Source organism: Cupressus sempervirens, chromosome 10, assembly GCF_028749045.1.
Source record: "Cupressus sempervirens isolate cs-2001-9-10 chromosome 10, ASM2874904v1, whole genome shotgun sequence".
In the NCBI taxonomy this organism is placed as follows: Eukaryota; Viridiplantae; Streptophyta; class Pinopsida; order Cupressales; family Cupressaceae; genus Cupressus; species Cupressus sempervirens.
The window spans coordinates 38,106,165-38,178,253 of NC_143127.1; the positions used below are offsets into that span (position 1 = coordinate 38,106,165).

General features: G+C 34.8%; 1 protein-coding gene and 1 pseudogene across 2 annotated transcripts; both read right to left on the bottom strand.

Moving 5' to 3' along the window:
* Positions 1-30,037: 30,037 nt before the first annotated feature.
* On the bottom strand, positions 30,038-56,087 carry LOC149532451 (uncharacterized; annotated as a pseudogene).
* Positions 56,088-65,012: 8,925 nt separating this feature from the next.
* LOC149532452 (FRIGIDA-like protein 4a) lies at positions 65,013-69,189 on the bottom strand. 2 transcript variants are annotated; one of them, XM_089803895.1, is made up of 5 exons: positions 68,936-69,189; positions 68,710-68,743; positions 66,698-67,817; positions 65,894-66,069; positions 65,013-65,795 (listed from the first exon to the last, which is right to left on the bottom strand). In XM_089803895.1, the coding sequence occupies exons 3-5, from the start codon at positions 67,782-67,784 to the stop codon at positions 65,217-65,219; spliced, it is 1,842 nt and encodes a 613-aa protein (XP_089660021.1). In that variant the 5' UTR covers positions 67,785-67,817; positions 68,710-68,743; positions 68,936-69,189; the 3' UTR covers positions 65,013-65,216. The 2 variants fall into 2 exon arrangements, with proteins under 2 accessions (XP_089660021.1, XP_089660020.1); XM_089803894.1 differs by lacking the exon at positions 68,936-69,189 and having other exon boundaries at positions 68,710-68,867.
* Between the last annotated feature and the right edge of the window lie 2,900 nt (positions 69,190-72,089).

Consider the following 72,089-nt stretch of genomic DNA (forward strand, 5'->3'; position numbering starts at 1 on the left):
ATCTGACAAGACTCCATGAGATCAATCAATGAACCTCCACAGAACCCCCCCGAAAAAGATGTTAGCACTTTATATGTGGTGTCTATATTTGTCAAAAATGAACAAAGTAGACTTTTGATTTTCTTTGTTGCAACTACTACTTGAGGCCAAAGACTGGAACTAAGCACTGTAGTTGAATTCTGAAAGCAAGACAATGCAAAATTGGCCCTACTACTAAAAGTGAGATTTATATCCACACAACCCTAGTATCTAATTATAGATCTATAAAGTAGACAAAAAATACACACTTTCAAAAAAAATGAAACTTGATTTCGAGTCCAGATGAGCCCGTACGGATTGTTTCAAGTTGCAAAATGCAGGATTGAGCAGGTATAGTTGCCAAAAGATGTAATTTATATCAAATCCTTGCACCAAAACTAGAAAATAACACAACCACTAGAAAATTTAGAAAATTTTACCCAATTTCAAAAAAAATTGCACCTAAATCAAAGTCTGGATGTCTGAGATATGAGCTCGCAAAGTCAAGCTACCAAACTAAAATGCAATCTAGAGCAGGGTCTGGAGCAAAAATTGCCATTCTAAATTTGATGATCAAATGGCCATCACTGTAGTTGTAAATGGCCTAGTTTTGACAGTCAAATCACTACTACATCTGAGGCCATTTTATGACCATTATTGGTTGAAATTTTGACCTACATTTTGACCAAACTTTGACCATTGTCGACCAACGCATTGGTTAGAATTTTCTCGATTGAAAGTTCGACCAACATTTTGGTTGGTCAAAATTTTGACCAATACGTTGGTTGAAAAACCTCTATAACCACAGTGCAAGTTTTGCCTAGAATTGGTCAAAATTTTGACCATTGAAGATTTCCATTTCGACCAATATTAGTAGAAATTTTGACCAACGATGGTAGAAAGTGTTGGCCATGAAAGTTGGAAAGTTTGACCAATGAAGGTAGAGATTTTGACCAATATAGGTAGAAATTTCAACCAATAAAGGTCGAAAACTTTGACCAACAAAGGTGGAAATGTTGACCAGGAAAGGTAGAAATTTTGACCAATGATGGTCAAAAAGTTTGACCAATGAAGGTGGATAATGTTGACCAATAAAGGTAGAAATTTTGACCAATGATGGTTGAAAAGTTTAACCATTGAAGGTAGGAAATATTGACCAAGAAGGTAGAACTTTCGACCAATGAAGGTCGACAATTTTGACTGTTGAATGTAGAAATTTTGACCAATGAAGGTAGAAATTTCTACCAACACCTGGGTGTAAATTTTTTTCAGGCATTCTATAAAATACTTCACATGCCTTCTGTATGATATGACATTTTGCATGCATCCTGCAGTGTCTCATTCGGCTAATGATGGATTACGGAGAGTGATCTGAAACGATGGCGCTAAAAAACATCACAATCAAATCCAAAATGAACTTGCATTACAAATGGATTGTGGAAATCTGATATTGTTGATTTTGCATGCATGTCTACCAGGACAATCACAACTTATGTTTAAGTTGTGATTGTCCTGGTAGACATGCATGCAAAATCAACAATATCAGATTTCCACAATCCATTTGTAATGCAAGTTCATTTTGGATTTGATTGTGATGTTTTTTAGCGCCATTGTTTCAGATCACTCTCCGTAATCCATCATTAGCCGAATGAGACACTGCAGGATGCATGCAAAATGTCATATCATACAGAAGTCATGTGAACTTTTTTATAGAATGCCTGAAAAATATCGACAATAACTAATCAAATTTTCGTAATCATCGATAGTAACTAATATGATTCTTCATTAATATGCCCGATACAATAACCAAACTTGGCAACTATGCACAACAACTTATATGCTAAAAGGAAATCATTTAGGAGATACAAAATTTGAACAACCATATGTTAAGATTCTACAATAAAACATCACTTGCCTGAGTCTGACAGTTGAGATTAAGTTCGTCATCCTCCCTACAGTATATTCTGATGGCCTGCACATCCACAAAAGTTCCAGCATCTCAAATTTGTAGAATAAGAATTGTTTCATAGTGAATGGACATGATTGACAATAAATCATCATATAAAAAGACTCCCGTGTGAAGCATGAATAACAAAGGAAATGAATAGGGAAGAGAATTCAATAATAGAGGCTTTTAACTTTAGTTATATATAGTCATGATATGGGTAATGCACAACTGCCTCCTGGATTCATGTTCCATCCCACAGATGAAGAGCTCATAAAACATTATCTCATTAGAAAATTTTTAGACAACAATTTCATAGGAAGGGCCATTACTGAAGTGGACCTCAACAAGTGCGAGCGTTAGGGAGGGTTCAATTCCCTCCTATTTTATTTACTGTACGTATAATCCCACACACCCATTTGATCTCGAATGATATGTAATGAATGTTGAGTGTTTGTGCTGAGTGCTGAGTAAGGCTTATCTATTTGGCACAAAAGAAAACTTTAAGTCTTGTACCAAGGAAGCAACTGAGCCAATCTCTTTGTCAATAAGGGTGCAATTTTGCTAGTGTATCCTTCACAATTGTTGTATCTACAAATTTTGAGGAATGATCCTTGATCTTCCTCTTACAATAAGACATACATTTGAGATCTACCATAAGAGTGGGGACCAATGTGAAAATCTGAGTCTAAGTTCATGATAATTTCCTATAAATGTTGTTCTATCCAATTTTTGTTACAAGATATCAAACAATCAACCCTTATTCAAGATTGGATGTATTTCTTGTTATAATGGAATTTCAAGGCCTTCACCTACTTTGATGCTTTTGATATATGATTTTGAATAAATATATTAAATACAACATTAAAATATACCGCCTTAAATGTATGTTTCCATGGGTGTTTAAATAGTGAAATAATATTCACTTTATATGTTGTATGGGAGGAATTTTTGTTTTTTGTTATTTCAAAGCCTTTCATATGAAATGGTGGTTCCTTGATTGTTTTTCTCACTATCAAGATATTTTCCAAATGGTAAAATTAAACTACCATCTTTGGAACTTATCAATGAACAATTCTTGGAAAGTAAAATGCATAGTAAATATCACTATAAATCCACAATTTACAAAGGTGTTGAAGCTTCCATTGTGTACCCACGAAGCAAGCTAAACAGACTTATAGTAATAGAGATCAAATACTGCATAACTACCTTTTGTTGTTCAGTCATCCTGATGTAGCACTTCAGTTCTGTGGATATTTAGTGCTAAGGCTTTTGGTACCTCTTCTACATCTCCTACTTGTAGTTTCTTACAGTCTTTTTGATCTTAATAATTTTAGTCGTCTAGCTTGTCTTTTTGCTAGTTTTCTGATGGCATGTTTTTCTTGCAAAATTTGGGTTACAATTTCAATTACCTTGAGCTTCTTTATTACTTATAATTTCTACAAACTACAATGTTGGATGTTACTATTTACCAGTTAAGTCTGCCTAGCAGTAATAACAGTATCATGACAAAGTTGATTAAAAGGTACAGTATGATGATGTGTGGCACAGTATGTTCATGTCTGTTCATGTATGTTCATTTCTTGACATCTCTGTTTCTCAGGCTTCTCTAAGATTCTCATCTTACTCCAACAATCAATGCAGCAGGCCTTCTTAAAATGATGCTTGCCCTCATGAACAACCATAAAGTGACTGTGTGCTTTAGTTTAATCGAACAGTGGACAGACATCCGTTTCTGAAAATTACCCATGCATGGGTAAACTCCAAATCGACAAAGAACGATACAACTTTGAGAAGCAACATTGATTAAAGCTCACACTACTGGTTCCTTAAATTACAATATGATGAGGTCCAGGAAAAGAACTAAAAAATGTTATGGATCTTTAGTAGACAATTGTGAAACATGAATGATGTTTTCTCTTCCTAAGTATTTCTACGGCAACACCTTAACCAAATCATAATGATTGTAGCTATCAGATCTCAATGACTAATCTATATCACCAATTCTGATGGATCTAATTGGTAGGAGTTACTTTGTGATGGCCTAAAAAGAAGAGTCAAATCAAGGGAGAATCTTCTCATGATTTTCATAAAAATAAGCCAATTTATGTTGGACTGTCATTATAGAAGGAAGAAAAAGAGAAACTAGATAGATAGAAATAGAAGAGTTGACAATCCAATCCAATAGAGCAATAGAGAAGAAGAGCTCAATCAACTTCATACACGTTGCAAGTAAGAGAAGAAAAATAGTAGAGCCAGAAGCAAAAATTTAAAATAGCCTATGTATAAGTTTGAAGAACAAGACACCTATTGTAAAAGAAATTTTGAAATCTGGCCTCTTCTTCCTTTCTTTTCTTGACACCTATTGTATATCCAGTCTAATACATCTTGACACTTTCCTCAATAGAGTTTACACTGTTGTTTGCTATACATATATTACATTACAATAGTAACATCATAGAACAAACTGCTTATAATAAGACACCAGATACTTAAATAGTCCACACAAGAAGGTATCAAAAGCAATAAAAGACAATTTAGAGAGGTTCACAATGATGAGTTAACATCCATGGTTTGCCTATACGCAATATTGCACTAATTGTTCATAGCAGAAAAAATATATGTGCATTGTTAGGAAGCTTCTACCTAACAAAGCCTACTCTTAAGTTCCCATAATCAAAAATTGTATGGTATGCACTCATGAAAATATCTCCGAGAATCCTAAAAAAAAATTAGTGTTTACAAAAACTTACTCTAAATCTATGTTTGAAAATAGAAAAGGAAAAATTACATGGCACAACATACCATGTCGGACCCAATTGGTGGAGGAACATCCATGCCCACAAATCCGCTTAGGCACCTAGCAGCAGCACCTTCACCAACTTTTAGAATATATGCTTCCTGCAACACCCACATGGAATGGATTAAAATATTTCTTAAAATAGTGAAAATTAAATATGATACAATACATCCATTTAGAAAAATGAAACATATACTGTGAAAATTAAATAGAGATCCTAGTGCACTTTTCAGTTGTCTTAGCATTGAGACATCTAATGACAATGAGTATGTGATTGGGTCATACAATTTCAATCTTATTTCTAAGAGTAAAAATGCAAGGGAATGTTAACTTCCAATTTATGGATAGAAGGACAACCTGTCAATAGAGTTCTAGGATAGATTTGGAGAACAGTATACAAATATGATTTATGGATAGTAAAAAGGATTTGTAAATGGAGTTTAAGGTTATATTTGGATCATAGTATATAAGCATGAAGTATTAGCCATTGATCGATTGACATATAATCTTTATGATAATCATTGAATTGTACATAAGGATGTTATTCAAAAGTGTGCATCTATGTATTCATAACAATCTTGGGAGTTCTTGCATGTGTGGCTGGCAGGATCTGTGCTGCCCATTTGTTAAGTGCAAACACAAAATATGACTGTGTTGGGTGGATGGAAAAAACTTGTGCTGCTTGTCTCGATGGAGATCTCCACACAGTTGAAGAAATCCCAGTTGAGATTATTAGATTTGTTGCACAATGTAAAAGTAGAGAAATTGTTTGGGAGATTTGGATAATGGGATTTTATGATTGTACTTTATTTTTATCATGGGTCTGAAGGATTTCTGTTCCAAATTGAGTACTTGGATTCAAGAATTTTTTTGCTTTGAGTTACTATGTTCCCATGAAAACATGACACTGTGCTAAATAACTCCAAGTGTTGAATTGCTCTGTGGAAATGTTGGACCTGTCTCTTGGTAGCAGAAGATTTCCTCTCAAATTTTAAGAGGAGACTTTTATGTTGGAATTTGGAATAAAAAATCTACCTATTACAAGCTCATAGAAGACAGAGAAGATCGAATGCTAAGCTTTTTAAAGAGATACAAAAAACACAAAACACTTTTATTAAATGCTGCTATGTACAAGATTACTTTCTATAATTATATGTTTTTGTAGATCTATACTTTTATAAACTTAGTTTTATTATATAAAGCTTTAGTTATGCTTTCAAATCAAACATCTATCGGCGTCTCCTTGCACCTCCTTTTGGTGCAACTGCTAGTTATATATGAATTGTAACGAGAACCTTTTGAAATCACACACTGATTATTCTTTCGTAATAATAAGTGTTAATTCCTTATAACTTTGACAAGATAAGTGCTCTGATTTCAGATCAGTCTGATCAGAATGCATGAGTTCCCTTAAGTATTGGTTAATAGAATATATTGTTTCTTCTAGATACATTGGCATTTTCCTTGTGGCTTTAATCAGCCATCTTAATTACTAGTGTGATTAGTTAATTACTAATTATTAGTAATTCTTGGAATAGACACCAATATGAGGAAATAATATTAGTTTAATTAGCCTACCTATAAAGGGACATGTCCATTCAATGGACATGCCCCTTGGGTTAGATATAAGGGAGGGTAAGTATTGTAGATGGAAGACACATAGAAATCTATTAGTCTACTCTTCTTACAATCTGCCCAAATGGAATATTAGAAAAGAATGTAAACATTTGCAATAGATCCTAAAACTATAGCATGGTATTAGAGCAACAGGTCTGCAAATGTAAATAAAGCTTTGTGTTGAAGGAAATTGTGGTTACAATTATTGAAATACTCCAGCATTTGGCCATTGAGGTTCTGTCTACACATTTTCCAGGCTTCCATTGAACCTTTATAGCAACGTTTGGACATTTTTCAGTATTTGCAATCATCCTCTAGTGATCTGTGTTCAGCTTATGCCCGCGGCCAGGTTTGGGATAGGATACATTTATTGTTATGGCCTGCAAATTTCCTCCAAAGGGTCTGCAGTCATCCTGTAGCATCATGCTTGGGCTAGCGTCTCATTGTTTGAGGTTTTCTCATTGACATAGCATCAACGTTAGCAAGGAAGGGACTATAATTCAAGACCTGTGTTTTGCTATATTAATCATTCCAAGTCTTTTGACTACACTTATTATAGAGATTATTAGCACTAGATTATATATATTTGATGTTTAACAAATAGTTGAAGCAATTATTTGAAAGGACCATATCAGACTACGTGCTTAGATGGGATCATAGAATTACCAACCATGAATGCTTGAATGTAAGAGAATAATCAATCAGAAATAAATGCATGCATCCCAGTCACGATGAATACCACGAGAAAGATATTCTAACATTGGGAACATGGAAGAAACAAGCAAATATAATACAGTCAGTGCCTTTAAATATAGAAATTATACAATCTGAATCTACCATGAACAAGTTGTCTTTAATATCAATAAAAATTGGCATAGTGAAGCTTGTATTGTTTATACATGATGACATGAGAAGCACCTTCTAAGATTTATAGGTGGGGTTCCTCCTATATTAAAACATCTCGATTTTGTTTTTTTTTTTATGGGAGAGAATAGAACAATGCTGGATAGAAGCATGTAGAATGCTCAAGAATTTGACGGATGCAAATATATGTTTTAGCCCTTGAAGACTAGTTGTGACTCTCTTCTTGCATCCTAGTTATACATTCAAACTGTTTGGTCTGAATTAATAATGAATGCACCAAACTATTTTAAATGCTCTATTTAACAAATTTAGGTAGACAAAATCAGAGGTGGTCTTACACGCATGTTAACTAGTCTGACATCTGTGATGATCATTAAAATCTCTTCAGTAGTCTTAGCTTGATGCATGGAATGATACAGATTCCTTCCAAACAATTTAGAATGAATTGGCAATACTTGTGCACTTCCCAAACAAAAGATCTTCACTCTCTCAATACAGATATACACCATGCGTGACCTTGTTGAGTTTGTGAAGAGGAGGGAGCTGAAGTTTAAATATCTGATAATTGTATGTTAGAAATTGGTTCCAAATTGCCAATACATTTGTCAAGGTAGAAATTTTACACTCTCATTTCTTTCATCTGCTCAAGTAATGTAACTCAATGCGAGTTAAAGAAGTATATAGTAGCCACAAAATATATACAATGGCCTACAAATGGAGGATATACAACATTCTACTAAAAAATGCTATTGAATTCTAGTAGGCCAAAACTTGTATTTTGCGCAAGTATGACAAGGAGAAAGTGCTTACTTTTCATGAATGGAGAGTTGATGTTAGATTTACAAGACCTTTACTGGCATGGTGTCTCTCGAAGAGGCTCTATTCATGCTTTGTGATTATGTGGAGGGATCACTGTTCATGGTCAATGCTCTACATGTGGTCGTATCCAATTAAAATTTCCATTATTGTGTGGGAGTAAAAAGTGACTAATATAAAAGGAGAAATAATCATGTATTATAAAAGGAGCTACAACTTTGTGATGGTCTCAAGATCTTTGTAATAAATGGGCAAATTTTATTCCTGTAGATGAGTTTTTGTATGTGCCAACATTATGCTAAATTCATATTGTGAAGTGACAAGCATCATGTTGAAACATTGATGAGTTTTGGTGAAGAATAAATTAAGGGAATATAGGCATGTGACAACCACAGTTCATAAAAGGGGTGCTAGAGTAACAAATGTGTAGGTTCTTCTTGAATATGTTCTTGCATGCTTCATATTTTCCTTGTGACTATGGTTTGATGAATGGTGGCTTACAAATATTAATCAAGGTGCCACTTTAAATCAAATCTCTACATGAAGCATTTATATAAGCTGAGAATGGTCATCATTGGTCAAACTGAAGAACCAACCAGTGAGTTCTGGGAGAAAGATTTGATTTACCAAGGGTTCAAGCATATGCCCTACAGTACTGGCTGTGAGACCCCTCTATCAAATTTTGAAGTTGAACTGAATTACAAGGATATGTCAGATCCAGTAGTAATAGTTTCTTTCTCGCTAAAAGATGACATGAATCATAGGGCTCTTTTGCATGAACTACTACACCATGTAATCTTGTGCTATGTGTCAATGCAAATTTCAATATACAAAGGTTAGAAGCAAGACAATAGGGCAGTATACATCCTTATAGTGCCCTTGTCTCAATTGCCAGTGAAGAAGGTAAAAACATATGTTTCTAATGGCCTTGTTTCAAAATCAAAGGTATAGACATATAACCATTGAGGATATTCTAAAGGCATTTCTAATCTTCCCTCAAGTCCAAGAGGGAGTGTTAATGATTGTGGAGAGTACACAAAAGTTTCCTAAATGCCCAATTGGGAAATATGGTCTGATGAAAAGTCATTATCAAGAATTAAGAATGAATATAATGTGGCAACAAAACAAGATTGCGAGGTGACAGTTAATGGCTGGTTGTAATGCCAAGTGTTTCTTTCTATTCTTTGCAATTGCTACTCAAGTAGATTTTGATTTATCCCCTGTGATGAACTCATACATTTAGTATTCATCAACTTCTTATTATGTGATTAGCGAGGTTTATCTATTGATCCATATAATATTTCTTCTTCCTTTACCTCCTACACATTGAATCTACCTTGAAGTTTCCAAAGCCCTTCTAAAAATTCCATTTTGTGCATATCCCATGGTTTATAGCTTTTAATAAGACCACATTTCGGTTAGCTCCCATTTTGCCACCGGCATAGAAATTGTTGGCAAAGGGTACAGAATTTGGCTTTGCCTCTGCCATTGGTATTGGTATGAAAAGTTCTAAACCTATTTCAGTGAATCTATAAATGTATCTATTAGACGAATCTACCCTTGTCTCTGACAAAAGTTTTCCCATCTAACAAATTTTCTACATGTCTAAAATAAATGAGAATGATGAAGGTGAAGAGGGAACAGAGGATCCCTGGTATTGGTATGTTAGCTGTTTGGCTTCCTTTTCTATTGGATTTTGGGGATTGTTTTCCCTTGTTTGTGCAAGGAAAGTGTGGTGAAGAAGATATGTCAACATGGTGGATGAAGCTGCTATTGGCTTTTGTGATTTTTTTTCAAGGAGTTAAAAGGTTACCCAAAGCCAAATCATAGATTTCAGCTCAAGATAGTGCTTCTACTTCATGAACAATAAAATAGGAGATGCATTTCTAAATCTAGATTTTGTAGTAGTAGGAAGACCTTGCAAAACTAGTGGCAAATTGCAGTCAATATTGTAGAAGAAAAGTATTGTAGCAGCATCATTTGCATCTTCAAACTATGTATGCAGAAACTATCTATATAGAAGATTAGAATTTTGAGAAAGAACATACATATTTTAATTACAGATATTTCTCACCACTTACTTCTAATTGTTAATTGTTAGTATAATGCATTACCTTGTTAATAAATTTATTATACTAATTAGACTAAACAATTAGAAAAGTAGTTGCCTAGTAAAGGGGAAAACGAATATACCCTTGTCTCTGACAAAAGTTTTCCCATCTAACAAAAGTGTCAACATGGTGCTCAAGAATGTTAGATTTGTTAAAGTTGATAAAAATGCTTGGGTAGAGGAAAGCAAAGAGATGCCACTATTTATCATTGTGAATGATGAACTTGTCAATATCATCAAATTGATCGAATATGGACTTCATCATCAAAAGAGATAGAAGAATCAACAAGTGTGTGATCATGATAGAACATGATCATCAAAAGAGATAGAACATGAGCATGATCAGAACCATTGATGTAAAAAATTGTACAATTAATTTAGAAGTATTTGTACTATACCTATGGATTGTGGAAAGCTGATAGATCAAGTATTGGTATCTGTTTTGTTAAAATCTTTAAGATACTAAAAATATATCATCCTCCTTACTAGTTGCAGTGAATCACACTTCTTTGATACTTCTTCCAAGTTTCTATACTTATATTCCTTGTGACACTATCTTGAAATGTTCTTTTTCAACTAAGTAATATACTATATATGAGATAGATTAGATTTCCACTGTCTATTACAATTATTGTTTTGTGTCTGAATTTCACTATGAGTTTTTTGTTTGCATCAATGTTTTTGATCACTCTCATCTTGATGATGGTTCATGGAGTGTAATCTGAAATTTTCTTACAAACAAAATCATCCAATAAACTATAGAAGCAAAATAATAAAATAAGTCATATTTTAAACAACAGTAGAAAGAATTGACTTATATCATCCTTGTTTTCTCTTTTGTCATCCTAATGATAGATCATAGAACACAATCCCAAATATTAATAGAGAAAAACCCAAAAACTCAAATACAATATAAACCATTTTGACACTTTTCCCCTTTACTAGGTTGTTCTCTTCTTTCAATCAACAGACCCTGTTTTCTTGATTTTTCTCTTAAACTTTCCAAAACACCAAGAAAATAAATAGGCTTTTCAGACACCCTTTTGGGAGTTCTATAAAATACTCAAAACTTAATATGGACTCCTTTGGAAAAATATGCCAAAAATCATGATCGTCATTGTTTTTCAAGGGTAAAACATGAGGTTTTACAAAGCAAATATGAAATATACTTATCCCAACTCCACCAAATTCATAGATTCATCATATTTTGTGCCTAATTAGACAAATCCATAATCAATTTCATCCTACGAGGACTTTTGATATGAAACCCCCAAATTCAAGCCTTAAAACCCTCAAAATCAAGGGTATCACCAATCTAGGTCAAGCACACACTTCCAGGATTTAAAACTTAGGATTCACCATCCACTCTCACTTATTAAAAGAATATAAAATAAAAAGTATACCTTGTTAAGCCAGATGTACGGCTGCATGACACCTAGCACTCATTTGGGCACCCAAATTAGTCCTTCCAGCACTCAACTTTGCATTTCTTTCACAATAACCGGTGAATCTTCACTTTTATTTCATATTAGAGGTTAGTTGGGCATGTTAGTGCTATGGGTTCCATCCCAAGAAGCAGTTAAGATTACACATTGGATGGAACCCTCATTTCTTCATGTTAAACTAGGCAAAACTGTGACTTTCGGCGTGACAACAGCAATAAAGATTTAAACCTGTTAATAAATGTATTAAATCTGATTCAAAGTCTCTTAATAACACTTTCCCAACATGAATGAAATATTGCACCACCAAAATATGCTTCAAATGTGCAAGAAAACTCAAAAATTTTATTCAATTCTTGGTTGTCCGTACAATTTCTATATTATTCCGTACATACCAATATAGACACTAGTCATATTAAAAGTAATTTACTTTAGGATTGAAGATGTTTGGTGATCAAATACGTATGGGGGGATCAGTTATGAAGTGTTTATGCAATTATTTTGTTCTGGTGATATGCTTAGAGGTCTTGTTGAACAGGCCCTAGATTAGTGACCCCAAAACCAAGGGTTTGATGGAAAATGTGTTGTGTAAAGGGTAGAACCTTAAAATCTTGAAAATATATTGTTTCTCAACCCCTAGAAGGATTGTTTCACCCTTTGGAATCGTAGGGTTCAGTGGAGTTGTGGGTTGTTGTGTAAAATTGGAGAATTAGGCCTAGTGTGGATAGGCTAGGGGTATCGGATCTTAGGTATGGTCCAAAAGGGTTGATATTGAAACTTAGGGAGGATGTATAGATCCCAAAAGGGTATCTTAATCAGATTTTAGTTTCCATAGTTTTTTGAGAACTATTGGAGAGAAATCCAAATTAGTGACTGGTGAGGGCTACTAGCTTTAAGGCTAGATATGAATGTTGGGTAAGAGATTAGTTGTCCAAAATGAATGGATGGATGGAACATGGTGTAAAGGCCATGAGGAGATGATTCACAAAGGAATAATGAAGGTTGAAGCCTTGGAAGAAGTTATGGTGTTTGGGAAACTCTAAGTGCACTTGGGGTAGCCTGGAAGGTAAGTCCTTGAGGGGACATTGGAGTAAAGAGTTGTTGCTAAATGAATGGATTTGCTATCTCATATGAAGAAGATGGATACCACACACCACCTCTGCATCATAGACTAAGAGTGCATTGCACTTGTTATGGCGCTTGGGAATGTAGTTTCTTCATGTGATGCATTGGTCTTGGGGATCAATCTCGATTGGGTGTCGATGTTGGGATCTCTCAACAAGAAGTAACAGAACTAGTTGGGATTCACTAGAGTGACCTTGGAAGATATAAGGATGAAAGTTTCAGATGTTTAGGTGTTATTCACCATTTTCCTAGTCACTATGTGTCCCTGTTTCATCTAGAGATTGATTGGGACAAGATTCTCAATAAGGATTGGAGCATTGATCAAATTGGTACACTTGAGATCGTTGCTTGGCAATCCTTGGTGAAGGAAGGCTCATTCCTTTAATTGTGAACTTATTGGTTGGTTGCAGACCAGCCACACCACTCTATAGTTTTCCATAATAGTAGAGAGTTGGCAAGTTCTTCTTGGCCAAGGCGGGGAGAGTTCATAGTCTCAGACTCGTGTAGGCTTCTTCCAACCACTTCTGAGGCAATCTGGATTGAGGCATTACTCAAAATTCATGCTAAGACTATAGGCCACTCCTATGCTTTGAATAGAGCATTGAAATTGGTGATATCAAAATGTATTTCACAAATTCATGTTATGGGCAGCAGTAGTCGTGGATCATTTTAGACCTACCACATGCGAAGTGTCCATTTTATGTTAGTTTGAGCTTCACTTGGTTTCAAGAATACTATAATATTCTCTACTTAACAAGGCCAACCACGTGAAGGTGGAAGCTCGTCTAGCCTCACCCCCCTCCCCCTAACATCAATCTAAAGTACCCATTATCATCTAATTACATACTTCATTGATTCATTCATCCATTTATGAACCGTAACATTCAGTCAATACAATCACATAACATTCATTAATATGATATAAAATTCATTAATACACAATACTAATCAAGACTTCATTAAGACATAACAATATTCATTAACATAAGATAAAAATCAGTATTAATGCGCATCATTCATACATAATTACTTAAAACAAAGTTCTTTCATTATCCAACAAGGTTTATGAAAGAATATTTTTAAAACATCATTTCTTCTTTTTGTTTTTATGAGCTCTCTTAAGAAAAGCACTCATAGGAGCATCCATATCTGCATCATTCTCCTCCTCTTCTACCACGTGTAATGTCAAATTATGATGGCTCCTTCTCTTTACAGGAGCAGGAGGCTGCTGCACTAAAGGGGGCTTTGTTGCAAGAACAAGTGAATGGGATAAATTGGAATACTCTTTTTCTTTTTTTAACTGTTACCAGTCTATAATTAAGTATTAGTACAACATAACATGCATTTTTCTTACCTGACAATGCCACATCATGTACATTAACATTTTGATCCACCGCCATGTCAACATGTTGAACACTTGGAACATGTTCCACTCCTTCGACATGATGTTCAACATGCTCTGAAAAATTCAAAAAAATATTATCATGAGTGATGGATTCATTTTGAGCACTGCACATGAAATATGAGTAAATAAATTTGACTCAAATACTACACAGTTAAATCATGATAGCAATATCACAATATTTACTCTATGAGATTTGTTAGAACAAATGATTTATCAAAGTACAGAGTTGTAAATCATTATCAACTATAGATCAAAAGCTTAAAGATCCCTATTTTAAAATAATGAATATGTTTCAGCAACCAGAGATAATCTTTAAAGTAGTGTTAGAGAAATAAGAACAAAACTATGTGAATGTTCCAAATCATATAATAAATTGCCTTGCAAATCTATAAACCTGGTTCTCATTGCTCAAGAATACCCTAAATACATAATACAAGAAATGCAAACTACTATGATTTAATAAACAACAAATAGCCAAGAGAAAAGTCTCAGCTCAAACAAACAAAATCTCATGTACACTGCAATGGAATTGAGCAGCAACACAGAGACACCTTCTAGTGATGAAAACTATAGTTATGGATTTTCAAATCATACATTAAAATAGCCTCAACAATCTGAAGACCTGGTGGTAATGGCTCACAAACTAATATCAATACTTTGTGTTTGATATGAAGTAATTTAATCTACAACCACAATCAATCAAAATATTTTTGGCCTTCTCCTAGCAGGGCATTGTCATATAATGTACAGGACCATAACTCTTGCTTCATAGTGATTACAGTCTATAATCCTCTTTCAACTATGACCAATATTTGAACTTAGATGGTGTATATTCAAAAAGACTCTCGATGACTATAAAGTATAAAGATACACACATCTTAAAGATTGGGAAGTCAAGTCTCTCATGTCATTTGAGATGCATATTCTTGAGGATGCTAATAAGTGGTCTTTTATTATATTTTTATTAGCATGGAACCCTCACTTGGAGAAAAGTTTGAAGAGGTTGTAGTCTTTAAACAATACATTTTCTAAAAGATCTGCACAATGAGCATAGAATATATGTTTGGATAAGACCATGCTTGGACAATAAATGGAAGGAGAAATTTTCATATTTCTGATTGCATAATTAATTTCCAATAGAAAATTAATACCTCCACCACTATAATGCACATTATGGCCTTCGTCATGAGCAGGTTTTGTGGTAGGATATGAAGGCTGCAATAAAATGTTATGCACATTGTTATGTAGTCAATTTACGTTCAAAACTAATACCAAAAAAAGAAAAGGATCAACTATTCAATTTCATTTACTTTTCATCTAACCAATTTACCTGTGAGATATCATTTGGTGAACTGGATTCTTGAGTAAGGCTTATAGATTCTTTGCGTAGGTGTGCAGCCACAAATTTATAGCCTTCCTTCAACACAAGTTTTCTATCTTCATCTGTGACCTCCACATTGAATTCTGTGCCCTGTATTTTTTGCTTAATATCATCAGTTTTGTATGTATGGTTTCACTAAACAAAATTGTTTGCAACATTATATTAAAAAAATTTATTTCATATCATTGCTCCTACTTACAACTCGAGACTGGAGATTCATATAGCCACCAGAGCCAAGTTTGTGTTGGCCAAACTTTTCTAGTCTCGCTTTTGTAGCCACGGATGTGTCCTGCAATCTATGAACAATTTCAAACATCTTAGATTATATATTTACAAATATGAATAATTAGTGCATGATTACAATGTACTTAATACTATCATGACATACCTCTTTTTGCCCTGTGCTGCTTCATTACCTCTATCTTCACATAGCCTTTTCTCCTTTGCATCTTCTACTATTTCATTCCACTCCATTGGTGGAATCATAGCTAGACGGTCATACTTTGGGTTATCCTTAAGAGCCCTTCTATATTGATCCCTCTCAGTCTTTATATGCTTTGCTGCTCTTTTGAGAAGTAGGCCATTGTCAAACATGTCTTTTCCAAATTTCTCATCAAAAGATGCAATGAGATGATTTTTTAATTCCACGATTTGTAAATTCCACCTTTTTAAAAACAAATAGATTGTTAGATCAATAGCTTTAATATATTACAGTAAATGAAAGAAAAGAAAAATTATGTAGAAATGATATGAAACTACGTACCTTTTACGTATGGTGGGTCCGAATAGTCTCAATGTCATATGAAAAAGATGTTCAAAGAAAACATTATTACCTACAAAAACATAAAGGATTTATCAGTCCAAAACGAGTAATATAAAAATAAATTAAATTTACACTTAAAATAAAAACAATTTTAAAGCACTTGGAAGCTTTTGTTCTTTTAACGGAAACATAGTTTTCTTATTCAGCAATAATGTCCCTTCATATGAACCAGTACTAATCACACGAACTGCTCTAGGAAATGGATTAACTTCAGCAGTATTGCTCTCTACTGGTCTATCAACTAAAACATCGTGACAATTAAAGTAGACACCAAATGAATTAAAGCATACTTATGGATATAATCAAATTGAAGAAATTGACTAGCAAAAATGTTTTTTCCTCGCATTCCATTAAGGATTTAATTCAGGATAATCAAATAGTGTATTAAAGATACCATATTTTTAGAATTCATGATATATTGTTGTTTATGTTTATGATAAGATAATGTGTGATTTTTAATCATCTATGTTTAGGATAGCTTTGGTCTGTTATCACAGTGAGAGTTCAAGAATATAAAAGTATCTATGCACATACATTGTAGAGAAACATAAAAGACAAAATTAAAATATATTTTTTAAATGATGTTTCAGTTTACTTTTGGATTCAAAGGTTAGAATGTTTTTTCCATGTGAATCTGAAACATTAATTCAAAATGTAGCACAAAATCTTGCCTACGTAGTACAATATATGTATGTATGTATGTATGTGTGGTGTGTGTATGCATGTGTTTGTGTGTATGTAGGCTTCTGTAGACATCATTTAAGCACTGACATGCTACTTCATTGTTCATCAACTTGTACAAATACATTACAAAATATAGCAAAACTAGGTTTTACCAGTTGTAGTGGGCATAGATGAGGATGTTTACATGGCCCTTGTTGCCGAAAATGCACTAGGCAATAGTGGATCGACAACCGAAGGAGGAGTCTGCACGACATCATGAGCTGAGGAATACAATATTGTTAGCAAAGACATTTGCAATGGATAAAGATCAAATGGGATACTAGCTAGAAATGTCCACAAAAAAAAAGTAAGTGTTATAATGTTGATGAAAACAAACAAATGCTACTTACACGAAGGTTGTGCGCAGTGACCATCACCATGTTCACCATGTGATGTCACAAATGGCACAAATGTCTATACAAGTACACATAAAATTAGAGATCAAGATCCATAAGATAGTATAAAATATTCATATCTATTGAACTTCTATTATTGCTTTAGTCGAATTACTGCTTACCTGCAAAGATTGGATTCTACGGCCCAATTCTGTTCTCAATGCCTCTTTCTCCTCACTTTTGTCACCCTTGATGATAATGTTAACAAGTTCATTAGTGTATCTTTGATTGATTTTTTGGGTGATGAACACAAGGTTAGTACTAAGGGCGATGTTATGTAGATATGAAGCCTGTATTTCAGATCGCATTTGATCAGCGGTCATTCTAGCTTTTTCCTATCATTTGTGACATTAAATATCAGTAAAATTCCATCAAAACAACTCCAAAGCCATAAAGAAAAGAACATAATAATATGACATTTGTTTATTTATTAACATTAAAATTTACAATATTTAATGTTTACCTCTACTGAAGGTGTCTGAGATGGTGCATCCATATCGCCCTATGAAAAAAATTACTAAGTCTTAGAAATCAATAGTGAAATTAAAGTAATAGACTTACCAAAAAAAAATATTAATAATAAAGTAGATTGTATATGTAAATCATTTGTCTTAAGTTAAAAATTTAGTGTAACTAATGTGTATATCTAAAAAAAATTGACATGTTCTACTTAATGTTTATATGTGAACATATGGTTTAGAAAAAAAAATTTGGTCATACAAGACCCCATCATAGTTGACATTGATCCTAGCTGGACATTTCATTGATCATCATGATCTTCATCCATGTCATCATCATCATCATCATCATCACCATCATCGTACTTTTCACTTTGATTGTTGTCGTCACCACCACCATCTTCTTCGCCATCATCACCATCTTCATCGTCATCATCATCATCTTCATCACCATCATCATCATGACCATCATCACCATGATCATGATCATCATCAACATCATCATCATCATTATCACCATTATCGTCAGCATGACCAAAATCATCACCATCTTCTTCATCTTCACTACTGGGTAACTGTTGTTCCTGATAATCATTTACTTCCTCTTCTGCTTCTTCAATTTCTTCTTCTTCAATCACATTATACTTTACCGACCTTCCTCTTGGGTCATGTCTAACAACAAATGACCAACCTGGTTTCTGTGGAACACCAAAATAAAACACTTGCTCACACTAGCTTGGAAGAACATAGGGCTCATCTTTGACTGGCTCAAATGACCTTGTATTAATCATAGTAAAACCACTATCATGTTCAATAACAGTCCTATCAGGATCATTTCGATTCAATCGTAACCTGAACCATTTGATGACAAATAAAACTATTTTGAATGAATTAAAGTTGCACTCGAGTATATCATCCAAAATGCCATAGTATCAATTTTTAGATCGTTGAGGATGTATGTCAGTTCTAGATGAAATATTGGTGACCGCGAAGACAACACTTATCCTGAAATCACACGTTTTCTTCGTTTCATCTGACTTTTTTGTGCAGAATTTATAGCCATGGTAGTACATAGCTTTGTGGTGTTTGATTTGCAATTATTCAAACATGTCAAGATTATTTGCATCGATCTGTGAGTTGATATTAAACTTATGTGTGATGGTTAGTAATCTTATGTGTACCTTTGTATCTCTTAAGCCATATATTAGATCAAGTACCATTTGTGTAACATTGGGATCTCCATTACGATGAGCTTCTTTAACCAACAATATAACACCATCCCATGTTAATGAGCGACCATTTTCTTAAGACTGCTCAATCCATACCGTCATCCAATCAAAGATTTTTTGAAATATACAAGTGTAGTGCATCCCACTCACGACCAACTATAAAGAAGACAATTACACTAGTTAGAAACAACTTATATATTGATGATGAATAATAATTATTAAACTACAAAAAAAAAACTTATAATTACCTCTCAACCTCCTCAATCTACCTTTCCCCCTCAGGTACTCCCCTTCAAATTTGTCATTAGAGTTGGGATCCCAAATGCGATCTACATGGATATCTGCTGCAAACTTTGGAAGATATTCAGTAATGTACACCATGGTCTGGTATATCATATATCCCTCTATCATAGAACCCTCAGGACATGCTCTTTGTCAAACCAAGCCCTTCATAAATTTCAAGTGCCTCTCAACCATCCACTTTTATCTAGCTTGTACAGGTCCACACAATTCAATCTCCTCAACTTGATGTATGAGGTAGTGTTCTTGAGCAATGAAAAAGGTTGGAGGTAAACAATTTTGCATTTCACACATAAGCTATGGAATTTTTCTCTTCCGGTATTTTATATCTTTTTTGTCAATTTCTTTAGATGATAACCACCTAAAAGAGATTCAACACACAAAACCACATAAACGAGATGTCAAATAAAATTATACAATAGATTTAAGAGAAAGCTACAAATCTAAGAAAAAACACTTCTAACCTCGTGTATTTTCCAAGATCATATATAACTTGTTTAATAATGTTGTCAAACTATTGTGGAAGGGATAGAGGTAGGAAAAACTGCAATCATTAAAAATGATCATTTCAATATATTATTAAATAATGCAATAGGTAGTACATTCAATCTTACAAATATACTGTAAATGGAGAACATGACTTACCTTGACGAAGGTATGCCAATCATGTGTTTTCAACCCAGGCCCAAAATCACCTTTCTTTGATAGAAGAGTGCTTATATTTGCAGCAAATCTTGTTGAAAATTTTTTTTTTTTATGAATTCTTTTAATGCATCACTCTGTTGCTCCGTTAATAACCAAGGAAGGGTGCTTGTATTTATGCAGCCTCCATTGCTATTTGATTCAATGGAAGCTTTTAGTGCATGATTGGATTCATGAATTCCAATATAAATTTTGGCAATTTATTCTCTATCACGCCTTCCGTCCAACATTTTCCATAGTTTCTCTATTACATTCTTTCCAATATGCATAGCATCAAACAAATGCACAATTGGGAGATCCTTGTAGTACGGTAACCTACTAAATTGAGTAGGATAACTTTTCATTCCTCTAGGAAGTTGGTCATTGATGCCTTGATGACCTTCATAAGCATCAATTACAATGTTAGTAAATATAAGACAATATCAAAATACAAATTTTAAACTTCGGACGACAAATTGGATATTACCTCGACAATTTAGTTGATCATATTCCAACTTCCATAAATGAGGTGTCATTCTTCGTGGCCTTGATGATGTCTCTTCTTTCCCATTGAAAATATGTTTTTCGGCAATTCGATACCTATGATTATTGTGGAAAAAGTATCTAAACTCATCAAACACCTACTTTCTTAAAGTTCTCGAATGAAGAGATTTCATCTTCGGACCACAAATTGGACATGCGAATTTTTCCTTTGTCTGAAGACCTACAAGATCATGTAGAAGTGGATCATGTACAATTATCATGCACAACTTAAACATTTGATAGTAATGTGTAAGCACTATAATAGACCAAAAATATGTGATATTAATAATATAACATACCACAAAAATGAGTTAACCCAGGGGCATCATGTATTGTCCATACAAGCATTGCATGGAATTGAAATTGTCGATGTCCTATCGGTCTAGAGATGTCATAGATAGTGATGCCATTCCATAACTTCAACAACTCATCAATCAGGGGCTCAATATACACGTTCATATCTTTCACTTGGTATTTACCTAGCAATTGAATTAGAATAAACATTACATCATTATTATGATCATTTTCATGCACTATTTATAAATTAATTTAGATAACTATAAAATGATAAAAATACCTAGCACAATCATTGACAACATTATGTGCTCCCTCTTTATGGACATCCAAAGAGGAATGTTATTACTAATAACAAAAATAGGCCACACTGAGTAAACAGATCTCATATCTCCATATGGATTGACACCGTCCACGTCCAATGAAAGCTTCAAATTACGAGGTTCTTCTTTAAAGTGTGACCATGTTTCTTCTATCTCTTTAAATGCAAAACCATCGGCAGGCATTCGCATAATGTCATCCTGACTTCTATTGCATGCATGGTAATCCATAAATTGTGCCAAGGTAGCACACCTGAATAACCATTGAAGACGTGGAATAATGAGAATGTACCGAAGAACCTTGTGAGGCACTTTTTTTGTTATTTGATCTGACTGATATCTACTACTATGACAATCAGGGCATTCTGCTGCAAATTCATATTGTTTGTGATATAGAATGTGATCATTGGGACATGCATGTATTGTTTGATACTTCATTCCAATTTGATCCATAATGTTAGATAATTCTCGGTACGAATGAGGCAAAATGTTTGATGGTGGTAAGAAAAACTCACTAATCAACCTACAACAACAAATATGCATTGTTAATATAATGAATAGTAATTGTATGCTAACATTGAAGATGACAAAAATGACATACCTTAGCATACGTGACATTGCTACATTGGATATACCATTCATAACCTTTAAGTTCACCAACAACACTATAGTCGAGAGTAGAGTTTTTTGGGAGCCTTCGTATAAGGGCTTGTGTGCCTTCTCAAGTAAAGGTATATCAAGACCATCTTCATCATCATTATCAAATTTTCTAGTACCATCATTGTGAGCCTCTTCATCACCTGCCCCAATACCATCTTCTTCAATCATGTCCTTTGGCACATTATCATCTTCTTTCATGAGAGTGTTATCCTTAGCTTGGATATTCACACCTCCATGTTCCTCCAATAGGAAATCCACATTCAGCAATGGACAAAAATTGTGGCCCCCTTCAACATGACCATGTTGCCTACAATGACTCTGGGTTGTTGTGATTATAATTCTTCGAGTCTTTAAGCCTTTACACTTCTTGCAAGGACAATAACATTTATTAGGTTTTCTTCAGAACTGAGCCCACAATGCAGCCATTGTCTCATTTTGTTTAGCATTCATATTGTTAGGCGTGGTCTTTCTTCATAGGAAAATATATCTGCAAATAAATTAGACATGTTGTGATTAATTTTTATATCTGCACATATAGTTTTTCTTGATTAATATTTTCAAATGTAACTAAAATGATCCTATAATTTCTAGAAGGCGTAAATGTTTGCAAAATGTGCAGTACCACCCCTCTACCAAAAAAACACACCTAGTATAGAATAATGGATAAGATCAAGACAACAATAATACTGGTCCTTCTATTGATACACCTTTTGAAGGTTGAATAAGGTCCTAATTTTGCTAGCCCACTCTATTTTATCTACTATACTTTCTGCTTTCAGCACAATTGCACTATGTGCTAGAATAGAAAGCCATGAAACAAAGATTAGCAACCATTTGAGCATAGAAGGTGCCAATTTAATATACAAATATGTGCACTTACAGTTTGAAACTTGAACCCCAAAAAGACACACACCTTTTAGTACTATTCTGTATGAAACCTTGTTGTTGATTTTGAATGTAAGACTTATAGCTATAGCATCAGGACCATTTGCCTTTTTTGAGTTTTTAGAACTTGATTTAGCTAGAGCTAGAGAATCAGAAGTACCATCATTAATTCATTTATTCAAAGACATTAATTCATTAAAAAAATTTGTGGCGCTTGCTAGATAACGAAGAAAACCAAATACTCCATATAAAATTACACAATGGATAAATAGACAAAAACAGTCAATCTCATTTTTTCGTTACTTGATTTAGAAGTTTAAAGGTTCCAATTACAAAACAATTTTTGTATCCTTCGGGGAACTTTTGAAAAAGACCAAAAGCCTTTACAATCACAAGAGATCAACTTATAGTATACTTAAATGTTAGTAAAGATCTGCATTGTAAAGTTTCCTGGAAGTGATTGGCGCACATTACAATTACTATGCCACTTAGGCACCACGATATTGCCACATAGGCACTACGATAAACTTAACCATTTCTATTGGTTGGAGAGGCTATGGTGAATTAAAGTAGTATCTGGAGTATCTAGGAATCAAGACCTTTATTAACATGCAACAAAGCAAAGTTCTTTGCTAAAGTAAAACTATGTATTCTCATGCTTCTCCATAGTTGTAGAGGCATGTTTGTTACCATCCTCCTAAGGCATGGATGTAGATAACATTTACTCTTCCCAAAAAAATGAACATAAAGCATTTCAAAACAGAAATCACAAAGAATTTTTGTCTTCACTGGATTCTTATTTCAAGTGAATTCTCAATACAGCTAGACACTCCGTTATGGCATAATGATTCAAGTTAGCAATCCTTTGCACTAGCTTTACAATCCTATCTGGAAATACTAGTTCTTTACACTTTTTCGAAAATGATTCTTTACACAATGATATTGGCAATATATTGTTGGCTAACAAATTTTCCCTCTTAAAAGATATTGGAATAAGGGTGATACTCTTGGTCAAGGTTGTTATCACCTTTTATTACTTCCAAGGTACAGCCCCCTACATAACAACCAACTTGGCAAAAGGGTCAGACTCTAGGGGAAAGTTATCCACCCTCTAACTTCACCATCCAACCTAATGTTTTACATTAAACAATGGAAAGCAAGGGAAGGAAGCCCTTCAAACGTGCTCCCCCATCTTTGGATTCCAAAAGCAGAATTTTTTATCATTCATAAGGATGCCAAGGCAAGGGATCAACGAAAAGGTTGAACAAGAAGCTTAAAATGACCTCAGAAGACAAAAAGTGAAAATTTCCATAAGCTGCACAATACTAATCTCCCCTCAAACCCAGAATAAGTTTTTTCAGAAAAAATGACAAGAACTGCCTTTTTGGCAAAAGGGTCCTCAGACTCTAGGGAAAAAGTTATCCACCCTCTAACTTCACCACCCAACCTAATGTTTTGCATTAAATAGTGAATAGCAAGGGAAGGAAGCCCTTCAAATGAGCTCCCCATCTTTTTTGGATTCCAAAAGTAGAGATTTTTATCATTCATAAGGATACCAAGCCAAGGGATCAACAAAAATGTTGAACAAGAAGCTCAAATAACCTCACATGACAAAAAAATGAAAACTTCCATATGTTGCACAATACTAATCTTCTCTCAAACCTAGAATAATTTTGTTCAGAAAAGATGGCAAGAACAGATCTGAAAGAAGCAGGGAAGACATCAGCATTGTGTAAAAATGAGGATGGAATCATCCCTAACTCTGCTAGGGAAGCTTATTTAAGTAAATAAAAATGATTATTATGAAAGAAAAAATTGCATCTTCCATTTATATTATTTGAAAGACAGGCATGCAAGGTTATGTGTCATGATTAGTGCTGAAAATTATAGTAAGATGTGTCTCAATGATAGCAATCAGTCACTACCTGTGCAGTATTCTACATTAATGTAAACTCGGACCGAACACCACCAAAAGGAAGGAAACAGAGCTGAATTTGCATAGTCTACTCACATCACCCACCTGTAGACACTTGGACTATTCTTGGCTCAATTTGTAATTCTCATTAAGAATGGTTCCAATTTTTGCCATCGCTAGATAACAAAGAGGGATGTCACAGTCATTGCCAGTTTTTTCACCATTCTTTATGTTGAAACAGAGATTCAGAAACACCTGTAATAAAATCTATCGGATCGCACATGTAAAATTCAAAATAATATACATCCACTATTCATGTCACGTCATCCCCAAACTTCATCATAATATGGATCCAAAGATATTTCCATGGGACAACCCTCTAGACTAAGAGAATCTAAACAAGCCATATAGGGATGAATTGTTTACAATTAAACAGATAGTGTCAAAGAGAAAAGACATTAGAATGAACATGAAAGCTCAAAAGTTGGTGTTTTGTACATGGCACTCTTGAGAAAGACATGAATATATTTGGCCATATCAACTCTGGGATAGCTATCATACACACACACACACACACACACACATAGATCTCAAAAATTGTGAACTTTGTATGTAGCAATCTTGAGAAAGACATGAATATCTTTCTTCTAGTCACATTAATTCTCAGATAGCTTACACAAACACACACTAGATAGAGGCTAGAAAACCATTATGAAAGTTGAAATAGTTGAGCTTAGTTGTGACTTCACATGTCAATGTTTTGAATGAATAGCATCAAATTTAATAGTCAATTTTGACTCAATCTCCAAAAGAAAAAAGGTAACAACTATATCCCTTAGTGATATATTTTGTGAGACAACTTTCACAATTTGGTTGGTAGACGTGCGGAGCCCTAAGAAAGCTAATGATGAAGATCATGCATATTTTTGTTGAATGCTTGGGTAAGATCATATCTGATTTATGAGGATGGCTTGTACCACTACAAAAGAGTACATGGCATTTAATAATTATGGGTTGCTAAACTTGGAAATAATATATAATTGGACAAAACTATGATTCATTTGATAGGATAGTTTTAATTTTTATGTTTACTAACAATTCATTTAAGAGACTTAAATGTAGATCAATCATTTGTCATTCGTAATGGCTACTTGCACAAGTGCTAAGATTAATGAAGATGCATAAAATAAATGCAACAATACTAATAAAAAGAGGATGAGGATAAACTATACATAGAAAAATGCTTCTAAATTGTCTAAAAGGCTCATTTAGATATAAACAGTGGGGAAAGACTTCTTTTGAAGGCATGGAAGACTGGATAATCATAAGATAACCATAGTAAATTTTGGCCTAAGATATAAGATAGTTCTAATATGCATAAAGGGAGCATAGGAATTAAGGAAGGATTGATGGAAGTAGGGAGGGGAAGATAGTAAGGAAGTACCTTCATTTGGTCAACAATGATGAAGAGTTTGACCTTATTTGAAGGGTGGTAATTGTGAAAGGCTGTGACCAATGCAAGGGGCACATGTGGTGAACAGAAGTGACTCTTACATTATAAGATATAAAGAAGAGGTTTCATTTGAGGAGGGCATTCAAGGGAGATAAAGTTGAGGAATAACATATTAATTTAAAGTGGTGATTCAATTTTTATGATAGGTGTTGAACCTTCCATGAATAATATATAAAAGAAGAAAATTTTTTATGATCATTTACCATTCATCACTTCCAAATACATTAAATCAACACACAATCATCACTCCTCAATTTATGAATTACAACATTCATTTAGTCATCATTCACTAACTATCAAATTGTCAAATCAAAGGAAATCATTCTATCATTCATCAAACATCAGTTGGGAATAAAACAGACTTGCAATCAATTCTTCAATTAATTCAATCAGTTTATACTAATCATTCAATCGTCCTGAGTGAATAAAGAAATATAAAAGACAAGAAGACCATATGATTTAGATTATTGGATATTCTTATTTGGTCTTTAGCTATAAACTCATGTTTTTTTGAAATCTTAACTAGTGCTATGTTTATGCCTATTCTTGGCCTGATTTTGTTGATAAAATTTTAACTAGGGTATTGGAGAAAGAAGAGCTGATCAAATTTTAGAACTGCGACAAACTTCCCCGGAGGGCTTGAAGGAGGTAGTTATATCTTTTAATGTATTTAAAAGTATTTTTTGACAAATGAATTTCTATGGGAAGATCTTTGCTGAGTAATACACTAATTTTGTTTTGCAGCTCCATGATCTGCAGATACAAAACATGTTCAAGAGTATGGCTCAGCAAGTCTTTGGTTGTGATGTGAATATCAGGATTTAACTGTGTGATTTTTGAGTCAAACTCGATGACCCATGTTTCATGAGTAGTGATTCAACATGAATCCATCTCTCATGAGAATAAATGGAACACTTAGCACTCATTGGATCTAGGTGATGCTCATAGGGGTGAAGCACCCCTATGAGCATCACCTAGATCCAATGAGTGCTAAGTGTTCCATTTATTCTCATGAGAGATGGATTCATGTTGAATCACTACTCATGAAACATGGGTCATCGAGTTTGACTCAAAAATCACACAGTTAAATCCTGATATTCACATCACAATTTGACTAGCTGTGGAAATCATCTCCTACTTATCAAGTCTTTGGTTGAAACAAAAAGAGTTGTTCCTTGTGTTAGGCATTATTTTCTATAATATATGACCTCTTTGATGCCAAAAATTGGCATTCATTCTCAAAGTATGAGGAAAAGCTGCTTTTTCCCTTAAAATTTAGACATAGGATATAACTTCTAAAATTTAGGAAGTGTGAGATACTCATCCTCTAATCATATGAGCAACATGAGTCATGTATTTTTAGATACCTCTTGATGCTTCTTGGAAGCTCATTCCACATAATTTCCATGAGCTAGAGGGTTCTCTGAAGTCCAACTGAATATGAGAAGTATTCTTAAAAGATATTGTTTTCTCTTCGGACTTTGGAGCTTTAAGTGGTAGCTCAGAAATTGTCAAAAATTACTAATTCAGTTCCATGGACTAAGAAGGAGTTGAATTCTAGATTGGGAAAGAAGACTAGGCACAAGGTCTACATGGAATAACTGATCAAATGGAAGGGAAAGCTAGATATTGAAGCTACATGGATACCAGTGACTGATTTCAAGAAGAAGGGAATAGATCTCAACTTGATTTCTCCCACAATCCCATGAGGATTTCTTTTGTTGGGGAGAATAGTGTAGTAGCACTCTAGGACATGTCAAGGTCCTATTGAAATTTTTTTGTGTTTGGCTCTTTGATGGGCCATGGTATCTAATAATAGATAAATGAAATCTCAAAGTGATATCCAAGTGCATCTTGGCATGTTTTCTAAGTCAAAATTCAAAAGTTGTGGAAAAAGATGTAAAGTTGCATTCCCTAGGTAAAAAGTTGTCAATGGGTCCAATTGTCTCTAGGAGTATAGTATATGATTCGAGGCCTAGAATGGCTTGGAATAGAGTCTAGACTCATGTGAGATTGGGGAACCATTTGGTAAGGTTCTACACACCTAGGCTGAAAGGAACCAAACATTTCCAAAAGTTGTCAAGTTGCAAGTTTGACAACTTTATGTGAAACTTTTGTAACTTGGTTCAATATTTTACCAATTAGTCACCCACTCCTAGAATTCATTTTGGGGAAGGTTTAGGAAGACTATTTTAAACCCATCCAAACTAGTTTGTATGGTTGGATGTTGTGTTTTTCAACTAGAAGCAATTGAATGCTGACCAATTTTGATTGTACAGCTATGCAATGGTGAACATCCACAATCATATTGATTGAAATTTGAGTTATTTTACATTTAGTAGTTAGAGTATGTGGTCTTGATATTCTGTACATAATTGTGTGTATTTTTTATTAGTTTTGTTGGGTTGATACTTATTATTTTGTACTCTGCTGGTCACTAGACAAACCTAAGCAGTTTCAAAAGAATGGAGTTTAGATTCATTTCTTGTGGTTAAAAATGCATGGAATTACGCGAAATGAAAGCAGACTCTATATACATTATGTCATTTTTTATTCGAATGGAGGAGTTGCAGTTTTCTATTGTTACTAGCCATCCCTAGGTGTGAGAATATATTTTGTATTTGCAAACACCAACTTTAACTGTAGGCTCCATTCATTGCTTATCTTTTGGACAATTGAAGATAAAATAGGGCTACACCACAAGGACATTGATGTAGTACATATCATATGCCAGATTGTATAGAGCAGCAAAATTCTATCCTCCATTACAATGGCATGCCACAAATCCTATTTATCTTAAGTGTGTCTCTATGGACTATTGATCAAACCTTCAGCGTGCTCATCTATTGATCAACTCTAGAAATAATTAACACATGCTCAAATATTTGATAATTGTAATTAATATGTTTATAAGCTATACAACTATCAAGAAGACAAATTATAATTAAAATTCTTGAATTTGATCAAAACACTGAGTTAAACATGCTACAATGATCTCGTGGGAATACATAGGCATTCCAGTGCTATAAGGATAGATTAACATAATTCTGAAGCATGTTCTACCATATGTGGTTTAATATTGGTTCACTTCAATTATCAGGTTATCTGATCACCTAAGAGACACTAGTCCCCATATGCATGTAATGCTGAAACATATAAATATTCCTTCACAAGTATCCACCTTAATGGATTTAGAAGAGATGAAGAATTGTTTTTTTAAACTCGCCTTTGTGCATTGCTCAACTTATGGTTCCAGAGGAAACAACAATGTTCTTGTTTTAGGAAAAAATTTACCAACAACTTATTGTTTAAGAAGGGATACTTTCTTCTTGATCTTAACACTTTTTGACATTATTTAATTTGGTATATCTTTGTCGTAAATTTTTGTATAGAATAGTGCGCTAAAATAAGCATAAAATTGTGGAGCTGAAATTAGAACTTTCTTAAAGGAAGACAAGGTTTTGTCTGGACTCTGAAATTTAACTTTTGACCAACAGACTAAGAGGACTTACCCATAATTTTGGCACTATGCTTCATCATCTGTTCAAGATTATATCTATGTCTTCAATCTGTGAGCAAAGAGCAAGTTTGATCATTAGTTTTAACTGTATCATGGGGCTCTAATGTTTTCTATTTTACAGCTGACCAACTATTGAAGAATTCATCTACCTCTGATTTTGCTTTGCAAAAGAGACCACTTCTACAGCTTACCATCAGCCTGTTACAAGTCAAATCATCCCAGTCATCACTCTTTAAAACATGTTGATGCCCCTTATCATCTGTCTTGTATAGCCTTAGAATAAATATCAGTTATGCTTATTACATTGTCTTGATTCTCATTAAGACTTACAAATGGCATTTGAGTGCCTTCTTGCCTCTTTGATCTATTACTCATTGACTACATTACACAATGCAAAAGATATCCTTCTCTAGTGACATTTTTTGGATTATTGGTGGATCATTTCCCACCAAAGTGAACATTGTCCAATATCTCATATGTAACAGCATTGTGAATAAAAAATATTTGCATAAGTTTACCCAGCCACATCATAGCCTGATTCAGCATTCCAAGGCTACAAAAATGATTAAGCAGTGTACTATAGGACACCGTATCTGGGACAAAACCCATTAAAAAAAGTTTTTCTAACAAAGTAACAACCAGACCAAGGGAATCCTTGCAGAGCCCATCCCAAATTGTATTGAAAGTGAATATGTCTGGAGAAAATCCTGTGGAAACAATGGTCTCAAGGAGATTAAAAGCTAGTTGAGTCATTTTTTATGCAAAGACCATTTATCAAAGTATTGTAGATAATAACATTAGGACCACAACCACTACATGATATCATGTTCATGATCTCCAAAGCTCGCTTCATATCAGCTGCCTTACAGTGAGCATTAATTAAAATATTGTAGGTAAAAATATCAGGGGACAAGCCATTGCTTGGCATGAGGGTACAAAGCTGATTTGTTGTACTTATCATTTCTTGTTTACAAAATCCATTAATGAGAGTATTAAAAATAACGACATTAGGTGCAAGCCCAATTTTTAATCATTTCCTTTTCTAGCCCAATGTCCATCAATCAATGAGCTATAAGTGAAATTGTCAGGAAAAATGTGTCGATTTACCATTTTTGTAAGGAATCTATGTGCCTGCTTTATGTAGCTTATCTTGCAAAGCCCGTTCATAAAAGGAGTGTAAGCAATAACATCAGGTGGAATTTCTTTCTTGTCCATTTGTGCCCACAGTTTAAAAGCTTGTTCTACATTACCATTCTTGAGATGTTCATCAATCAATACACTATGTACAGTTTTGTCACGAATCAAACCTTCTCCAAACATTTCCCTCAAAAGCAAATGTGCCTCCTATATATTACCTTCCTTGCATAACCCCATTGTAAGAGTAGTATAAGTAATCACATGAGGCAAAAGACCACTCTTTACCATATTATCAAATAGTTTGAATGCAACACTTGTGCAGGCAACCCTGCAGTGTCCAGCAATAATGATATTATACGTAAAGTTTTTTGGAGCCAGACCATTTAGAATTAGTTGGTTTAAGAATCTGACTGCTTCTTCTAGCCTCCCAGCTCTACAATGACCTGAAATGAGCTATAAGTGCACATATCAGGAGGTATGTTCCTTTCAAGTATGTAATGTAATATTTGATTGCCTCGCTTTTCTTTTCCAAACTTGAAATAACAAGCAATGAGTGTGTTGATCCCTAGAGAAACCTAGCTAATGTTGACAGAGAAATGTGCTTGGACATTGCAGGAGTGGATTGAACTTCAAGAAATTAATTTGGATTGTGTTAGGGATTGAACTGCAAGAGTCCATTGATTAGATTTTGATAGTTTTGTGTTCTATTTTTTGACTCATCAAATTTGTTTGCCTTTCTTTTGGATTACTAGTATTTATGAATATCTTAGGATGTTGTTATAAGCACTAGTTTGAAAACTCCAGTTAGGAAACAAAGAAAATGAGAAATGTCTAGTCCAAAAAAAGGAAAACATTGTATAGGGTGCATATAAATATATTCAAAACAAGGCAAGAAATGTCAATCTATAAAACAAAACTTCAACTCGCCTTTGTAACGCTGGGAAGGAGACTCTTCAACATTTCCAACTGTTATTTGATCCTTTCACACCGCCTTCTTTCTGAAATCTTTTTCTAAGGATCAACTTGGAAGCATTCACGAGCTCTCCTCTGCTACAATCAACCACCAAAGAACCCAAGATGTCAAACCCTACTGGTTTTGATGTTGTTAAACCCTTTTGCCACGTACTCCTGGCCACAAATCGCAGTGGTAGAAAATCGTTCAGTGCACGAGTCTTCTGGGTCGCCTAACAATAAAATTAGGGCGGAAAACATAACTTATTTCAATTTTTGGTTAAAAATGAACTCGTGTTGGTCAAAATTTCGACCAACACAGGTTCATCTTTAACAAAACTCATCACAATTCGACCAAACTGACCCCAAATTATCAAATGGTCGAAAGTTTTGGTCAAAATTTTGAGTCAAATGTACTAGTGAATGGACATCAAATTTAATCTAGGAAAAATATGATGTCAGCAAAAAAATGCCCGTTATTGACATGTTAGGCTGAGTAGGTCGTCCATACTATACAAAATTGATGATATGGTAATTGTATGCTGACATGGCAATAGTGAGTCAACTAGTGACATGGATGGCTAATGTAGGCATGATGCTACTATCCGAGCCAATAAACAAGTGCCATGTGTCACTGGTAGATGGGGCAAAAAAATCCTACCTGGCAAAATATTTGCTGCAAATGCTGATGCCAGATCCACGTGCTAGAATTTCAAGGTGGGTCAGAAATCGTAAAAGGGTGGCTAGAATTTGAATGATGGGGGCCAAAGTCTCCAACACAGGATACCTAAAATACAGTCACTAGTTGGCACCAGGTTTTTTTTGAATGCACGGTGGTCGCAATCGCTGGAATGTAGAACCTTCATACGCCAGAGTCTTAATTGCTATTAATGCCAAAAATCCTTACTGTACATTGGAAAGATGTGTTATGCGCTAGCCAAAGAGAAGAAAATAGTGGGGGCTTTTGGAGATTTAGTTCCACAATGAGCAAATAAGTGTTATGCACTTGGTTTAAAAGAAAACCTTGCTGTCAATTAAAACAAAGGACCAGTGGTGGATGTGTGACCTACCACTGGTGCTGAAGGGGGGCCAAATTTTTGGGTGGTTTTTTGGAAGTAGTGTGAACCCTTTAAAAATGTGATGAAGCCCACCAGTAAAAGGGCACTCGCCGATGTGATAGTGTGAATGTCAAAACTATGCAAGTTCGTCAAAATGTACTTGTGTGAACCTGCAGGGCTGGGATTTGATAGCCTAGTACTTGCAAAGAAATTTCTCTACAAGGCTACCTGGTGGCCTAAATTTTTTTTCCAAAAATTCTATTGAAGAAATATGACAAAAATTTTAGAGAAAATAAAATACTAAAATGACCATACCCGAACTGCAAATCGGGGCCTTCAGGTTTGATTTGCAAAAAAAATTTGCCTCGTAGTTGACTATGGATAAATATAGCTATATTTATAGCTAATTTTTACCAAATTAGTGTTTCAAATGTAATGTTGAGGTCAAATCTAGTGTTGGAGACTCCCAATTCCTGCGATACTCTAGAGTCAGGCTACGATGATGAAGCAAGCATGGTCTCAAACGGCTATGTGATGAGAAAATATCCAAGCTCTAATACCATGTAAGAATTTTCCTAAGGGAAAAATTCACCCAGGAACTAAGAACTGAAACACAAGCACAACTGTAGACCAAGAGAGAGAGTATGATCAGAATGACGATATATTCAATATGCCATATTAAGAGTATGCTAAGAGTGCTTGTATATAAAGGCCTCTAAGATAAATCTAGAATTCTTCGTAATCAACTAAATGATATGTCAATGACTAGGCACATGTCCACCAGATATGGGTTATCCTCCATTAAGCATGAAAGTATGTGCGATGATGAGAGGATAAGCCTACAAGGGTGTGACATGCAAATTAGTGTTGTAGACACCATGTGCTAAAATAGAGTTGTGTACTCCTGTGTTGTCAACATGAAAACTCAAAAAGGTGTGCAAAATCCTAAGTGTTTCACAAAATAAACTAATAAAATAATGCAAATTAATAAAATAATGCATTAACCTAACTAAACTTAAGTAAGTGTAAATAGTGAATATGTATTTACACCAAAAACAAGACATATTTATTTACCAACATATCCACCAATATGGATGAGATTTGTGTGCTTCTAAAAATTTTCTTCTTCTGAAATTCGTATTCTTCTTAATTTTGTCTATAGTCAATACTTCCACTGCTTAGATTATCCCCACATCTTTTGGATTATTGTACAACCACTGATTTATCAATGGCTTATCAATTGCATTCAAACACTATTAAAGGTTCATGACCATTAACAAATATAGACACTGTCAAGAATTTGTGTTGTGTTGTTGTCGTTCATCAATATGATTACTTTTCTTAGGTATTTACTATAGAAGGAACCTGTGCAATAAATATTAGTCTACAAATAAAGTATTCTAACTGTCTGTTTATCATCATCTACAATCTCTGTGTCATTATGTTTCTAGCCTATACAAGGTTTTGTACTTTCTAGCATTGATCTAATAGAGACTATCTTCTATCATTATTGGAATTCATTATCTCTAGCAAGTAGTACTACCTATCAAACAAATGAGAGAGATAATAATTAGCATCCAAATCAGCAAAGTATAAGAGAAGACAAGAATCTACACTCGAGTATGGAAACATTTGGAATACACCAACTTAGAAACTCTATTTCTTATCTATCTATTCTTGCATTTGTTTATTTGAGATGTCATACCTTGTATAGTATCAATTCCAACAAATTAAGGAATTTTTTTCAATATATTCCAACATTCAGGGATATCTGTATCAAGATGTTGCTAAAGTAATTTTTAAGGATACTAATATTCCCTATTTCCCAAAGCTAAGAGGAGTGGAGAGAGTAAAGCCTTACCAAGTCACATCCCCTCATATTCATATCATTTTTACATACAAGGAAATGATGTGCAAGCTAGGAGTCATAGGCTCTTCTCATATTGAATCCATTGTTTGAACATTAAAGAAAAAAAATCAATCATGCTTTCCCTGCATGAGATTAAGTGTTGCATTGAAAAAAAAATGAAAAGAAAAGAAAATATTATATATATATATATATATATATATATATATATATATATATATATATATATATATATATATATATATATATATATATATATATATATAATACCTGCAATGAACGTGTAAAGAGGATCTTTTGTGTCAATTGGACAAGAACAAAATCAACACGGCTAAGATCGGAACTATGTGATCCGATTTAATAATGTTTGCCAACAGTGATGAAAATGATCATGCATACATACAATGGGATCACTAATAGATTACAGGCTCACTCCATAAGCAAATTGGAAGAAATATTCCAACTCTTAAAACAAAATATGAATATGTGAGATAAAAATACTAAATAGACATATTCTAATTACAAGATGGTTAGAGAATTATCATCATGATGGAACTGATTGAAAGAAAGATTCTATCTTGACTTTAAGATGAATCAAGTGCTCAACCTAAGATACATTTATGAAGTTATTGATACATGAATTTAGAGAGATCTCTTATAGGAAAAATGGCACCTCAAGAACCTTTAATAAGCATAACATATCTCAGAGACTCTAATACAAGAATTCAGATTAACTATCACTTATGGTATTACTTGGATAAGAAATGAGATCTCAAATGGATAAACATACGAAGAATAAAAATATCAACCCTTATATAGTACATCTCTATACTAAATATAATCCTTTTTTTATTCATATTATAGAGTAAAGTAAGAGGAAAAAGAGGGAGGTTGAGAGGGAGATTGACACACACAAGGATCATCTTGAGAAGATTGAATATGAATATAATTCATCTACAAGTGGAAGTGCTCTAGACTATTTTATGGTTCAAATTAATAATAATAAAGTATGTGGTAATTCTACATTGTGCGGGGGGGTGCGCGGGGTGGGGGGGGGGGGGTGAATGATTACCTTAACCAATGTTTCATTCCCCATTGGAGGCATTTTCTTGTTTGATGTATATGGACCTTCATTGTAGCAACTTGTATTAAGAACGTTAATGTGCAGATAAGCATTCAATATCTTTGATTATTATATTTACATTCTTATTACTTGTAATTCTACACATACTATAAGAGTTATTTGCCTTGATCTTTTCCTATGTATGTGAAGTTGATCTTGTAGGAAAAGAAGAATGACACAATAGGTAGCTTATGATAGTAACTTAAACGAGGTTGTGATTAGGCTGGATAAAGTGAGGCTCTTGAAGAAAATATCTTTGATGATTGAGATTATGAGAGTCTTCTACATTAAGAGGGAGAATGAAACTTCTTTGAAGGCAACACAAGAGCTTAGAAGATTGATACTCAGAGGAAGTCTAGAAATACATGTGGGTGATTGCATGATGTTGATGGGCCTACTCCTAAATATAACATGAGGAAGTGATGACTTATCACCAGGAAATCAGAAAAATGATATCAGATTCAAAGTGAGTTTGATAGGCATCCTTTGGTAAAGAGAGTTTTTGAGGAAGTAACTAGAGGACCTAACTCCCAAGATCGATGTTCAGAGGGAGAAATTTTGAGATGCAATCCTTTGTGGATAATATCTTCTATATGAGGAGAAATTCTAAGTTAAATTCTTTATAATATGCTCTCCTTTATGAGAGAGAAGTATGAGGTGAAAATCCTTTGTTCCATCCTCTAGTAGTAGCTATGGTGGGTCCACCCTCTAAGTTGGTTCATGGTGGATATCATGGAAGTTATTACATGATGTTGTAATTATGTCATGAAAGATTATGATCTTATATTAATGTATATATTTAGAGGGGAGTTATTGAAAGGTGGTGATCTTATCAATATCTGGACCTGTTATCATAACAAACTACATTAATTTGTTGTCTTGGTGTGCCAGAAGTTATGAGAATGAATATAAGGTAACTATTGTAAGGTGACGATCTTATCAATAGATGACCAATCTTTTAATACCAAAATGTATTGAAGGTTATTGGTGTCATTGTTATAGGCCAGATTTTGCTGGACACATTGATATCCATCATGATTAGAGGTTGGATCTTTTCGGACATCATGAAAATGATTGGTGTCATTGTTATAAGTCAAATTCTATTGAACATATTGATATCCATCATGATTATAGGCTGGATCTTTTTGACATCATGAAAATTATTGGCATCATGGTTATTAGGCTAGATTTTATTGGAAACCATGAAATTTTTTATGGTTCTTCTAGTTGGATATTGTTGGACTCCATAACTTAAATCTATTATAGACCACACTTAAATTGGTATTCAAACTTATATTGAAGTTATAGTAATTGCTTAATTTCCCTCCTTGCTAAAAGGAAAAGTGTTGAGAAATTTAGTCTCATTATGAATTGTAGAAAAATCCATATATAATATATATGTGTGTTGATGGATTTATGTTGATATCCTTAACTATGCCATTCTAGGAATATCATACTGAGATGATATCTATTCGTATGCTCAAGAACATAGTATGTTCTACATCAATCCTTCCTAACTAAGAGGGAGCGTTAAACTTGTTGTTACAATCAGATTGATATGATCATGAGTTTCATTATTAATGATAATATAAATATTCCTTTATATATATATATATATAATGTATATATTATGCATATGGTTAGTTATATTATTTTATAGTAACTAATGATGTTTAAACCTTGGATACATGTCTCCTTTTCTTGTACTTATATGAGATCTAAATTTGCATTTGAAACATATCTATAACAATGGAAATATTATTTCATTTGCAGACACGATCGATGTTATTTAACAAAATGCATTGTAAATTTCAAGAAAATCCTATACTCTATGCTTATAGGACTTAAGCAAACCATTTTGGGTGACATTCTAATTGCTTACCTAATTAACCACCAACTTACTATCTCCATATACACTTAATGTTGAAATCTGATTGAAAAGATCACTATTAAAGAGGGAGATTGTTGAAAAGAAGGGAGATTGTTGATAAAGAATGTTTTCAATCATTGTTTTTTCACTGATGTCAAACCTACTATTTTCTAGAATGATAATTGCTTCTAAGATCCAAGTACTATCGCTTAGTTGATTGATGAAGAGGATTTAATCAATAAGATATAACAAAAGTACCTAAGGGAAAGGTTGAGTTATGGCTTTGTAATGTAGTACAAGAATCAATTAAGACAATGGTAAAATGATGTATTGATAATACACTTGAAGATACATAGGTTGGGTACACTTAGAAACTCTAGAAGAATAAGTTTTTAACAAAGTTGTCTACAAAGCTTGAGTAAATTCATCAGTGGGTGCCGAGCAAGTTAGTTCATGCCGAGAAAATGCAAAATCTTGTGTGTGTCGAGTAAAATAGAAGGTGTCGAGCAAGCTTAGGTGCCAAGCTAGAAAAAAATGTAATAGGTGCCAAGCATTAGTAAAATTTAGTTAATGTTGAGTGAATCTACAATAGGTGTTGAGTAACACAGTATGTGCTGATCAACTGCTACATTTTTTGAAAAGTCAAAGATTCGCCATATCTGAGCCGACAAAGTTTGTTACCTTAAATTTTGTGAACCAAATGGAAGATAAGGATGATAAGTTGGTGGCACAAAATTCTAGATAAACCATTTTTTGGGTGAATACAAGTGGATTCTACATGATGTTTCTAGAAGAAACAAGATTAAGGGTAGATTCATTGAATCTTACCTAATCCATTCGAACCAAAAATAAGAGCGAGACGATTAGAGTGGAAAAAGTATTCTAGATTTCTATTTAAGGAAGTATAGGTCAAGAAGCAAGAGTGGTTGGTTGAAGAGAGTATGTGGTGTCAGGGTGAAGGCATCCAGAGGTGATTGCATTGGCACAATGAGCATGGAGACTGAAGGAGACAAAGCTTGAAAGGAGGACAAGTTGTTAGAGCTATAGTGACTGAAAGCCAAGCAAATTTTGTGAGCTAAATTGAGATCTAAAATTTGTAAGTTATGTTTTTAGTTTTATCAAATCAAAAGCCCTTATTATTACTCTCTAGCAATTGTATCAGTTAGGGAAAAATCCTATGGAATTAGGTTGGTCTAACAGCCATTCTATAAATCCTTTAACAGGGTGACATTCCAAGTGAATGTTCTAAAGTCCTTTAACTAGGCCCACTTCTAATAGGGTGGTTGAAATCCTTTAACTAGGTCACATTTAATAGTGTGTCATAGCCTTTAATAGGGCATATCTTTCACAAGGCATCACTTCAGAAGAGTGAGAATTGAGTAGCATGTTACTAGTGGTTTTTTTCAAATTAGGTTTTCATGTAAATCATTGTGTTATGTGTTGATCTTTCATGTCTTATTTCTACCCTTAGTTATTCTAAAGCATTTCTAACACTTAAGGCTTGAATTCCTCTTTTTATTGGGCAAGTAAGAGACCCTGAATCAAGGATTCATACCTGGCCACATTATTAGTACAATTAAATTGGAGCCTAAAGGAGAAGTAGTACCTTTCTAGTGCAGGAGAAACCAACATTGCACCTACCTCTAATCCATTTTTATTTCTCAATCCATCAAAGTACATGCTCCATATCCCACTTGTATCCTCCTTGTTCTTCATAAGGTTAGGGACAAGAGCATTTTTTTTTTATATACAATAAGTACCAAGGCCTGTCTCTAGGGTTTCTGATAGAGGATCAAACTGATATGCATTAGCCCACTCATCCAAGAGGAAATTTGGTACCTCTACTAGGGAAGTCATAGGCTCATTTACTATGTTATTTTTTTCTATATCTAGGATAGTACAATTCATATTGATAAGATTAGAAGTGTACGGCTCAATATGATGGAGATTTAAGGGCTCTACTTTGATTGAAGCCTTGGTTCCATATCTTGTTCTAAAAAACATGTATGACCAATTAGATGAGATGTAACCACCTATTTGGGTGGTGAAATTTCTAGAGAGACAAATAGAAAAGTGTAGCTCGACCTCAGAAATTGATATATCTTAGACTATAATACAACCAGGGCATGCATGTAGGGATATTTCAACATTCCTAAGGATTCCTATAGTCTTGACAATACTACCATCCAACTATAATACATTTGTAATAATGCGATCATATTTCATTTCTAGAATATCAGCTACACACTAAGGCATCACTGAACTACTAGCCCCTGAATCAATCATACAATTGTGGACTATCTTATCTCCTATAATCAGAGAGACATAAAATGGAGGAGGTCTAACCATTTTACTTATTTTTGTTGAGATAATGGGTGTTGCACACAGTGCATAATATTGTTACATTTTATTATTTAATTTTATTATGTAATGTTATGTCTAGATGGACGTGCAACATGTAAAGATTCCCATGGAATATTTTTGATGAGTTGTATTGTAACATTGTGATAATATTTCATGTAATTATTTAATATTGGAGAAAAGAATTAAATGCCCAATATTAAATGTGGGGTCAGTGGGTTAGGTAGCACATGGTTTTAGCACATAGTTTATGTAATACCATTTAGTGGTTTTTTTGGGACTTGCTACTATATAAGTAACCACAAGGGTAGTTGTTGTAAAGTAAGAGTGAGAAAGGCAAGAGTCAAGTGGGACAAGGCTTGATAGGTTAGCCAAGGGAGCATTTGTAAAGTTTGGAAGCATGGCATGGGATGTGTGGATTCATGCTTGTTCACATAATTTTCTCGGTTGTGGCTATGGCCATGAAGGCTTCCATGGTTGTATTGCAATGGTATTTTTTGCTGAATAATACATGGTGATGGATGCTTTTGGAGGCTGGGTTTTTTTCGTCAATGAGGGTTTCCCAGGGTATATCTTGTGTCACATTTTTGTGGGTATGTTGTCTATTCTCTTGCATGTGAATTTTAATTCCGTGTTTATTTTAGATCTATTATGGGTTATGTGGAAATAGTTATATTCTTTCTTGTCAAGTTTCCTTACAAGTGGTATCAGAGCTATGGTTTTATTATTGTAACCTTAGATTGAATCCATGGGAATGCATGAGAGGATAAAAGAAAAGGGCAAGATATATGAATGATTTATTGCAGATCTAAAGATTTTGAGTTTTCTATTATGATGAGATGTTAAAAGATTTGGGCATGTGAAATTGTTGGAGAAAAGGATTTTTCAGATGTTTCATTTTAAATGAGTGTTTTAGGGGGGAGCTTGTAGAAATGACCTCTTGGGTAAAAACAGACCTCACTATTAGATCTGGGTTGATATTTCCATAAATTGTGATATATAATATGCCCTAGTTTGGCCATGTTCAGAGGAAATGAAAGAGTTTTTTGGTTTCAGCTCATGATGGCCGTCAAATTTAATCCCGTCAAAATTTTCGTCACAAAAAAAATAAAAAATGAAAAATCACAATGAAAATGGTAAAAAGATTGTCTTAGTAAAATGGCCATAACTTTCTCTCAGAATATCGGATTTCAGAGTTCTTACAGGTGTTGGAAAGCTAATTCAGAGCACTACAACATGGTATAGGTTTGGTTCTATGATTTTGATATTTTGTCAAATTTTGAGAGCCTTAAAGGTAGATGTTTTTTATTTTAAGCATGGATTAGGGCATAACTTGGGCATACAAAGTCTAATTTTGGACTTCGAGTAGTCAATGGAAAGCTCTTGGAGAGCTCTACACATTGGTTTAGATTTGGTGCAATTTTGGCATGATTTATTTGTTGATATATTTATCTAAAAATTTTATGGTATATTTTGACTATGGTAACATTGTGAGTTTATGACATTGAAAGATTTAATATTTGATGTCATTGTATACTAAATTCATATTTTAGATTGGTCTCATGATGATATGGATATCAATGTTTGGTTTGGATATGTATGATGACTTGTTGGATCTACAAGTTGTGCAATGTTGTAAGCGGTCTATACTTACAGGTTGCATTTATAGCTTGGTTATGGGTTGTCTTTGCCTATTGATCTTTCATTATTGATGCATATTCAGATTGGTGGTTTGGATTTGGGTTGTCTATGCCCTAAGTCACATGATTTGCTAATTTCTTTATGTAGAAGGGATGAGATGTTGTTACCAGGTACAATCATGGTGGAGGATTGTGGTTGACTATTTTATGCTGACAGGTTGGACACTTTGAGAGACAGATGCTTGGTTCATGGATGTGATCATGGTGTCATGGATTTTGGCATGACATGATTGGATATATAGGTACATCCTTGATGTTCATTAGCTTGGATTTTTTATTCAATTATGGTGGTATATATTCTTGGTTGAGGATCATGGTTATTTGGATTTTTTTGAAGAGCTCATGATGTGCACTTTGAGTTCTTTGATGGTTTGATGCCTTGGTTGATTCTCATGGTTAGAGGATAGATTTTTTTATCATAATGTCATGGATAGCTTGGATACATGGTTTAGTGGGAACTTGTGATAGTGATGGGGTGACAGTGTAGGATTAGTTCCTGGTTTGGTTTGGATCTTCATGTAGGAGATGGATTTTATGATGCCATAGGTGACTTGGTACCACAGTTGAGTGGGAGTTGTTGGCATTGATATATTTATTGAGTGTTTGTAGATGTTGAAGGTTTGTCTTAGATCCTATTGCTGCAGAAGCATCTTTGACATTTGCATGGTGCACTTGGTTATCTTCATGGTGTGTGAAGATGGTTAGATCTTGAGGACTCATAGAGTTCTTAGTTATCTTCATGGTGTGTGGAGATGGTTCTTCCTGGTATGTGGAGATATTTTTCTACATGGTGTGTGGAGATGGTTGCATCTTGAGGACTCACAGGGTTCTTGGCAAAGGTGTGGTTTATGCTTTTATTTGACATGTTATCCTTGGTATGAGGATGGTTTCATTATTATGTCATGGTATACTATTGATACATGTTCAGAGTTGTGACATGGTATGGTGTGTTCATATGGAGCATGTTATCTCTTTGGTTGAGATGGTTAGATCATGTTGTCATGTTTATGTTCCTGAGGCCATGGTTGGAACTTTGACATTGATCTTGGTCTAGTTTTTTGGTATTGAGTACATTGATCATAAGCTGGATACTTCATGATATTGCTATGTTGCATTTGGAGTTGGCATGGATTGATTGGTTACAGGTGCTCATGGATACTTAGAGACAATGGTGATGTTGATTTCTCTTGGATTTGAGAAGTATTTGTTAGGATGGTTGATGGTTTCAATAGGAACTCTGAGGGGCAGTCACCTGATATGGACTTGAGAGGAGATTGTTCTTAGATGAGTCTTGGTTGGAGACTTGGGTATCTTGATGAGCATTCTCATTCCCCACTCTTGGTCTACTCGACGGTTTGCTACTTGAGAGGTATAGCCCATTGTTTCTCTTAGTTGCATTATATTTATGCTTGTCTTTCATGGATATGGATCTTGAGCTATGATACATGAGTTAGTTCTAGAGGGTTCATTTGAGAGATGATTTAGCATTGGTTATCTCCATTTGCATATGTTGTTATGTTGGTTGAGTTTAGGAGATGGTTTTATATTGGGCATATTCCTTGGATTAGGAATGGTTTATTGAGTTTGATCTTCTTGTGAGAGGCTTACATCCATGATTAGTTATATGGAATGGTTTGGGTGTTTTTTGTGGCTTCTTGTTGGGGTTTTATGGAGGAGATCATACTTTCACAGTTTACATTTAGAGGTGTGTGTAGAAGGACATGATATAGGTTATGATTTGCATGGTTGCTCTGGTCTCGGTTATCTTCTTGGATGTCCAGTTTTTGCCTACATTGGATTTGAGATTGGTTAGAGATTTTGATCATTGGTTTGTGCTCATGTATGTCATGTGAGAGATGACATGGTTATTACTTTATGTCTTTCCTCTGTTGGTTGTGGAGAACTTGGGAGAGCATTGGAGACTTGTTATGAGAGTTGTTCTTGCAGAATATTAGTTTATGTATTGTGGATGTCCTTGATACTACATGGATTACTTTCTTTGAGATGTTGTGAGTGGATTGGTTATAGATTTGACATTATCTTTTGTAGTGGGAGCTTCTTGGTATATATGTGGCAGGTATTGCTCTTGAGGCTTGTGATTGCAAGTTACAGATTGGATATGTCGATGATATGAGATTCACTTGTTATACCTTTGAGATATGGATAGTTGGATGGGTTTGGCACTTGCTGTGGGTGCTATTTCAGCTATGGATATATTTTGACAACTACGGATACATGTGATTACCTTTGGATCAGGTTTTTTTGTGCTTAGAATTTTAGTTGGTACAGGATTTTTTGATCTTCTAATGTGACAGGTTGGGTGGCTTTCTCTTTGGATGGCTTCTATGTATGTCCAATGGCAGTGGCATAATAGAAGGTGAGATCATTCATGTTCAAGATGTTGGATACTTTATTTTTGTTGTGGGTACCAGGATGGAGCACTTGGTGTATTTTGATCTATGATGGTGGTTGTGTTGGGAGGGATTGTTCCCTTGTTCATTTATGTGGCTACGGATTGACCCTATGTAATGTATACAACAAGTGGGAGATTGTTGAGATAATGGGTTTTGCACACATTGCATAATATTGTTATATTTTATTATTTTATTTTATTATGTAATGTTGTGCCTAGATGGATGTGCAACATGTAAAGATTTCCATGGAATATTCTTGATGAGTTGTATTGTAACATTGTGATAATATTTCATGTAATTATTTAATATTGGGGAAAAGAATTAAATGCCCAATATTAAATGTGGGGTCAATGGGTTAGGTACCACATGGTTTATGTAATACCACTTAGTGGTTTTTGTGGGACTTGCTACTATATAAGCAGCCACAAGGGTAGTTGTTGTAGAGTAAGAGTGAGAAAGGCAAGAGTCGAGCGGGACAAGGCTTGACAAGTTTGTCAAGAGAGCATTTGTAAAGGTTGGAAGCATGGCATGGGATGTGTGGATTCATGCTTGTTCACATAGTTTTCTCGGTTGTGGCTATGGCCATGAAGGCTTCCATGGTTGTATTGCAATGGTATTGTTTGCTAAATAATACATGGTGATGGATGCTTTTGGAGGCTGGGTTTTTTTCTCTCAATGAGGGTTTCCCAGGGTATATCTTGTGTCACATTTTTGTGGGTATGTTGTCTGTCTTCTTGCATGTGGATTTTAATTCTGTGTTTATTTTACATCTATTATGGGTTATGTGGAAACAGTTATATTCTTTCTTATCAAGTTTCCTTACAATTTTTACCTCCCTTGATAGTTGTACTAGGTTTGTGCCACGCTCCATACTTGATGGTTGATCCTTTGGTTCAATGCTCTCCAATTCTCATTGCAACAACTTATTTTGCATAGGTATAGTAGCAACATCATCCCACATAGAAATAGTCACATTTATCTTCTTCATCTACTCTACCACACTAAATGATGCATTAATTTCTTTGGTAGAAGCCTTGGGAACTGTATGTGTAAGAGGTGGAGATGGAATAACTTGAGGGTTATTCATGTCTCCTCTACTATTATTTTGTCTTTGTTGTTGAGGAGCATTGGGTTGATCATTTGTTGCTTGTACCTGAGGTACTGCATTTGATATTGAAACCTGATTAGGAGGAGGAGTGACATCTTCAACAACTCTTCTCTTGATCCTAGTGTTGTGAGCAATGGAGTCTTGGTTTACATTATAGTGTTCCTCCACCTAGTGATTCATGAAGGAGAAATCACCTCTTCATTGCAAATTTGGGGCATCTTCAAATTGATTTTCATTGTATGATTTCCCTACTGCAGTTCTTGAGTGGTCAAAGCTAGATAGGATTCAACCTTTTGACACATACAATAGGCATAGGATTAATTGCAAGAGGGATAAAAATCTTGATCTTGAGCCATATTGTTTTGAGGGACTAAGGCCCTACTTTAATTTTCATTTGAAGTAGAAGCATGATTGTTCTACTTATTCTGACCAAAAGAAGTATTCTCATGATTATGGTTTGGAGGCCTACCATTGTTTGGAGTTTGATATTGTAGTCTAGGAGCCTTATTACCCTAATCTTGTTGTCTCTCCAAAGTCATCACTTTATTGCTCATTTTCTATATCATTGAGAAGCTATCTTCAAAATTCTTCTCTTGACCTTGCAATCTCTTATCTATGTTCAAAATCATCGGCTGCATCATCTCCTTAATTTCATCCATTCCATTTGAAGATTTGGAAGCTTGAGGGGCTAAAGCAAGGGGTTTGATGTGGAAGGTATGGAAATAGGGGCTATCATTGGTTGGTGATTCGGGATATCAGGGAAGAAGGGCATAGAAGGCCTTGGGAATAACTTTCCTCCTTGTATCAATATGTTTTCTATCCTTATTGTTATTTCATAAGCATCATGTAATGTATCTCCTCCCATGTTTTGGATTGTGTTGGCAATATCATTGTTAAAAGCTCTAAGGTAGTGCAAGAATGCATTACCAGGGGTAGGCTTCATTGTAGTGGGTATTCTGTCCCATGTCTTTTGAAATATGTAATTAAAATCAGTCATGTATTCATGAGGGACTCTCTTTATAGTAGTCAACTATTCTAGAAGTGAAAGATAGTCACTTCTATCCTCAAAATGTTTGCATAGGATTGCCCTTAACCCATCCCAAGTTATTATAGAATTGTGAGGAAATCCTCTATACCATTGTAGTGCTTTTCCTTTCAAGGATGAGGCTAGAAGCTTGACTACAACATCATCTTCAGAATTTCCATGTATATTACATATATTTGCAACCTCTTGAATATGTTCTAAGAGGTAAATAGGAGTTTCACTAGTAAAATCATGTATTCTTTTAAGAGTTGATACTAGTATGTCATGCCTTTGGGCTAATAGGAGAGGACTTCCACCATTGAAGGTGGCAAAAGCATGAGCTCTAGCCATGTAGGCAAGTGATCTGTTGATATAAGAAAATGGTATTCTGGGTTGAGATCTCACAATAGAGGGAGTGGAGACAAATCTTATAGGTGTATGTGTTACTATTGCACTCCTAACTAGTGATAAAGATACTCTAGTCTTTCTTCTTCTAGGATTGGAAAATGAAAGCTCTTGGTATTGAAACTTACCTCTAGAAGATGCCCTTGTTTAAGCTTTGGGCATGAATCACAACAACTATGGTCTGGAACTAGATGTGAATGATGTAGAGTAACCAAATGCTTTGTAGAAATGAGCCTCTTGAAGGCCTGGAATACTAAGAACAACACTATCTTCTCAGCATCAACTTTGAAATTCTTCTTTGACACCAGTGAACTCGAAGTCTTCTTGATATGAATGTCCCATCGAGCATGCCAAACATTGTTGTCACAAAAGCTTGCACCCTTGTCACCTAAGGACAACCTTGTGAAACTTGCTAATGTTGTTTGCAAAGAATGTATTATGGCTAAGCAGAAGAAGGTTTCTTTTCCTAGGAAGAAGTTCACTACCACAAAGAAATTGGATATTGCTTATACAAACTTGAGTGGTCCTACCTAAACAAGAGGATTCTACGGAGAAAGGTACTTTATGATTTTAGTTGATGATTTCACTAGAATGATGTGGGGAGCATTTCTTTAAAAAAAAATTTGAGGCATTTGAAAAGTTTAAGGTATTCAAAAATATATTTGAGAATCAATCTAGTGTAAAGATTAAATGTTTGAGATCAGCTAGAGGTTGGGTTTTTACTTCTAGAGAGTTTAACATCTTTTGTGAACAAAATGGTATTAAAAAACAACTATCAACACCTAAGACTCCTAAGCTAAATGGGATTTCACAAAGAGGTAATAGTTATATATCATAAGCAACAAGAGCAATGGTGTTTGAGAATGATATACCCAATACATTTTGGAGGGAATTGTTGTCACAAAATCTTGCACTCTTGTCCAAATTTTTTACCTAAGGACAACCTTGTAAAACATGGAAACAACCTCCAAGTTGTGGGACTTGAACTATGAGGTTGAGTCTCCAGAGAAGGCTGGCTTCATTTGCTATCAGGATGTCCCTAACTAAAATTGGAGAGTAAAAGAGGAGAAGGTGTGCATAGAAAACTAACCTAATCTATCCTAAGGAGGTGATGCACCAAAATAAAGTGTTCAAACCAATCTCTGCCCATAGATGCACACTTGAACTGTTATGACATCAAAGATATACATATTTAGACTTTTTTAAATTCAACAATCACATGTAGATTAGACAAACAAAATGAATAACACAAGGAAGAAGAGAGTTCACTTATATATCATTTATAGATCAAAAGAGATACAATCATGAAATTGTAGATAGCCACAAAATATTGAAGAAAAGAAAATAGATCTTGCACATCCATCAATGGCTAAAGGAGATAAAGAAGAATGTCATTAGGTCCAAAGGCAAAGGGCATTTACAGTGAACTTGCAAAGAAATATTAGAGAAACAAAGAAGAGTTGACCATGAGAAAGAATTACAACTCTTCTTTTATAGTTCAATTATCATTGAAATATTTCTAACTAGATTTATTCCACAACCACTGCCATTAAGTGCTTAGGGAACAATCAAGGAGATCTAAACAATATATTTGATTTGGTACACTTGCAGAGGCATGAAAATCATGAAAACCCTGACATGGAAGAAAACTTGAAGTGAAAGAAACAACACCAATAAATACAAGAAATCCTCAAAATGGATAATCATGTGGTGAAAAGGACTGCTCTGCACCATTCATAGTGCAAAAATAACTCAGGAGTGATTGGTATTGATCAAAAGAAGAGATTGTGTGAGAAAACCCTATCTTTCTTTGTTGTTGGCCCGACAAATTAGCAAGGTCAGCACTCAACCTCAGTCAAGTGATGGGAATAAGCCATGTGGACCAACCATATTATTTCTTTTTGCCACCTCATGAGGTTTTCACAATTTTGACCACTTAAATCAACTAACCATGCCACCCATTTAAAACGTAATTATGACGGCTTGCAACACTATTAACCTTAACCACGAAGTGACTGCAATTGTGACCTTTTAAAATGGACTCGTCATGTATACATGCCAACCTCTCACTTTGTTGCATGAAATAATTACCTTACATCTTTGCTAATTAACAAAGCAAGAACCATAGATCTTATTCCATCTGACAGCTTCGAAAAATACACCAAACCTGTCAGTATGTCAGCCAATAGAAACATGGCCTCATGGCAACTCATCTAACACCTTGTCCACTTCACCCTTAGTTCACAAAAGGAAAAGGACTCACCTACCACATGTTAATCACTCATTTTCTTGCATAATTTAAAGTCCTTGCATCTTGAGAAAGTGAAAAAGCAACAACCCTTAGATGATCTTGATCTGACATTGGACAAAAATCTCACCATTTATTGCATTAACTGAAAGAAAAAGGGGCCCATGGTGCTATGTGGAAACATGTCACTTTGTCCCTATGACAAAAAAAGACTGCAGCTTTTGACAGTGACAAAGCAACAACCCTTGATCTATCTACATCAGACTGTAGATGAAACATGGGCTCATGAGGAAAGTAAATTGCATGTACTTAGCAAAATAAAGTATAAGCCAAGGTCATAAAAAAAATTATTTTTGTGCCCTAATATATTTGAAAATTTAAATACATGTGACCATTTGTTGAGTTTAAATTCAAATGTCTCTATTTTAGAAGGTGAAATTAGCCAATAGGAATCATGTTGGAAACTACAATTGGAAGAATTATTGTGTTGTCATTGATGTCAAATATATTGGTGAGACAATTTGCTATTTGATCTAAATGTGATATCTATTTGATTGATGAAGAGGATTTGAGAATATGTTCATAACAAAAGTATCTAGAGGAAATATTGAGTTATGAAAAGAAAATTACAAATGGACATTTGATTAGTTAGACTTTGAGAAGATAAAGTGATTGTTTAAATCATGTTACAAGGGGAGAAGATGGTAATGTTCAAGTCTTAGAAGTGTGAGAAAAGATAGATCAAATGTGTAGGCTTGATCGAGTAACAGAGTAGAAGACTAAGAAACTTTGATGAATATGCCAAATGATGCTAGTGTCAACAGAGCCACAATAAGTGATGAGCAATTTCAGTTTTGATCAAGCATCAGTATCAACTGAATGACAGTGTTGATACTAAGTAAGAATTTTTATAACGACTGAGTAACTCAGTGATGACCAAGTTTTAGAACCTAGTATTGGTCTAGGAACAACATTTTAATTGTTTACAAGGAATCCTAATTTCTAGCCAACTAAGTTGATTTCTTGAGATATGGAAAACATGTTAAAGATAAGGATCACTGATTTTGATAAGTTAATTTTAGGAGACGATTAGGTAATCAATCTAAGAGATGAATTCAGGGAAAAGTTTCTAGAAAAGAAGAGATAAACATAATGGTGATTAGATACATTGTATCTAATGGATCAAACTATGTACCCTAAGATCTATGTTGTTGATTAGGTGGCAATAGATCAGAGCTACCTATTTAAGGAGTTAAAGAAATGAAATTTCAGAAGAAGAGAGTGTAGAGTCTAGAGAAGTTGTACATGTGAGAAGAAGTTCTAGAGAGTAGTAATTGTTACTGATGTTTTTAACTGGAAAATCTAAGTAGAAGTCTTAATTGAGTTGAGAAGTAGTGAAGGGTGATTTCTTGAAGGGTTGCCAAGAGAATTTCATATTGAGATGACAATGGAAGCTAGACAATGAATCAATATTAGGACCTAAATAGAGATCTGAACTTGCAAAGTGAGCTGTACTTATAGATCAATCCTATTGTTACTTTCTAACCATAGTGAATTGTATTTGAAATCATTTAAACAAGGTTGACCTAACAGTCATAAGGACTAAACAGTCCGTGTAAATCTTAATCGGGTGATATTTTAATAGAATGTTCTAAATTCCTCTAATAAGGCCACTCCTAATAGGGTGATTAAATCTTTTAACAAGGTCACATTTAACAGGGTTGGCTCTTAACAAGGCTCCCTTCAAAAGAGTGAGAATTGGTGACATGTTGTTGGTTTCCCAAATTGGATTTCCATGTTAAATCCTAGTGTCAATCTTGTGTCGATGTTATTATGATATTTTACTAATTAAAGTTCACATTCTGAAAGTCTATTATTTTTAGAACAATGGACAACTAGCTAATGTTGCAAATATTTTACAATAGAGACCGAGCAATGGAATGATAAGATTTGAAATTGTTTAAGTGTTTGTTTGTTCAATTGATACATTTAGACCTTGGATAATTGATTCACCCCCTTCTGAGTTATTCTAAATATTCTAATAATTGGTATCAAATTTTCATTGGTTCTTGTAGAGAGAAGTTTGAAGGTACTAAAAACTAAAGATCATGGCGTACAAAAGAGAGGTACCAAATTTGAACAAATAGATTTTTTCTGCATGGTAGAAGTTGATGAGGCTACATATAGCTAGTATTGGTGATGATGCATTGGATTTTATGGACAATGCATATGTGGACATAACAAAAGTCCCTCGATTGCTCAACAACTCAAAGAAAAGAAAAAATATAATTAGTCAATGTTGGAGATTGCTTTAGCCCAAAGCTATGTCGAGTTTGATGACCTAAAGGAATGCAAGAATTCAAAGGAAATGCAGGATAAACTGAAAAAAATTCTATGGAGGAGATGATAATGTCTTGAGAGAATTCTGAGAGGTAAGTTTGATGAAATGAGAATGACAAAAGGTGGGAACATAGTCTAATATTGAACATGAATCAAAGAAGTTGTCAATGCTATTAAAGGAGCTAATAGAAAGATTGAAGATGAAACAATAACCAAAAAGGTATTGAGAACTCTACTTCCTATTTATGTTATTAGGGTTTTTACAATACCATAACTAAGATGTACACCAGGTAATGACCTAACCTTGGAAGGTGTAACTAGTAGGCTTACTGCTTTTGAGATGTCAATTTTTGATAATTACACTCCTACTACTATTGAATCTTCTTTTAAATCACAACTGGTCCTTAACAAGAAAGAAAAAGGAAAACATATGAAAAATGGCAGTGATACTTATGATGATGAACTTGAGGCACTGATAGCTAGGAGATTTAGAAGAGGCAAAGAAAACTGCAAAGGTAAACTTTCCATAATATGTTTTTCATGCAATGAGGTTGGTCATATTGCTGCAAGGTGTCCTGACAGAGAGGACAAGGATGAAAGAAAGGAGAGAAAGTAAAAAGGAAGAGGAGATGACTGAGACTTCAAGAAGAACAAGGACTACAAGGAGAAAGGTAACAAATATTGTTATATTGTTGAAGGAAAATCTGATATTGAATCTAAGAGTAATGATGAAGAGGTGGTCTATGTTTCTGTGAAAGAAGATTCTGATGAAGATGAGAAAACTACTTTAATTTCTTATGTGAACAAAAGTAATAGATGGATAATTGATAGTGGTTGTTCTAATCACATGACTAGTGATAGAATTAAATTTAAGGACATTGGACCATACATTTAAGGGGTGGCTATGTAAATTTGGTAATGATGTTCCATGTCTTGTGAAAGGTAAAGGGACAATTCAACTAATTGATAAGATCAAATGTGATAACATTTACTAGTTTGAAGGACTTAACTATAATCTGTTGAGTATTTCACAGTTAACCAAATTTTGACAATTTGGTTAGCATTAGGAAAATCAAAAGAGCAAGAGGTTTGCCAAAACTAAAGAAACCCAACAATGTTATGTGTGAACAATGTCAATTTGAAAAAATGATAAAGTCTAGTTTCAAGAGAAAAACATATTCATCTAATGACATTTTGGAATTGGTTAATACTAACTTATATGGACCTATTGGAGTTTAAAGTTAATGTGGAGACATTTATTTCATTCTTTTTGTTGATGACTACTCTAGAATAATGACTATGATGTTTCTTAAAGAAAAATCCAATTCTTTTTAGTTGTTTAAGTGGTATTTGACCAATTTTGAAAAGGAGACAATGAAGAGTATGAAGTGTTTGAGATCTAACAAAGGTGGTGAATTAATTTCTAATAAGTTCAACATATTTTGCAATGACAGAGGAATCAAAAGACATATGTCTGCACCTAGGACTCCTCCTCAAAATAGAATAACTAAAACAAGAAATATATCAATTATGGATTATGCTAGAACACTGATGATGGAGAAGAATTTATCATAGAAATATTGGAGAGAAGTTGTAAGTATAGTTGATTATTCCCTGATCATAGTGTAAGTCGAGAAAGGTACAAATGCTACATCTTTTGAATTATGGTATGGATATAAACTTAATGTAAAATATTTCAAACTTTTTGAAAGAAAATGTTACATACTTAAAAGAAAATAGCAATGGAAAACTTGATGCTAAAAGTGTTGAAGGTATATTTCTACAATATTCCACTAGCAGAAAGGCATATAAGTGTTTGAACTCTAACACTAACAAAGTTTTGAAAATTGCAAATGTGAAAGTTGATAAATATAGAGAGAAAAATGAAGTTGAATGTAAGATAGAACCTAAAGATTACAATTCATTCATATATGTGAATGATAGTGCCCCAGCCACTCCACCTAAACAATAAATCAAAGTTGCAAATCCTCAGCAGATTGGGAATGCAGAGTTACAACAAACAGTTTTCAAGCAATAGACTTTGGGTGCTGAGAAATGGATAAATGTTGGAAACATGGTCAGATAGATGTCTAATGGTTGTCATTTATTGCAACATGTATTCAACATTTAATTTATGCATTTAGAGTTATAAAATTGCGTTAGACAGTTTGCAGCAATATAGAGACATATGTCAAGTGTACAGACGACTCATTGAAAGTTGGATCATGAGCAGTAGAGGAAAGCTCTATCACAATGTCATGATGATGTATGTCAATTCATAGATGTGTACGGATAGTATGATGCAAGTTACAGTTAAAATACCGGTGCGGGTGTTTTATAGTACAGAACTGAGCATAGCAGAGAATTGGATTGTATGGCTTTAGGAATTATTTAGGTTAGCAAATAATTACTAGGTCATGATGAGCCAACTGTGTGGATATTATTCCATAGGTTATTTTATATTATGTCAAGCATGTGAAGACATGAAGGCTAATTGAGCAGAGATTTGTAAATATGCAAGGTATAAGTAAAAAATTTATATTGCATAGTAAATGTGAAAGTAGCATGATATATGAACAATTGTGCAAACTATCTGAGAGATATACGAGCCGTATGTGATGTGTGTTCTAATGTATGATTAGAAGATGTGCAAAGTACAATAATGAGAACGTATTGTATGTATATATATTCTTGTGAAGAATTGAATTGTATAATTACATTTTAGTGCAGTGGGCTCTTCTTGCATACATTGTAATTGTTCTACCAACTCCTAATAGGGTTAAAGCAACTCCTAACAATGTTGAGACTTCTAAGAAGGCCTAACAAGGTCAATATCCTTAACAGGATCCTATTGTTTAGTGAATCATCTAATGGGTATCATCTGGGGTTTTCCCTAGTTAACAAAAAATGGTGTTATGAGTTCTGTATGTGCATGGTTATATTTACTGTTCAACATTGTTGGTTTACTTTCATATGCAAATTATAAAGTAATTAACAATATTTAGTTATGAGAAAAAGTTTGTAGAATACTAATTCATCCCCCCCCCCCCCAGTATTATCTATTTCTAACAATAAATGATGCCAAATCATAGATAGAGGAAGCCGAACAACAAGAAGGCAAACAAGAATATATTTTTTTAGAAACAAAAATTCCTCCAGAAATAGAAACAAAAGTTCCCACATAGGTGAAAACAAAATAGAGGGAGATAATAAGGAGAAAGGGGATAACGTTGAAGAAATACAAGAAGTTTGGTGCTAGTGAAGATTAAAGGCAAGGAGAATAACCTAGAGAGAGGCCACCTTTCAAAGAGCCATAACAAAAAAAAGACCAATTATAGCCCTATTTTGTCAGAAATTTTGGGTCGACATGTAATTAATTATAACCCTAAAATGGAAAAAGTACTTGTATAAAAGAGCTTAGGTTTAAGGATTTTCATAATGTGTGATGCAAAAATTGCTTGTTGTGGTAGTATTAAGCTATAAGGGATTACAAATTGTAATTAGGTTGTAATCATTAGATCGTAATTATATTGGACTTGATGTTTGGTGGACATAGCCCAGAGATTGGGCGAACCACGTTAAATTTTGGTGTCTTGCACGTTCTCTTCTGTGTGATTTATTAGTTTATGATATTGTTTATATTTGTATGTAATTGTTATTTTTGTTTATGGTTAATCTTAATAGAATTAGAAAAGTACAATATCATTATGAAAGTGGAATTGACGCAAGCTAAGCAACAGTTAGAAAAGCTTTATTCCAATAGTGAGAAGATAGATCATAGATATTTCACCAAAGACCTTCTTATGACAAGACAAGACTTGGATATCTGATTGGAGAGAATTCAACCAACAAATTTGAAATCAGAAGAGAATCAGATCCAATTATTGAATCCCCTAAGGAATTTGATTTGAGTAAGGTTGAATCAAGCACATCTACTAAAGTATTAAAGGAAGTAGAATTAATTGATTTATCAGAGAAATATGATGAACCTAAGATAACATAGCAAGTTGATAAACCTTAGCAAGATGAACCACCCAAGGAAGTAAGACATGAGCTCAGAGGTAGATGCTTCATATGTAATGAAGTTGGACATATGAAAAGAGATTGCATAGGTAAGTCAATTGAACCTATTACTAATTTCTATTGTTATAATTGTCATGGTTATGGGCATAAAGCAGTAGAATGTAAGAAATGTAAGTTTGATGGTAATAATGCAAATAGTAGAATGTTTAGGAATACTAACCCTGTAGGTAATCAAAGAAAAAGATCATATAACGGATCTAATGATGGAGAGAAATCTAATGGAGAGAAGAACCAATTTTTGTGTTACAAGTATAATAATCCTAGACACATTGCAAGGAATTGTAGAGCACCTAAGAATTAGAATGGAACTAATTAGAGAAGAAATGCACATGTATGTCAATTATGTTATAACTTCAAACACACAACAAGATATTGTAGAATGGACATAAGGAACTTTAATAGGAATCCTAATAACAGAAGAAACAACAATAGAAATGATAGAATTAATGATAATTGCAGTGACAACAGTCAGAAGGAAGCAATTAAGGAACACGTTGATGAATTCAAAGAAGCATTTGTGACAGCTAAGGATCCAAAAAGCTCTTATACATTTTTTAGGAGCAGTATTTTGATGCACCTGATAAGACACTGAAGTCACAGATTGTTTGAGACTCATTCCACCTGAATTAAGAAGTTTTAGAAGAGGCAGTGCATCAATTAGCCAGAACTGATGTTAGAGAGAGAGAGTTGGAAGCTGTGTAGTTAATAGAAGGTTTAGGACATAGAGAGAAATCTATCATCAAGTGCACAAGTCTAGATATGATCTCAGTGAGTAGGAATTCAAAAAACAAGCTTACTGGTAAACAAATAGTATTTAATATTTGTGGTAGATATGCATTTAATGCTCAGTGCGATTTGAAATGATTTAAGGATCTCAAGCAAGATTGTATGTACCATTTGTTCATACGAAGTGTCTTGAGCGAATTGAAGAGCGATTTGACAATGAATTGAAGTGTGAAGAGAAGTTTGTGAAACACAAAGTTGTAGAAGCCCTAAATCGCATTTTTAAGGTAGTTTAAGTAGTTTGAATCCATTTTTTCAGTGTTTACAGTTACAGTTTCAATGGCTAGTCAAACCGTGTATGATGTAAGTGATAGACCATGATATGTGTTTAATAAATATCCATTTGTTTCATTTTTGGATGACCTATTGGGCGCATTTTCGCAAGTTCCAGAGAATGTGCTTCATGTTGACGATATCTGAAGCTATATTCACTGCAAGATAGAAAGTACTAATGATGATGATATTCATCAGGATTTGGGAAAAATGTGTAACAATGACCTAACCTTGAAGATTGAGTATAAACACCTAGATGGCTTAAATCTAGTGAAGTATATGTTTTATTCAGAGTTTGATAATCACGATTGGATTTAAATAATTCTGAGTAGGGTACATGATGATATGTTGTGGCTAGGTGATGCACAGATAGTTATTGACAATGACCTAATTCAAAGGGTCACAAGATTGAGTAATGAAGGTTGTAATCTTGTTAATGAAAAGAATGTTAGAAAGATGGTTGAGACAAACTTGAATACAAGGTTTGATAGAAGAAACATGAAGGTAGACTCCATTCAAGACAAAGGAATAGAGCTACTAAGCAAGATATTAGGGTACAAGTTCAACCATGGATCAAGGGTTAACTCAGTAGCAACTAGATTTTTGCATGCAGCTTATGTAGTGGCAATTCAAGGGAGAAAAGTTAATCTATGTGAGATTATCGTATTGCAATTGTTGGATAACATTGTAAAGTTGAAGAAGACAGAGCGCAATTTTTAGATTTGAGTCCCTACTGACTCATTTATTCTTTTATGCTACAAAGAAATTTCTCGGAATGACAAATTGGGATAACAACGAGTGCGCAATGAAGATAGTGATTCAATGCTACAGATCAAAGTTAGAGAATGTCAGAGATAATGACATAGACAAGATGATGAAGAGTTTTCAGATAGAAATGAAACATAGGTATAGAATACCTCCCTCGATGGTCGAGAAATGTAAGGATGAAATATACTTCATGGTGCAAACTGATAACACTTTGTATGAAAGCTATGATACCAAGGGTAAATTTCATAGAGCTCATGGGATATGAGATGAGCGCAGAGCTCATAGAAGGGCATGCACATATCATACTCCAGTCAGAGAAGTACACAGAGTGCCCTAGATGAGGAACTTATAAGGAGAAAATAATAATAGTTCAATCAAACCTACCCAACAAAGAGAGCAAGAAGAAAGTAGAGAAAGTAATTGATTCGATCCTTAAGGAATCAAAAATGACCCGAGAGGAATTCAATGAGGTTAAAGGCATAGCATTGGAGATGAAGGCAAGTGGACAATCTGAAGTGATAGCAGCAACTCCAACTATTGTTGCAAGACCTTTAGAAGGTGTAACCATTGCTAAACAGAGTGTGCAATTATCTTATGCCGCAGTTATGCAAGTGCAACCTAAAGGGACAAGAAGCAAGCAACCAAGAAGGCAGCGAGAGGTGGAAGTACCTTTTGTGTAGAGCAAATTAGAGAGATTGGTGAAGGTGAAGCAAGAGCCTGAACCATCACTAAAGAAAAGGGTTAAGAAAACCACCAATGGACCAAGAAAGAGGAGGAAGACAATGCAAATAAATGAATTTGAGAGTTCTGAGGATGAAGTTAGAGATAGGCCTGTAGTGGAAGATGCGTAGGAAGGCAAAACTGCAGGTGGAAAAAGAGCATGGAAACCAAAGGTAGACAACCTTAACATGTAGACAATAAATTATGATAATTTTGTCCAATTGAATAAGTATTATAACTTGTATAGTAATATGGATAGAAGGCAGTTAGAAAATGCCATAGTCAGAAATATGATCATAAGATATAAGAAATTTGAGAATATATAGAATAAGATAACATAAGATCTATATAATAGGCTTATACATAGAAAGAAAAGAGTATTGGAAGAGGATATGAACATGAGAATCACTATGATAAATAAATGGTGTGAAGTTGACTCTAAGGAGGATTTAGACAGAATTTTGAAGGGTGTTGAGCCCTTGTTGAGGAATAAAAGAAGACTAATTCTTCTGATGGCAGGCAATTACGAAGATGTTAGAAAAGAAACAGAGGATGCAATTGTAAAATACATGACCATAGTGCCAAAGGTAAGTGCACAGTCCAAACCTATGAGCCCAATTTATGTACAAGCAAGTACACCTTCCAGTGAAGAGGAAGAAGAAGAGGAGACACAACAGGCACTTTCACCACCGCATATTGTTATGGGTACTGAATCCACACAAGTGAATAGTGCGCACATAACTGTGGACACAAAAGAAAACCCATTTGCAGCCTATGGCCAAACTATTGTTGGTAATATTACAGCTTACTCCAGCTTAGATGATGATGGAGAAGAGGAGAAGAAGAAGAAAGAAGAGGAGTAGAAAAAGAAGAAGAAAAGAAGAGAAGAAGAAAGAAATAGAAAGGTTGGCAGAAGAAAAAAGAATAGAGGAAGAGAAAAAAAAGAAACTAGAAGAAGAGGAGAAAAAGAAAAAGGAAGAAGATGAGAAGAGAAAGGAATCAAAAAAGAAAAAGAAAGAAGAGGAGAAGAAAAAGGAAGATTCTAAACTTAAGCATAAGTGGAAGATTATAATGCAAGAATCAACATTCTTGCCCAATCTCAAACATGTGGAGTCAGAAATTGGGAAGTTAGTGTTCCAACATGAGGCTAACATACCTTATGTAGCCTCAACAATTTATATGTTGTAGTACCAGAATGTAGAAGATGGATACTATAACTGCAACAAATCAAGACTTCCAGTCAAAGGCCAAGGAGTTGGTGAAAACCTTTAATGAGGAATTCACAACTCTAGTGGAGGTAGCTTCAACGCAAGCACGAGTTAAACATGATGCAATACGATTTAATATAGTATGCACCAATGTGAGGAATGATCTGAAGGCACTTGATGGAAGCATCAAGAAACTGAGAAAGCACATTGATGAAGGAAAAATGTTGTATAGACAGTGTGTGCTGTCATACAAGTACCTGACTGAGTTTGAGAGCCAAATAAAGGGTAAGTTGAGTGAACTTGAAACAATCACTGTTAAGTTACAACTCCTAGAGACCAGTATTGAGGACTATGGAGCAGAAGTTGAGAATATACATGATGTAATCAGAGGCTTGGAGTCTAATAAGGAGAAGGCAACAAAGAGATTCTCTCGTCTTAGAGAAATTTTATCAACAAAGATCAACATTTTGCAGAGGCAATTGGAGGAATGTCTTGTAGCAAAGACTTCCTATGACAAATTTGTCTATACTGACTCAAACACAATTGAAGTGGCATCTTATGCACTATACGCACTAATTAGTATTTCAGATACAATGAAGGAGAATTGGAAGAAGGAACTGGGAAGACTGAACTTGTATATGTACATTGTTTTTCCAGAATATCGAGTTGCTCAACAACAGGCCACCCAATTTTTGTTGATACAATTTTTGACACGTTTGCCATTAATGTCAAAGGAGAAGTAATATGTAAAGGAAAATTGTATAATTGTAAGTTTGTATATTGTATATGTAAGGGGGAATACACTTATGTATCAATGTAAATTAGTGATAAGGAATGTAATGATCCATCAAAACATGAATAAAATTATTATGATTTAAAAGCAGTTTTGTGTAATTACTTTTATTTGTTTTTTTACTTTGTATGACATCATTTTGGGGCTTGGTCAATTTTCCCAAATGTTGTCATCAATGCCAAAAGGGAAAATTGTTGGCAATATGGTCAGATAGATGTCCTCGTGGTTGTCATTTATGGCAACATGTATTCAACATTTCATTTATGCATTTAGAGTTAGAAAATTGCCTAAGTGTTGGACAGTTTGCAGTAGTGCAGAGACATATGTCAAGTGTATGAACGACTCATTCAGAGTTAGAGCATGCGCAATTGAGGAAAGCTCTATGACAGTGTCATGATGACGTATGTCAATGTGCATATGTGTACAGATAGTACGACACAAGTTAGAGTTAAAATACCAATGCAAGTGTTTTACAGTACAGAACAGAGCATGATAGAGAATTGGATTGTACAATTTTAGGGATTATTTTGGTTACTAAATAATTACTAGGTCATGATGAGCCGACTATGTGGATATTATTTCATAGGTTGTTTTATATTATGCCAAGCGTGTGAAGACATGAAGACTAACTAAGCAAAGATTTGTAAATATGCAAGGTATAAGTAAAAATCTTATATTGCGCAATAAATGTGGTAGCATGATATGTGAACAATTGTGTGAACTATCTAAAAGATATGTGAGACTATGTGATGCAAGTCCTATGTAATGTGAGTTCTGATGTATGATCAGAAGATGTGTGAAGTACAACAGTGAGAAAGTATTGTATGTATATTTATTCTTGTGAAGAATTAAACTATATAATTACATATTAGGGTAGTGGACTTTTCTTGCATACATTGTATTTGTTCTACCAACTCCTAACAGGGTTGAAGCGACTCCTAACAAGATTGAGGCTTCTAATAAAGACTTGAAACACTATGTGTACTTCATAGTCCTAACAGGGTCAATATTTTTAACAAGATCATATTGTTTAGTGAAGCATCCAGTGGATATCATCCCCACCAAGGTTTTCTCTTGGCCAGGGTTTCCTTAGTTAACAAATAATGGTGTTATGAGTTCTCTATGTGCATAGTTATATTTACTGTTCAACATTGTTGGTTTACTTTCATATGCAAGGTATAAAGTAATTAACAATATTCAGTTGTGGGCAAAAGTCTATAGTATGTTGATTCATCTCCCATGCCCCACGCCCCACGCCCCAAACCCGCCGCACCCACCCAACACCTCACTACTATCTATTTCTAACAATAAATGATGCCAAATCACAGAAAGAGGAAGCAAAATAGAGGGAGATAATAAGGACAAAGGGGATGAGGTTGAAGAAATGCAACAAGTTTGGTGCCAATGGAGATTAAAGGCAAGGACAAGAACCTAGTGAGGAGCCACCTTTCAAAGGGCCATAACAAATGAAAGACCAATCCATGGAAGTGCATGCTAAGGAGCATGATTATCAACTACCCCTTCAAAAGAACAATCAATAAGCCAAGTAGAAACTAGGGAAGCCAAAACTGCAACCTTTCAATTGGAACCATATCATCATCTTTACAAGCACCGAACCTACATGGCTTCCAAAAGAATAAAGCCCCACAATTGGAACCATATCAACATCTTTACAAGCGCCAAACCTACATGGCTTCCAAAAGAATAAAGCCCCACAATCAATTGACATTCATCATATGACATCTAAAGAAATAGAATCCTAACATCACCCTAGTAACATTTTAATCAATTGTCAAACTACATAACCATAGTTTCTATTTATTCAAATCCAAAATTATCATAAAAAATGTTTTCAATTATTTCATAGTGAACCTAAATTATTTATCTAGACCAATTGTTTTCTATCGCTTTAAATATTTTTAAAAGCTCCATATTCATGTAAAAATGATTATTTTTCTCAGTTAAGGCAGAAATTTGTTTTAATTCACCGTCGAGATCGAAAGACAAGTTATCCGTTCAACCTCATAGCCATGTATTTTTTCGATGCCTACATAGGTGATCAGTACAATGCAACTAGGTACCAATGAGAAGTCGATGGTGCTCCCAACCGCTGCCATTTCAGGCAGATTCACTTTGTATTCCTAAATTGAGTACTACGGAATCACGGACATGCACTACAAAGAAAAATCTATTGTTTGGCCACATTTCAAAAGTAACTCCATTGGTTGCAGGTTGTCCTACGCATGTGACTACATCATATAATCTTCTGCAGTACCATCTCAACCACACCTCGCACCTTGAATGATACAGTTATTCCCTCGGCACAACAAATGCACGGGGCATATCCTTCTGCCTACTCTATTTTGTTCCCTTGAAACTAGTTTCTTGTCCATTACTATTTCTGGTCTTGGAATCTTGTTGCACAATGCATGACCTGATGCTGATTCTATTTAGTTGTACAGCGCATGAATATCAGCGAAATGGTTTTCACCTTTGGGATTCTTTAGAGAGGATAGAAAAAAAAAATTAACAGTTCACTAACTTTGCGGGACTGTTAGGAGACTAACGGCCGTTTTATCATATTGTGACAGTGTTAACCACCAATAACTGTCTGATGTCACTTCTCATATTCTGACATAATTAACCACGCCAAAAATAGTTGTGTCATGCACAATAACAAATTAATTAAGTGACATGCCAGTTAGGCGAGGCAATGTAAGGGACCAAACAATTGCTAGAAGATGTGAGCTGGATCATAAAAATACAACAATTCAAAGACATACAACAGTGGGGTCCCATCTATGTATCCAAGTTCCCTCAAAATGGTAAATGACAGTCCAGTAACAAGTGTAAGTACCTGGAGATCACCCCCACACCCAGCAGCAACCAAAGCTCTTGAGGCTTGGTTTCAACACCAACTGGAATCAACCGAGTGCAAAACTCTGGTAAAGCTGATGAAGGTTATTCAAACTAGAAGAATTAGTTTCAAGTTTTTAAAAAAATTTGGAAACAACAAATAACTTTTAGTCCATTAATATAGACTCAAATATTGTTTGCTGAAATCATACCAATTCTAAATGCAAAACCCACGTAATTGAATTGTCAACCTCTAAAATAATGTAATACACAACAAATAGCTTGCAGTCAACTAATATAAACAAATACTGTTTGCTGAGATAATTCCAATTGTGTGCAAAACCCACGTAATAGAAAAGCCAACCTCAGAAATAATGTAACATCCTTCACCATGATAATTCTCCCAAATGAAATTAAGCACCCATCATTTCTTATAACACTCAATATCACAATAAGGATAGTACCAATGAGGCAATAGAATTTTATTCCTATTCACATATATTAACAAAATTGTCCAAGATTTTCAGTAAGCTCAATACTTGAAGAGAATACAACTATGTGCAGTATTAAATGTTTTCTGTTTCAATACTAGTAACTCAACATACCTGGAGCTTCTGAATTCATTATATTTTAATTTGTCATTCTCCTCGATATAGATCAAAACTGAGAGCAAAATGCTGAAAATTATCCTAATGGAGTGTTTCACTTCTGACACAATGTGCATCATTCTGAATTCTAAACTAATTTGCAGAGTGGGAAGTGAAGGGTGGTTTCATGCTATTGCTCACCAAATTACTACCAATGAGAAAACAAGTTTTCATACAAATGTTTACAGATAATTTTCTAATAAAATGAATCAGCCCAAGCTTCTAAATTTCATTTTGTTACAAGCTAGAGTTGCCATTGCACCAAAAGATCGACCTGTTAATGGCCGATACAACCACTAGACTTATAGAACATAGGAGGGGTTAAGCGATGTCATGAATCTCGAAGGGGAAGTCTGTCGGTTAGTCCAACAATTCCCCCCTCAGCGTTACCTGAGGAGATTCGAACCTGTGACCAAGCTCTGATACTACTTGTTACAAGCTAGAGTCGTTGTTGCACTAAAAGATCGACCTGTTAATGCCCAATACAACCACTAGACTTATAGAATACAAGAGGCGGTTAAGCCATGTCACGAATCTCAAAGGGGAAGGCTGGCGGTTAGTCCAACACATCTAGAAATAGAGATACAACCAAAATTTGCCCAAGCACATATATTGGTCATGAAATTTTATCATACAAACAAAACTAGTGAATCCCAAAAACTTCCCACACAAATAGAAATGTCTTGTTAGGTTGATAGCCACTCAGTCTGAGAAGGCATAATGAAAACGAACATCAAACTCTCTCCTCACCCTAACAAGGACCAATAATGGAAAAAACTCTCTTATACATCAAGTTCTCAAATTTTCATCAGAAAGATATTCCCCATCCCACATTCTTGCAGTTATGGAAGTTAAAAGCAGTTAAGCATGTAGGAAGTTGTAAGTTCTGATGTGTTAATTTAAAAAACTTCAACAACTATTTCCACCTAAACAAGGAACAATAATGAAAAAGAAATCCAAACCCTCTTTTCACCCTAAACAAGAACCAATAATGCAAAATATCTCCTTATGCATATCATGTTTTCAAAAATTCATCCAAAAGATGTTCCTTATTCCACTTCTTGTGCATACTAGTATAGAAGTTTTAAGCAGTTAAGCATGTATGAACCTCCCAAAATTTGTTCAACGCAATATAGTTTACAGAAAGAAAATAATCATTTATTGTAATAGTAATATTCACAAAGGAAAGACATTATTATTAACCAGAATGAATTAATAATATGGAAACTGCAAGAGAACCTTAATTTATTCAATGCAATAGTTTTAAGAAAAAAACACTGTTAATTAAACTAACCCTTTAATGTCATATCCAAAAAGGAAAGACATTGATATATACCCAAATGAAGTAATAACAACAAGATTGCAAGACACCCCTAAAATAAATTCTCTTTCAAAAACAAACATAAATTCGAATTCATGATGTAAACACTTAACTATTAAAAACAGGTAAAATGTACACAATAATGTAGATGAATAGTAAAGTACCTTGAAGCTAATAAAATACTGTTCAGATCCTTCATAATGCAAACATTTTTCTAAACAAAATTTCATTCGTTGGAATGAACTCACTTAAAAGCTGAAATTCATTATTGATTCTTACGGGTATGTGGCATTGGAATTTATCTTCCATAAGCTAAAGGTTTTTGAGAACATTAATTCATAGCCTGCTTTCCAAAAAGATAAAAAAGCAAAGCTACCTAATGGATAAATGAAGACTGGTAAGCTGAAGGGGGAGGAGGCAGGCCACTGCCAAAATGATGGCTATAGTTAGTAGAGGAATTGTAAGAACCGGTGCCCAACAAGGAAGGACCCATATTATCTGAGGGATACATGTAAGACCTTGAGAGAGAAACCGGACTCCTATTTCCAATGCCATAGGCTGAACTGTAGATTCCTTGGCCTGCTCTGTCATAAGGACTCTGACCTTGTAGGTTGTAGGATGCAACACCTGGGGCTGCACCAGAATACTGGACTCTATCCATGGGTCTATAGAAGCCCCTGTCTGCAGTGTTAGATGCAGCATACAAAGCTGGAGATCTTTCAGCTGCACTTAGAGGAGGAGCCACATAAGCACCAACATTTCCTCCATTAGCACGAGGGCGTTTAGGCTGAGACTTAACAGCACCTGCAGACCTTTTCCTGTCTGCCTTGGCTTTCTCTAGCTGAGCTACACGTTTTTGAAGGCTGTCAGGTGAGTACTGAGATTCAAGTTTGTGTTCCTCAATGCACTTGATTACCGCCCTATAAGCTGAAAGCTCCTTCGTGTTTGCTTCATTCTGCAGTGACATGTGATTATATTAGTAAAAAGGACAAATCAAAAACAATATATTTAATAGTATAGCTTCTATCGTATAGCAACAAAGACAAAACATACCTGTGCAGCGGTAGAGTTATTCCCACTTTTTATACTTGCCTGGGAGGCTTTTTTGGCATCCTTCAGATATTCCTTCAACAAAGGAACAGGTGGGAACTTTTCTGTCAAATCAAATGCAAAAGAAAAATTAACTGCTTCAATTTGCTTTCCGCTGTTGACTAGGGTTTCCACAAGATCTGCATTAAACAGTTTAATATGTGTCATAAGTCTCAAAAGGTGATGTATGTGGAATGAGAAGTGCTGAAAAAATAGAGAACAAAAACCCCTGAGCCTGCAAAACAATTTCTCAGCATGAGTCTTAAGTGGTAGCAATGATCAACTTCAACTAAAAAGCCCCTTCATATAATGTACGACAACGGAAATTATAAAACTCTCCCCACTCAGGTTATTCTTCTAACCAAATTAGAGTTCTTTCTGATATTTTTAAATAATCCATAATGCAGAAAACCAGCATGACAATAGTAGAGAGTTGAGACTTCAATGACTGTACCAAGAACTATAGTGTAGTCAGTAGTAGAAATATAACCACCAAGCTTGTCAAGTTCAAGCTTTCACACAACCTGTGTCTATAATAAAACTACCTAAAAGAGGTAATTTCCCAAAAAAAAATCCAATGGTTGGGCCAGAAAAATACAAGCCAAGTAGATATAACGCAAGGAATTCAGATTTTTAAAGTGGTTAAAAGACAAAAAGAATCAAATATGTGCTACATACTGAAGAGATGGCAAAAATCATGCTACCAAAGGAGGGAAAGACCAATGATATTGCTGTTCTGGCCAATCTTAAAGGATATCATCAACCAACCTGGCATTTTTGATGCAAGTCCAAGGGAACGACAGAGTTCAGGAGTCTGCCGCCGCCGTGCAACTGCAAGAACAAGCTTGCAAAGATCATCCTGGTTAAACTCTGATGCTATTCCAAAAGTCGCCAAAAGCTGCAAAAATGCTTGAGCCTCCAAAGAATTTCCATTGGCAGCATCTCCCTCAAGGTCTATCTTAGACTTCCATTCATCCGCAATCCTTTTTGCTTGCTCCTTTATATTTGAGGGCACAACTGGATGTTCAACACCCAAAACAGGATCTGCCAGAATAGTAACAAGGGATTCCAACAATAATATACAGGCACGTCGTTGTGCTGGAAGCCCAGACTCCTTTTTATCTCCTTGGTTACCAGGTAACTTCGGTTCAGGTGGATAAAAGCCCTCCAAGGATTCCAATACTAACCTTGATGGGTCGATGGCAGAATTTAATGAAGAGGGAACCTCGCTTCGGAGTCCAGCTGCATCTTTTCTATGCTCCACAATGTACTTAACAAGGCCCATAGAATCCATTGATTCACACAAGGTTTTCAACTCAGAGCGAACCTGAGCCTGTGCTTTAGCCTCTGATTTCGATTTGGTACTAGACCCAGCCTCTTTATTGTTATTAACCTCTGTTCTATCATCAGCAGATGGAGCATCTGGGTTTACACGACCATTTGCTTTTTCTTTGTCTGATTGTTTTTTACCATCTTCATCTGTAGTCTGCTTTTCAGCTCCATCACATAACTCTTCCTTCAATTTCTCTTCCTTCAATTTCTGTCGCTCTTCAAAAATTGCAGCAAGGGCAGCGTCCTTCTGTTCCTGGACACGAGCTAATGAGGCCTGCTCTTTGGCAGCAATAGACTGCTCACGTTTATCCAAAACGTCTTGGGCTTCCTTTGTCTTGACCTCAAAAGCTTTTTCTCTCTCTTCCAAATCCTCGAGCTTCTTCTGAACATTCATCTCAAGTGAAGCAAAATGCTCCTCTAATTCCTTCCATTGAATTGTACACTTAGTTAAAGTTTCTCTGTGCTCATCTAGATCCACAAATGCCTTCTGCAATCGCTCTTTCTTTGAATCCAGCTCCTCCATGACTGTAAAAACCCCACAATTTCTTCAATCGATCTGCATTCAGATGACACACGCCACCAAAAATAAATGATTGATGAAAAGCCGATACCGTATCAATAGTCGCTACCCTCTTTTTACTGCATCCTAAATTAATTCGTAGATTGAGAATAAAATCAATAAAACAAAGTCCACTGGCAAAGCTCCTCCCTAAAGCTTAAACAGACCAGAAAAGCTAACAACCGAGTCTGTGATTCAGAGTGTAATGAATCAACGTCATTGTGAAAAGATTTGTTTTCAAAAAAGCCAAGGTCGAGAAGCACTCACCAGAAAACAAGTCCTGAAACCTACGAAGTCCCTATATTTGTTTCAAAAGGCAAAATCTGAATCTCAAAAATTACGAAGTTGCATCAAACCCAAACCTTCATCTGAAACCCTAGAGCCCTGGGCCGTTTAAGCCCCAATTTTGTAGTTGCATAATGCACAATATTAATTGAAATGAAACTGATCAACCTAAGACCCACAGCCCTAATTTTGGATTATTGCCAGCTAAAAATGAAGACTAAGCCTCAAAACAATGACTTCGAATACCTGAAATCCCACCCTACTCAAAAAAAATGTTTCAGGTGCATAGCACCAAATTTACCCTAAAGTTCACAAAACATTGCGTCTACCACACATTACTAAATCCTGAGGTACAACATATAAACTTTTTATAAACAAAATCGAATTTTGATGTGCACAAACCGGCAAAACCAACATTTTTTTAATCTCGCGACAAAGGAAAAAAACATCCACAGCATACATCGCAGTGAACCAACAAAAGTCAATCAAATATAAAGCATTCTAAATACATATTTCAGCTTGAAAAAGCGGCGGAAGCCTAAAATTAAAACTAGAAGAACAAGAAATCCCCAATTATCTATTCTGAAGAGGATCCAAATCATACCTCGCAGTGTGGAGAATGTCTTCCGAATCTTTACCTGATCAAAATGTAGAAAAAAGTATGAATATTATGTTAATAGGGGATATGCTCCTGGAGATGGGTCTATTTCAAACTGAGAGCGAATGAAAAAGAAAAGAATCTGAGTAAGCAAACCCTAGTGTGATCCAGGGAAATAACAGATAATGATAATATAATGAGATGAGATGAGATGTGGGCAGATGCAGCGTACGATATATCGTACGGCTGAGATAAGATGAGATGTGTGCACTGTGGAGTGGGGAGAGCTCAGCTTCCACCGCCTTCCCGACCAAATCTGGACCCGCTAATATTTCGCCTTTATCATTTCAGCGCTATTTTTTTTAATTCACCATCTACAGCGAGAATCTGGAAAGCCCTTTCCTTCATCTATACGTAATTCAAGCATTCATAATTCATTGTATTTATTCGTCTTATAATCAGAATTATAAATTTATCTCGATCAATGAACCTCAAGAACATTTTATAGACCTATGACTATTGTTAGGGGAGAATACCTTTGTCCAAGCATAATCTAAGAGAAACACAAATTAAATTAGGGATAGGGATGTTCAAAGATAAATAAATTTCATAAAGGACAGTAGATTTGTTAGTGCTTCTATTTTTTCCTTTACAAATAATATTTTCTTATTTGTGGAGTGTTTCAGTGCATAGTAGTCGATTTGTCATTCTTGAAAGGAAGAGATTTCAATAGGTAGTTAGCCTATAGTAGCACCTTAATTTACTAGAGCTCTTTTGAGCTTGGAATATCAAATTAAAAAGAAGTAATTAACTATTTGTGTAAACTAAAGATGTCAAATAATAAAGGAACATAAAGTGATAAAAATGTTTTGACTACAAAGATTGAAATCTATTGATAGGCTATGTGCTTTCTCTATCTAGTATGCATGCAAGAGCCTAGGATGTCTGAGCGAGTCTACGTACATATGAGACACAAAAGTTCCACCAAAGAAGTATAAGGTCATCTAGATGCATACACATAATGCTAAATGTGACAAGAGTAACAGTCGAGAATATAAAACTAACTAGATCATGACTAAGTAAAAGCAAAGGATGAAAAGGTATTCTAAAAAATAGTCCAACAATTAAAGCCTCTAGCAACTACTCTAGTCTCCTCCAAACATATACAAATGACAAGTAAAGATGAAATGTTGGTGTTGTGATTTAGAGATTTGTCATAGTCAGACCCTCATTTTGATGTGTCCACCTCTGTAACTAGCCAAGATAGATATGTCAACAAAAACAATAATAGATGAATAATGAAGAAGTTATACAAATATGATTATATATAAAGATAAGTAAAAAAAATCAAATAAGATGGAAAGAATTGCATTTGAACACCAAGAAGTTAAAGCCCGTTGGAGAGAAGGCAAGTGTGGGCACTTCAAAGGGATTTGGATCTTCAATAGTGACAATAATACAACAATTCAATGGAAATTTGATAGATGGGGAGTGAAAGAAGCTCGGATGAAATTGTCAAATTGTAACAGTATTCATGAAGTTGTAAGGATGACCAAGAAGGTAAAAAATGGTGTGAACAAGGACAATAAAGGGAATTGGAAGCATCCCAATGTCCAAAAATAGCAAGCGTAATGCTCCAATGTGATGCAAGAGCATCTTGGGTTCGCTTGCAATCCTGCATATTTGAGAGGGATTTTGGTTAATGTTTATGGAGCTTGGTGAATACTAGTGCTCGGCATACATTGGGAGCTCGGCATGGTCTTGGGAGCTCGGCATGGTCTTGGGAGCTTAGCATAGTCTGGGAGCTCAGCATGTTCTTTGGTTGCTCGGCATAGTCTTTGGAACTCGGCATGGTCTAGGGAACTCGGCATGGTCTATGGAGCTTAGCATGGTCTTTGGTTGCTCAACATGGTCTAGGAATTTGGTGTCTATTTTAGGCTGTATAACTAATTTTCCACAATGAGTTAAAGGATGAAAATTTTAGGGATTGAAGAGGGCCTAGATTTCTACCTACAGTTGGAAGCTCGAGTTCTAATTCATTTGAAGCTAGGAGATATCATGATTTTGCTAACACATCGATTTTGGGAATTTGATTGTTGTTGTTGGCTGCCTTGTGGCATTTAATTTATGTATTTGTATTCAATTTGTGTTCTTGGCCAAATTTTGGCTTAGATTGGTATAAGTAGGGGTTGGGGGGGGAGTCTTTAGTCATTATTCATCCATGGTGGAGAAGTGGAGGAGCTTGGAAGAGCGAACTTTGAGAAGGGCTAGTAGTTGTGGCTTGGAAAACAAGGAGGTTGCTTGGAGGCTTGCGAGCACAAGTTGAGATCTTCCTTGGGGGTTTCTACCAGAGCGTGAATCTGGACTAGCTCGGGTTTGTTTGGATCTCAAGGGATCTTGTAGAACTATTACTTGCTTTGTATTTGGCCATAACCAGGAAGGCCTTACAACCTAGCACATTGCATGTAATTAGTTATATTTTATGAATATATCATTGTGATTTGGTATTAGATCTTGTGTTATTGCTTCTTGTTATTGTGTTGCATGGTTGTATAGTTGGAGACTAGGACATCTCCTTTGGGGATACTCCTGCCTTGCACTGCGTCAGGTGGTATCAGAGCAAAGGTTGTTCCTGAGTGTGTGGAAAGATTGCCGAAGTTGAGGCAGTTTGCACCAGGACTTGGGTTGAAGAGGTAGATTTTGTTGGTGGATTTGTTGCTTAGGGTTTACTAAAATTTTGGAAGATGCCTCCCAAAAGATTGGACCCTAGGGAAATTGTTGATCTTACTGATGTTGTAGAAGAACAAATTTCACATAAAGTTAAAGAAAATATCATATCTGAGTTTGAGAATGTTAGAGCAGAGATGGCATCAATGAAGAGTGACATGATTACTGAAATTATGAATGTTTTAGGTGGTGTACCTAGGCATGTGGGTATTGAAGTGGTTATGAGAAAGTTGCTAAAGACTTTGAAGTTACTGGATTTGGTGGTGAGGATAGATCTAATCATGTGGAGAGACCTATTGGAATTAGGGTTGGTCAATTTGCTTGACCTGGATCTCAGTTGAAGCTAAAGCATAAGATGGAGGTTTCTAATTTTTCAGGCACTTTGAATCCTAAAGACCTGATTGATTGGATTATGTTAGGATAAACCACGGACAGAAATAAAAACTACATGCAAATATAAACAATAACAGAAAAATAATACATCATACAAAAATGAACACAAGGCACCAAGATTTAATGTGGTTCACCCAATCTCTGGGCTACATCCACCAAACAGCAAGTCCGATCTTATTACAATCCAGTGATTACAACCTGATTACAGTCTGTAATCCCTTACAGCTCAATACTGCCATAAGAAGCAATTTTGCATCACAACATAA

What these genes read in the sequence shown, in the direction of transcription:
- LOC149532452 (XM_089803895.1), bottom strand. Translation starts at nt 67,784, where the DNA reads ATGGAGGAGCTGGATTCAAAGAAAGAGCGATTGCAGAAGGCATTTGTG. An exon ending in ACTTGCATCAAAAATGCCAG is followed by an intron (nt 66,070 to 66,697) that starts GTTGGTTGATGA and finishes TGTTTAATGCAG; the next exon opens with ATCTTGTGGAAACCCTAGTC. An exon ending in ATAACTCTACCGCTGCACAG is followed by an intron (nt 65,796 to 65,893) that starts GTATGTTTTGTC and finishes ATGTCACTGCAG; the next exon opens with AATGAAGCAAACACGAAGGA.